The sequence below is a fragment of the Rhamphochromis sp. 'chilingali' genome (assembly GCF_963969265.1).
Source record: "Rhamphochromis sp. 'chilingali' genome assembly, chromosome: 19".
NCBI lineage: Eukaryota > Metazoa > Chordata > Actinopteri > Cichliformes > Cichlidae > Rhamphochromis > Rhamphochromis sp. 'chilingali'.
This window is the reverse complement of record NC_137946.1, coordinates 13,434,533-13,498,328: the sequence shown is the minus strand read 5'-3', so window position 1 is coordinate 13,498,328 and position 63,796 is coordinate 13,434,533. Positions and strand designations below refer to the sequence as shown.

The following is a 63,796-nucleotide window of genomic DNA, read 5'->3' as shown; positions in this document are numbered from 1 at the left end:
TCTAACTTCAGTTAAACTGAACGAACATGACTCTTCTGTAAACATCTTTCAGGCACAGACAGAGGCTGGAGATGTTGCTTAAGGAGCTCGCTGCTGGGAGAGAAGACATTGCCAATGCCATGATGTTCTGTCTTGACCGAGCGGACGCAGCAGAGGAAGTAGTGGGACATGTCTCCGATTCCTTCTCCTCGCTCCAGACGTCCCTTCAGAAGAAGGCAGTTTGCTTCCATATATCTTTATATAAAACACGTGTTACACAGAAGCTCTGTAAAGCTACAATAACCAGGTCATATTGAACTTTTCTGTCCACTTCAATCTCACAGATCGCCAGATTGTACCTTGTGTCAGACATCTTGCACAATTCATGTGCCAAAGTAGCCGGTGCCTCGTATTACCGGAAATAGTAAGAGACTTTCCCTAAGTTTGGCCTGAGCACTCTGATCGCATTTTATTTCAGCTTTGTCTGACCATCTTAAAGTTTTCCCCTCATCTTTCCAGTTTTGAAGCAAAGCTGCCACAGATCTTTGGAGATCTTAACGCAGCGCACAAAAACATACAAGCCAGGCTGCAGGCTGAGCTGTTTAAGGTAATCATGGAATCCGCTTGCTTTTCGCACAAGGACATTTACTAAAAATAGGACAACAAAACATTTTCATGTGCATATTATCTCTTTCTCTCCACAGCAAAAGGTCATGAGTTGTTTTCGAGCTTGGGAGGACTGGGCCATTTACCCACAGCCTTATCTAATCCACCTTCAGAATATCTTTCTCGGCTTTGCCAAAGCAGGGGAGGAGCTAGCAGAGATGGCAGAGGTTAGCTGAATTACTCCCCTTATTACTGCCTGTTGGTGATGCCATTTCAACAATATAGGCTCCCCTTCTTGTTGAAAAGTAAATGAACCTCGACATAAATGCATTTCCATGTCTCTTCGTAGGAAGTATCCTGTGATATTGACGGTGCACCAATGGACAGCACACCTATAGATGGCATACCTTTGGACAGAGCTCCTGTGGATGACTTGGATGGCTGCCCTATGGGCTGGGACCCTCTGGATGGAGTCCCTGTTGATGACATAGACGGTGTTCCCTTAGGGGTCACCGCTGATGACATTGATGGGATGCCTTGTGAGTCCACAGCATATTAATAGTGTTCTTTTTTTTTTTTTTTTTTTTTTTTTAAAACCAAAAAAGTCAATAATCCACCCAGCTCATACATCAAAACACTGACGTCCTGAGTAACGAGTGTGCATCTCGATCTCAGCAGGAACAGATTTGTGCTGTATTTCTCAGTCATTAAAGAGCAAAGTCACTGTTATCACGATCTAACTGGAAGCCTTTCAAGGATGACCTGTCCTCGTCCTAACCTTGTGGCTGTTTTATCTCCCCAGTGGATGAAGGCAGTGTTCCTGTCTCAAGTGTGCCTTTATCTAAGTGGGAGAAGACTACTGATACTGGGGTGTTTTCTCAAGGTAAGACTTGTCAGGATGTTACTGTATCATCAATCTGCCCAGATCATCGTGCTTATTGTTCTCTTATCTCTCATAGCAAAGACTGAATCTAAGTGGGACACTGTGGTGGAGCGAGACAGCGGCGATGAAGCAAACGTGAGGTAAGGCCCGAGTGTCTCGCCTCCTGTGTACATTTATTTAAAAAAAAGAGACTGCAGTCAAATGGATCTCATGCCTGTCAACAGTGGCAACTCGCAAGAGGAAGACTCGGAGAGTGACAGCAGTGCCGATTCCTCCAGTCTATCAAACTATGACAGTGCGGTTTTTCAAAGCTCGCTCAGAAGTTTTCAGATGTCTGAGAGCAAAAGGAAAAGGCTGAGAGAGCTAGAGGCAAGTGAAAAGTTGTTCAAAAGCATCTTTGTATGAGTTAGATTTGCTGAAAACTGTGTACCTTTAGTTCTTATTTTAAAAAAAAAACAAAAAAAAACATGCCTGATGGTGAGTACCACCATCAGGCATGTTGGACAATAAGTCAGATTGTAGTTGGTAAATGTTCAGAACTGATTTGCTTTCTCACTATAACACAGGTAAAGGTTATGAAGATCCAAGATGAGCTGGAGTCTGGCAAAAGGCAGAGGAAGTCTGGAATGAGCTTACAGCAACAAGTGGAGCACTACAGAAACAAACTGCTACAAAAGGTGGGTTGATGAGCCACTTGAATTAGTATAGCTTTAAAATTACATTGCACTGTGTTTTACCTGTGGAGGAATAAAAGGTGCTCAGATTTTCTCCCCAAGAGCCCCACTTTAAGCAAAATACAAGTCACTCATGTATAATAGAAGCACATCCTCTAATAATGAACAGTGTAGTGGGAAAAAAAAAGAAACAAAATTAGTTCAAATTGGTCAGTACAGTTAAAATAATGATTTAGTGGCAGAGTTGTAAATGTTTGTCAATATTGCACCATCTACTGGTAAGGAACTGTAGCTGCAGTTTATTTTAACCTAGGTGCTGTTGGTTCTTGTTTGTGCACAATTTGCTTTGTGTGGCACGGTTCATATTCACTACTAGAAATGTTGCTCTGTTGGGTATGTTATGTGTGGAGATCTCAAGAGGGGGGGAAAAAAAACTAGCAGAATTTGCTGGACTTGTGTTCTAATGTAGCAGCTTCATTGCATTTAAATAATTCTGCATTTTATTGCTTTTGCCCATGGACCAAAAAAGATGACAAAGAGGTTTAAAAAAAAAAAAAAAAATTACTTTCCTTGTTATAGAACCTGCTAGAAAGAAACTCCCATTAAACCTGACTGAGCTGATTAGGGAATTGGATAACTACAAATTAACAGGGATGTTTTTACTGCCCTGTAGGAGTTTGAAAAAGATGAAGAGAAGAATGAGAGATCAACATCAAAATCCAAGGAGAGGTCCAAGGACGACAGGAGGAGCAAAGAAAGGAGCAGAAAAAATGACGATGGGGATAGAAGACGTAGTAATGACCCTGGACACCAGGCCCGAAAATCAAGGAGCATCTCTCCTTTAAAGTAAGTCAACTGATGCTTTTGCAGTAGCATCCATCCTGAGTGTTATCTTTAAAGTCAGTATTTTATCTTCTGTTTTGTTCAGGTCTCCCAAACGGTCCAAACGTTCCCGATCACCATCTCCGGACCACAAGGCAGGCAAATCCAGGTCACGGTCACCCCGTGGCTCACACAAGAAAGCAAAGAAGAGCAAACATTGACTCAGCTCTGCAGTGCGTGCTCCTGTCCACAAAGTAACACAGTGCACTTCTGCAGCGCTCTTTCAAACAGACCAACCCGTCTGCTCTGTCATAACTAAAACACTCCATGCAAGATTCAGTACACTTTTATATGATGAAGAATGAACACTGTAATTATATTTATTTTTGTTTTAATGTTTGGTTTAAAACAAACAAGTCGCTGTAAAGTTCGGACACTAAATAAATCACCTTTGGTGATGGAAGCGTGTGTGTGTGTAAGATGATTCGTGAGAAAAAGCATCAAAATGTTAAGTTAATGACTTGTCGACAAGCACTCTTTTAGTTTGTGTGGATTTTTATTGAGGAAAGTAATAGAGCATTTGTTTACAAAAGCATTAAGTATGCAATGTTACACAGTAAATTTACACAACTGTTTTATAGAATGAAATGTGCTTTCATTGAACAAAGAAATGTATCAAAAGTACTTGACCCAATACTGGTTCTGAAACACAGATTTAAGATGCCCAGCCCCGATCATTAGTAGCCACACATCTCCTGCACTGAAATGTTTGTTATCTGCTGAAATATTTGATAAAGTGAGAGGAAAGCTTTAGAAGTGTAATTTAGAAAGCAATCTAGACTCTGTAGGCACGAATATTTTGTAAATGACATTACAGTCCAGCTTTAGACACCTTGAGACAAATGCGTCTTAACACAAGACATGAAAATCTGCCCAACATCAGGGCCTTGCTTCTCTAAATTTCTTCTGAAATGTGGTAGCCAAAGAAAGCATAAGGTGCCCCATACTGTTACAGGTAGTCTTCTAGCTATATTCAGCCCTGACCATACCGCCTGAAATGTACACGTGCGTATCTGAACATATTTAGTTTCTGTTCACGCTTCACATGTCCAGATCTTTCGTTCAGACCAAACTGTTCACAGTTGTCTGGTATCAAAGATTTAAAAACAAAAAGTGGTAAGGAACCTCACTTTGTCCATTTACAGTCTATTTATTCCACCTATTCCCTTTTATTTTAGGGTCCCTGTTTACCAAAAACCGCTACTACAGACAACTTTGTCTCAGTACCATTAGGTACTTAGTGACCTTACAAGGCTCTGAGACAAGTTGTCCTCAACCTTTAGGACTGATCACTGATAGACGGGCCTGAACCTGAAGAGCCAAGAGCCTCTAAAATGCTCAGTATTTTTTTACATTGATAAAAACCTTGATGGCTCCAGTGAAGTCAGCGGAGAGAAGAACTTCTGTGTGATCTGTCTTTAATGCTCCTGCAAAGAGAGAAAATTGCATTGCAAGTTTACGACACTGAACTGTGATGTTTTAAGAAATCTTGAGTCATATGCAAATTAAAGGGGGCATACCTGAGGGTATCGTTTCAGAGTCTGTGGAGTCCAGGCTCTTACACTCTGCTTCTGGCTTCTCTGCACCACTCTCCTGTGGGACAATAAGGCCTGGGTGGGGTGCGAAGATGGCTGACGTAACCACAGCGTTGTGTGCTGAAAGAGAAAAACTCTTTAGTGGCAGCCCCATGGCTGCTTACATTAAACGGTGTTTGCCACTTAGCATAACCACAGTTACCTTTAATCCCTTCCCAGAAGTCATTGCGGTCCCGCCGTACAGATGTGAATTTACTCAAGTCATGGTAAGTGCTCCAGATGTATATGTACTTGTCCTCTGAGCCGCTTACAATGAAGGAGTAGTCGTGACTACAGGAAAAAGGCCAAACAGGTTTACTGCAACATACTGTGTCAATACAACAACAACAACAACAACAGAAAGAGCTTTTGTCCATGCTTAAGGTTAGAAACTGACAAAAAACAAACAAACTAGAAGCAATGTACACCCTTACCTGAAGCTGGCCTTAATCTGGCTGCTACTGTTGACATAACCCTTGTACTTCATTGATAGAGACAAGTCCCTCAGGTCATAAAGGCGAATGCGGGAATCATTTGATGTCACCAAAATCTATGGGCAAAGGGTACAGTTCAACATTTGGCATTTCACAAGTCTTACAGACACGACTTGTTACACTGACGACTAGGGCTGCAGCTGTCGATTATTTTAGTAATCAAGTATTCCATTGATTAGTTCAATGAACCAGCGCCTATCAGCATTCTGAAGTTTGCCCTGGACTTCGACTCAAAATTTTGTGCTGTTAAAAACAAGACTTTAATTATTAACATCTACACCATCATAATGTTAACAGCAATTCAGCAAAACCCAACAGCTCCAGGTCAGTCCCTCAAAGTTTTACTGACCAATATCTTTAAATATTAAGATAATATTTTATTTCTCTTTATATATATTTTTTTATTCTCTTTAAATCTGAAAAATTAAGCTATGAAAGCCTTGAAATAAAGATGGTCTAGTAAACCGCAGTTTACCAAGCCCTTTTGACGACCCACCGCAGACGTATTTGTAGTGATGGCCAGCTGTTACCTTATTTTCTCCAGGCAGAGGTTCAATGCCAGTGATCTTGCGTCCCACTTTGTTCCTTCCTCTGGTGGACCGCACATGAATTTGCGTGTGGTATTTCAGACGCTAAAAACAAGGTGCAAACAGAAAAATGCATTTGCTTCATATTTGAATGGATGTGTTCATGAAAAAAAGTACTATAAAGAAATAATTAAACCATGTATTGGGCTGGATGAAGCAATGTATGTGTATACCTCTGTGTCATAGAAGATACATCGACCATCATAGGTGCCAATCACTGCATATTTCCCATTTTGGCAGAAGTTGGCAGCGGTGATGAGCCGGGTTTGGCCATCCACCTCATTCCACAAAGCCACCTTCTTATCTGGAATGTTCCAGAGCCGTAGTTTTCCATCTAGAGAGCCGCTTAAAAAGTACCTGTCATCCTGGGTAAGAAGAAAAAAAAAGTACTATGAATGGAGTCTGTGAGACAAAATAATAGATGTATGATTTGCGCTGAGAGCAGTAATGCAAGGTGACTTAACGTACCCTGGGATGGAAAGCAATGGCTGTGACAAAATCAATGTGCTGAAAGCAGCAGAGACACTCTCGCCTGGATATGTGCCATAACCTGACTGTTTTATCCATGGAAGAGGAGAGCAGGAAAAAGTTCTAGACAAAAATTTTTTTGGAAAAGATGAGACAAGAGAGAAGAAAATGTGTGGGGGTAGAAAAACTTAACAGGGTGCTTTAATCACCTTTGACCAGGATAAGTCCAACAGATCAGCCGTGTGACCCTTGTACTTGCAGAAAGGGACTTGACGGAAAGGGGCATTTCTATCTTCCGTGTCTGGGTCCTCTGGAATACAACTCGCCTACAATAAAAATGTCACTTAGGTACACATCTGGAACAAAAATGGCTTAAAAATGTCTGATTTTTGTGTTAGTGTCATCACTCACCCCAGTCTCAGTGTCAGATTTAGAAGAACATAAACTTTCCTGAGAAGGAGAAGGTGACACTCGACCTGGAGAAGAAAAAACAAAGGAAGGTTTCTCTAACAAGAACTTGAACATCTTCTGGAACAGTCTTGAGTCTTAATTTCTTTATATTTGGCTAGGAAAATGTTAAATAGGTGTAACAAACTATTTACTAAAGCATGTGTAAACATACATCAGATGCAGTATATAGGGCAAAAACAGAGTTGGCAGCTTGAGAAGCTTTCTGCTCATTTCTTTAAGTAGTCTTCAGGAATGGTTCTGCAGGCCTCTTGAAGGACATTCAAAGCTGACTGATAGTGTTTCACTCCGTTCTTCTATTCAGGTATGCCTTGTTACACTGACTGCCACATGTTCAGAAATATATGTCAAAATCTGATTTTTCTGCATTCAAAATTTCTTCATTTTTGATCTCCAGTAGCACTGGCCGCATCCTCGTTGTGCAACCCCTTTCCTGATCCCTTCCATTTATGCACTGACAACTTAAACCAGAAATGCCAAATTTGGATCCATCACTCCATGAGACCTGCTGTCACTGATTTTCAGCCCAGTTTCTGTGTAACTTGGCTTACCTCAGGCTTTTCTCCCTATTCTCCTTCCTTAAGAATGGCTTCTTGAAAGCCAACCTTTCATTGAGACCATTTCTGATGAGGCTTCAGTGATCAGGTGATGGACCAGCACAAGGTCCTGCATCTTTCAGGTCCTTTGCTTGACCTTTTCCTATGTCTTACTGGGGATTTATGCTTCAGTGGGAAATCTATGCCATAGCTACATTGTAACCACAAACCCCTCTGAAAGCCTAAGGTGTAACCTGACGTGCACCTCCCTAGAAATGTAGCTACATATCAGGTAAACACAGTCTGTTTAGAGTCCCTGTATGCATTTCCAGCTACCTTTTTGCCAGGGCTTTTGAATTTATCACTGAGAGAATACCAATCACCATGTCAGTATAATAAAAAAATAATCATAGCATCAATATACAGGGAGTGCAGAATTATTAGGCAAATGAGTATTTTGTCCACATCATCCTCTTCATGCATGTTGTCTTACTCCAAGCTGTATAGGCTCGAAAGCCTACTACCAATTAAGCATATTAGGTGATGTGCATCTCTGTAATGAGAAGGGGTGTGGTCTAATGACATCAACACCCTATATCAGGTGTGCATAATTATTAGGCAACGTCCTTTCCTTTGGCAAAATGGGTCAAAAGAAGGACTTGACGGGCTCAGAAAAGTCAAAAATAGTGAGATATCTTGCAGAGGGATGCAGCAGTCTCAAAATTGCAAAGCTTCTGAAGCGTGATCATCGAACAATCAAGCGTTTCATTCAAAATAGTCAACAGGGTCGCAAGAAGCGTGTGGAAAAACCAAGGCGCAAAATAACTGCCCATGAACTGAGAAAAGTCAAGCGTGCAGCTGCCAAGATGCCACTTGCCACCAGTTTGGTCATATTTCAGAGCTGCAACATCACTGGAGTGCCCAAAAGCACAAGGTGTGCAATACTCAGAGACATGGCCAAGGTAAGAAAGGCTGAAAGACGACCACCACTGAACAAGACACACAAGCTGAAACGTCAAGACTGGGCCAAGAAATATCTCAAGACTGGTTTTTCTAAGGTTTTATGGACTGATGAAATGAGAGTGAGTCTTGATGGGCCAGATGGATGGGCCCGTGGCTGGATTGGTAAAGGGCAGAGAGCTCCAGTCCGACTCAGACGCCAGCAAGGTGGAGTACTGGTTTGGGCTGGTATCATCAAAGATGAGCTTGTGGGGCCTTTTCGGGTTGAGGATGGAGTCAAGCTCAACTCCCAGTCCTACTGCCAGTTCCTGGAAGACACCTTCTTCAAGCAGTGGTACAGGAAGAAGTCTGCATCCTTCAAGAAAAACATGATTTTCATGCAGGACAATGCTCCATCACACGCGTCCAAGTACTCCACAGCGTGGCTGGCAAGAAAGGGTATAAAAGAAGAAAAACTAATGACATGGCCACCTTGTTCACCTGATCTGAACCCCATTGAGAACCTGTGGTCTAGGGCTGCACGATTTTGCATAAAATGAGAATCACGATTTTTTTGGCTTAGAATTGAGATCACGATTCTCTCACGATTTTCTTTTCCAGTATAAATATTTATTGCACTTATTAACTGCACATCAACTTCGTTGAAACTGAACATAAAAACAATAAACAAACATAAAAACAACAATTGTCTCATGTTTTGTTGTTGCCGCAAAATGTTGTACTGCTTGAAATTCCGTCTCCACTGTTGCTCGACACTTCGTGTATAGAGCAAGTAGTGCAACAATAGAAAAATAACACAGCACTGTGTAGCGTTTGTCTAGGGTGTTGATCATTTTCCTAAATCCCTCGTTTTGCACAGTGTTGATGGGAGCCATATCTTTGGTCAGGTGATAAGTAATAACCTCCGTAATTTCTTTGTGCCTGCGGGAGTTCGACGGGTATAGGGAAGCGCTGTATAAGATTCCCGTTATTGATGTTTGGGTGGTTGACCGGGACAGATTTTCTCCTGTCACTGACGTGCTCACCGTTGTTTTTTCCCCTGCTAATACCCTCACGTGGTATAAGGCTCCGCCCTTGTCATTTGTTGAGCAGGAAGAGTGAGCGCTTGTTTTCATGCAGATTACGTCCCGGATCAGATTGCGGTACAATCGTCGTCGTCTTTTTTTTTTTTTTTTTTTTTTTTAAATCGTTGTCATTTGGAAATGAGATCGCACATAAGTATGAATCGAGATCGCGATTTTCTAACGATTAATCGTGCAGCCCTACTGTGGTCCATCATCAAATGTGAGATTTACAAGGAGGGAAAACAGTACACCTCTCTGAACAGTGTCTGGGAGGCTGTGGTTGCTGCTGCACGCAATGTTGATGGTGAACAGATCAAAACACTGACAGAATCCATGGATGGCAGGCTTTTGAGTGTCCTTGCAAAGAAAGGTGGCTATATTGGTCGCTGATTTGTTTTTGTTTTGTTTTTGAATGTCAGAAATGTATATTTGTGAATGTGGAGATGTTATATTGGTTTCACTGGTAAAAATAAATAATTGAAATGGGTATATATTTGTTTTTTGTTAAATTGCCTAATAATTATGCACAGTAATAGTCACCTGCACACACAGATATCCCCCTAAAATAGCTAAAACTAAAAACAAACTAAAAACTACTTCCAAAAACATTCAGCTTTGATATTAATGAGTTTTTTGGGTTCATTGAGAACATGGTTGTTGTTGTTCAATAATAACATTATTCCTCAAAAATACAACTTGCCTAATAATTCTGCACTCCCTATAATAAACACTCACAAATGTCAGCAGATTCCTGGAGGGAGATTGCTGAAACTATCGGTTCCATACTATAAATTTAAAATCATTTCTTTGTTATGTTGCCTGTAATAGTTCAGAGAGCCTCAAGACGACTGTTAAAAAAAAAAAAAAAAAAGGCTCCTTCAAAGCAAAATGACAGGCAGCTGAATTCTTTTTCCCCCCAAATAATCAATTATCATACAAATGAAAAAGAAATCAAATATGTTGCTAATGCGCTTACCTTCAGTATTGTACTTTAATCTCATATTATTGAAGTAATCAAACGCTGTTTTCAGGACCCAAATGCGAACCACGTTATCTTGGCCCGCAGTTGCCAGCAGCCTCCCGCAGTGAGAAAACTTCATTGTCCAAACGGCCCCCTTAAAAAAAAAAAACCACAAGCAAACAAAGATCTCTTAATACAAGCATGTAGTAGCACACAGTGTGTCAGTGCATAAAATAACATGGTACAATAATCCCACCATGTGCTCTCCACTGAGGTCCTGCACAACCTTAATCTGGTCAAAGTCAAAGGGACCCTTGAAGCTATGCGCAGCCTTGAACTTGGCCTGCCTGGTGTAAGGCATACCCTCATCGTCGCTCGATGATGGATCATCCTGATCTGTATGGAAGACTGAGCGTAGGATAAACAAAAAGAAGAAGTGTATCAGGGTTATTTCACAAGCCTGTGTTGGCATTTGGGATATTCTTAAAGTCAGACCCATTATGCTCATTACCAGGTCCATATTTCTGCACTCTTGGACTCATAAGGGTTCTGTGATAATAGTCAGAGCTCTAATAGTGAACACGTACAACTGAGACAGAGTCAAAGACTATTTATTTTCTTGTGTTCAAGAAAACTGTATTTTTAATGCATTTTTTTCTTTATGGTGCTTAAAAAAAGCACACACTAAAAACGGTGTGTGCACACAACTTGTTATACCGACAACTAGGGTTGTAGTTGGACAGGACACTTTCTTGTAATGTTTAGTAAGTTATCCACAGGAACATGAATATAGGCTGTATGGTTTTTAAAAAAAAATACAACTGCCTCTGCACAACATCCTTTCACTTCCTTCTCTTTTTTTTTTTTACCTTCATCACGAACACTTTTCACTTTGTTGACTGCCTTCTCTCCGTACTCCTCAGCCAGATGCTTGGCCTTCTTCACCGACTTGCCGAGGAATTTTTTTAACTGGGTCCTGGTCAGAAATACCAACAAACCATTAATATACTTTAAATTAGATGATGTTGTGAAAGAGGGAAATACACTAAGTTTCAGCAAAAGGCAACCAAAAACCACTAGTCCTTACGTTCTCTGTTTTAGTTTTCCACCGTCTGTGTCTGTCATTGGAGTCTGAGTCTTCTCATCATCATCTGACTGTGCTGCATCATTCCTGCAAAGCCAAAAATATATCAGCGTCGTCTCGAAACTTTACCAGGTTCTTGTTTTAGATGATAAAGCTTAACCATGTTTTCCATGGGAAACTTATGTGAGCAATATCAGTGCAACCCATTGTAATCAACTTATTCCCTCAACAGGGAAAACCTTTTCTGAGAATCTGATCTGAAGGTCAAGTGTTTGGCTTCACCCTAATCTTTCCCTCATTGACTTGTTTAATAAGCTGTGATTTGAACAGTTTTAAATTGAATTTGACAACAGCAACACGAGCTAACCCACGTAAATAATGTTCTGCTTACGTGATGTACTCCTTGGTCCTCCTCATAATGTGCAGAGTGAGAGGGTTGATCCCAGCAGGAAGTTTCTCCTCCGCCTGAATTAGAGGAATTTCTTCCCCAGTGTCTAAATTCTTGATCATCACACTGGCCAAGATTTCCTGTTTTAAGATGCCCACAAGCATATTTTTGTTGCAATGACGACCGGTGCCAGGAATGTGTCGATTTTAGGTTGTGGCTTGGACTCAAGCACACACAAAAACTGACTCTTACTTCATCTGTCAGTTCTCTGCCAGAATTTGACCGAGGACGTTGAGGGCCTGGGGTCTGTCCTCCGCTCTGAGATGAGGTCTGTTCATCTTCATTTTCCTAAAAATAAATAATAAAAATAACAAATAAATAAAATAGAAATTACTGCACAATATTTAAATTCCTTTTTTAGCACCAAAAAGAGGTCTGAGCCTCACTCACCTGTGCCGTCACCACCTTGTCTCCACTGGTAGCACTGGCCAGATCCAAGGAATGCTGCAGCTCTTTGGTTAGACTCCTCACAGTGCTGCCAGGAGACAGGAGGCCTGATGGCTCCAGAGAATCACTGCAGACCACACTGACAGCAGACACTGGAAAAAAAATCACGCAACACAACAAAAAAAACTTTATAAGAAAAACCGTCTTCTTTTTCTGTCTGCTTTATGTTAGTGTGATTCATATGATGTGGCAGATAAGTACATAGACATACATAAAAGATAAAGACATTTTAACACTTGTTTAGTAAAAGGTAACAGTTTAAAATCCCACACTGGATTGATGCAACACATTTGACATTGAGACCCATTAAAATCACACTGTATTGCCTACCTTCCAGCCCACTTGGCCTAACACACTCCTGTGACTTCTTGGTAGGTAATTTCGGCCGAGATGGTGGCGGAGGTCTTGCAGGAGGACCCCCGCTTGGAGGGGGTGGGCGTGAGGGAGGAGGCTTCTTTGTGCTAGCTACAATGTCTGGCTCCACTGTGAACTGCTGAGGTTTTAAAGACCCAGAGGAGTCCGAGTCAGCTGGCCTGTCAGTCAAGGGAACCTGGTCTAAGATGTCAGCCGGTCTTGGCTCCTGACCACCTTCTGCAACCGCAACAGACAGGCTGGGCTGACTCTGTCCTATGGTGCTGGTGATGTCTGGAGGCTGAACATGTTCTTGTGAGCCAGCTGATGGCCCTGGGAGACCTGTGGGCTCGAGAGCAGGTATAGAGCACTCGCCGTTTGATACTATGCTATTCCGTTGTTCCTCTGGCCTCTCGACAAGCTGGGGTTCAACAGCTGGCACAGCCAGCTCCCCAGGGAGCCTGTCACCATTATTCTGCTCATTTGGCTCGGCTGCTACATCAACATGCAGCTGATCTAACAGCTGAGCCACCTCACCTACGTCTCCCTTTTGACTCTCTTCGATGATACTATCAATGATCTAAAAGAAGAGAAAACACAGTCGATTTAGCAATACAACATCTATTTTTTTACGTTATAGCTCATCTCTAAGAAAATGTGTTTCTCTTTGCACAGAACTTAAAACAAAACTCTAAACAAGGATGAGACTAGAGAAACATACCTGTAACGAATCATCTTGCTGAGTCTCAGAAGTGGCACAGCTCAAATCTTGCGCAACGTTTACTGAATTGTGCAAAAGCTGTTTCGAAAAAACAAACAAACATATAGACCATTTACCAACATGTACTTACAATACACACACACACAGGAGAAATATCAACAGTAACATGACAGCTAAATTACAGTTATTCAGGCGTATCCACACAAATGGAAACCTAGAGATGAATTGTTTATCTATCTTATGATATTCATCAACACAGTCTTGGAGGTTATGTTATGTAATAATTCTTTGTTTACCTTTATATTAATTCCTTGTGTAACTGCCAGCTTATGATATAACAAATGGCTTTTCTAGATTGAAAGTAATGTCTACATCTTGTTACCACTCAAAATGTGTATACCGCTCTCCTATTTTGGTCCCATTTCCTGCATGGAGTGAGGTCAGGCGATTGTTGTCTTTAACGTTTGCATCACCTTGCAATAGCATATATATTATTTTTGTTTTTCCTTGCAATTATTTGTGCATTTCATTGCAGTAACTTGTTTTCTCTGACAGCCTGCTTTGCATTCCTGATGATCCATTTGAAAAGTTCGGTTGTTTGTTGGCCCAGATCAGGTCTTCAGTGACAAATGTGTCATACTACCAACATACAGTAGCATTAAACTCTTATCCTGGACAGCTATCAGCATCATCTAACATGTAACTAACATCATAACAATGTTGGTTCAGAATCAAAATTGCAAATGACACACACACACAAAACCACTGTGAATAATCAATGTTGCACCACTAAAACTTGTCACAGCCATAACTGTAAAAAACAAGTCTTGACAGCAACGATCTCTAACCCAACTCTGCAGTCATAAGTACATATACAGCTGAGGGTGTCCTGACTCTCACTGCTGTCACAACCAGCAGCAGTCTAGAATACCACATGACACCACATCATAAAACAGTAAAGCCTTTTACGATGAGTCAGATGAAATGCAAACTTTTTTTGCGAGGTCATGCAAAAAAAACAAACAACAAAAAAAAAAAAACATGCAAAGTAATGCAAATTTCACTGAGAGTTAACATAAAGGTAGTTGTCAAAAAAACATTACATCGCCATGAGCTTGGAGGGGACCTTGTACAATTAGTACACAAAGGTGTTTAGGAACGGTATTGCTCATAGCCGTTTACACACGATCACCAAGGTACAGGTAAAAATCTGCACCTTTCATAGGGATAAACATGGATAAAGCAAGATTAATAAACATAACTGGAAAATGCATAGATCTCTATGTTTTTTGTTTTTTTTACTGTAGTCACCCCTTCCCAAAGGTCATTCAGAGACAGGAAAACTATAGACAAGCTACAAACTAATAGTGTTTTATGTGTGTGTCCGTGCGCATATATATATGAATTTGAAAAATCAAAAAGTCACTATTTTGTTGCCATATTACTTTGAACTATAGAGTAATCATTCCAAGAGCAACTCAGCACAACCCGTGACACCTTGTTTCAACAGTGCCTAGATTTAAATAAACATACCTGAGGTGAAGGAATGACGAACTTTGCGGGAGACCTAAGAAACACAAAACACGTGGTTTAAAACTGATATAGGCTAAACTTATAAAGCAGAGAAAAAAACCCAAATACAACACAAAAATCTAACTTTTTATAATTTTACCTGTCACCTAAGCAGTTGAGACAATGAATTAAATAACTTTTACCCCATATATAACTTTTGATCAGAAGAAATAATAGAAGCAACAGAGCACACACTTTAAACATTTACAGAGTGGTTCAGTAACCGCTTGCTTTTAAACAGACACAAAATGCACCTTTAAAAGTTACATTACATTATTAATCTCTAATCGAGCTGTCATACAGCGGATCATACAAAAATACAGTTTTGTAAGCTACTGCTACCTTCAGTCGGGTTTTTTTTTTTATTCCAACAAGCTATGTTTTGGATGAAAACTGTAAATTTGCATTGTGGTTTCAGCTTTGATAAGAAACCTGTTCCTTCAGTCCAAATCCTACTGTCATCATGTGACTTGTGAGTGTTTTGAGGGTTAGACTCTCCTGTACCTGCACTGAATAGCTGGTGAACATAAGCACTGTATGACAGCATATAATTAATATTCGGCATCTAAATACAAAACAGACTGGGTCGTATTTTGCACACGGCACATGACCTGGCTTTGAAGCAGCTTGAGTTCATGCTTTTCATGAAAGAATGGCCATTTTGCAAATCTAACGTTAGCTGTCAATACTACGCTAGCTAGATATATATGAGACAAGAAAAAAACAAGCAATTTAACACCGTTTTCAAAAGTAATATTGGCAAAACGTCTTTTCTTACACTTGTGGAGACGGAGTAAAATTGGGGTCCTCTGGAGCATCATAGAATTCCTCCGTGTCACTTGTATCTGACGCCATGCTAACGTCAATGTAGTTCGCTAGCTAGCCTAGTTTCCAGGCAGCTGTGTATAAGCCTAACCTGCCAATGACTGAAAGGTATTACATATGCGCTTGTAACGTCCTCTATGTTAACACTGATATTCCATTGCCCGAGCCCGGGAGTCGTCAAATAACAACTTTCCGGTCCAACATTACGCTGCAGCTAACAAATGTAATCCTGTCGAACGACTAAGCAGCACTTAATGCTAACTAACCCTGACCCTCTTTTAGATCTATCTTGCACAAAGCACAGTATCGACCGAAAAAAACGCCACAAGCGAGTTTTTTGTTATGCTTTTTCACAACATTACACACTTGATAAGCTGTCAAGCTAACAGAACCAGAGAACCGCGTCATAAACAAACCAGCTACACAAAAAAATACATCCTAACGAAGCAAGGGAGGGGCACAGGCGCCCTCTTGTTTCTTCTTCTTTTTCAATGGCGGTTGGAGAACAGCTTTTACGGCTAATACTGCCACCTTCTGGACTGGAATCTGAATGGAACAACTTGGTTGCTAAATCCTTTTTTTCAATCTTTTAACTCTCACTCATTTTACTTCACTAATATGAGTGCCGTTTTATAAAATTACTGTATACATTACAATACTCACTGAACAACCAAGAGAATAACAGCCACTGATCAGGTGGAGTAGAGTGTATTAGTTGGTCTAGCAGCAAGGTGTAGTTTTTGGTTCCTAAATAATCCACTCAGGATGATATGATCATGATTAGAGCAACAGTTTGTTTAACCCATATTTGAGAAATTATTATTATTATTAGTGTATCTGGCAGATGACTCTCTGACAGACATTTTTGAATTATAGAGGCAGGTAGCATTTGGTCTGAGAGATTTCTTATATCTGTCCTTGTGGCAGTGGAGCCGAAACAGTCTGTTGGAAAAGGTGATCCGCTGCCTGTCAGTGGTGCAGAGGGGGACAGGATTATCCATGGAGTTTAAAGTTTGCTCACTGACACCACATCTTCACCACAGTTTCAAAAGTGACCAGTTTGCTGGCATTTGCAGAGTTAGCCTTTTCAGTGATTCTGTTCATGTCACCAGCTCCCAAAGCAGACCACAGGCAAGTACACTGGGCTTGCAACGCCTAATTGACAGAAAATCTCATCATTTTGCCGTTTCTTCACAGAACACGCCACACAATCATCCACTGGTGCTCTGTACTCTTCCTGCCTATCACTAATAAATTCACTGCCACTGCAGAACTGTCAGAGTATTTCTGTAGGTCGCATGCATTGAAAGTCTGTGGAGCTTCTGTGCTGCACATCACCAAATCAGACATAGCACTGACTAATCTCTGTCAGTAACCCATGAGATGGTATACATGTTTACTGACATTTCTTATCGCTTTTCTCTCAGCAGAGAGAAGAGCTGGATCATTTTAATTTGAGAAATCAAAGGAAGTGATCCTCTGCATGCAGCCATTTTTTTTAGATGGGAGTTAGCTCTCTGCAGCATGTATAGTTGCATCATGGCAGATTTGGTTTGTATGCAAACTGCATGTGACTTTTCCACTAATGAGCAGTTTAGAGCCTTGCTGACATTTGGTTGTTTTAAGCAGACACACAGACATAATAATTATATCTTAATTATTAGTTAGAATAACATTATTATATGTAAGGTCACCAGAAAAACGGCTAAATAAATGTGACCAGGATACAGTGATGGAAATAATTATTTTGATCTTCACTTACAAAGAAATTAACAGTCTCCAAATTTGATGGCAGTTTTATTTTAACCGAGAGAGAAAGGATAGAGGAGGATTTTAATAAAGAACCCAGAAAGAAAACATTACATAAAAATTATAAGATGATTTGCATATCATTCAGTGAAGTAAGTATTTGAGCCCCAATCAAAACATGATTTAGTACTTGCTGGAGAAACCCTTGTTAGCAAGCATGGTGGTAAGAAGTTTTTTTGTAGTTGGTCACCAGGTTTGTGCACATCTGAGGAGGGATTTCGGCCCGCTCCTCTTTACAGAAACTTTTTTAGGTTTCTTGGCTGCAACTTGGAAACTCAAAGGTTCAGCTCCCTCCACCAATTTTCTATAGGACTGAGAGAGTTTGGAGAGTGGCTAAGCTACTCCATAATCTTAATGTGCTTCTTTGTTGCCTTGGTTTTGGCTACTGCCATGCTGGAAAAGTCATCCTTGACCCATCTTTAGTGTTCTGGGTGAGCAAACAAGGGTATTGTCCAAGATTTTATTGTACATGGTCCTGCTCATTGGTCCCTCAATGTGGTGAAGTCGTCCTGTACCTTTAGCAGAAAAATAACCAAAAGCATAATGTTTTCACCTCTGTGCTTGAATGTAGGAATGGTGCTCTTTTGATCATACTCAGCATTTCTCAAACAATCATTTCCCCCACTCTATACACGGTTACTGATCAGTAATTAGTGCAGGGGTATTGTTAAGTATACTAGAAAGTGTAATTAAATTGTAGTGCTTAATAAATCCATTGAAAAACTCATTTAAGTTACACGCTCATATGTTAGCCGCTCTATGCCCCGCTCATTCTTTCTCACATGCTGCGACAGGCACAGTGAATGAGGTATGGAAAAATCACCACAGACTGAAGTGTTTTCATTTGCAATCAAAGCGCTCTTTGTTCCAGATCAATGCATCAGCTGATTGATAATAAGACTACAATCTAATGGATTATTCAAGAGTATGAAAAGGTGGAGGTTGCAGAAAGGTGATTATTGGAGAATCTGAGTGCATTTTAATGAATGCATACATTATTTTTACACATTTTGTCATTGTAGACTGTAGCTGTTAACTCAAATAACCACCCATTACAACCAAGGCATGCAGAAGAGGATCTCTGAGTCACAAGACAAAGTCACAAGACTCATCAAAGACTCAAAGTTTTTTTGTACTTTAAAAAAAGTACAAAAAAACCAAACATATTTTACAGGTAGCCTGTCATTCAAAAATGCATTTATGTCTTTTAAAATGATTTACATACTGTGAACAAATGTGGCTATTGTTTGTCTATTTGGTCATTTTCATTGCAGAATTGATCCATCTTTTACTTTTTTCAATAGTAAAAACTAATTAAAAATATTTTTTATGTATTGTTGTTATATTTTATTTAATTTTATTTAACATATTTATTTGTTTTTTTCTAGTTAACTTTACATGGTGTAAAAAAAGAAATTCCTGACCTTTGGGATAAATGAGGTATGTGTTGTCTTATTTATTTGTCAGAGTCCTTTTAATTTTTGCTGTTTGAGCTGGAATGTCATTGGGCAGCAGGAACACCGATCTCTGCTGTACCTGTGAAAAAACAAATCACTTCCATATTTCAACAACATTAGCCTCTCACATTAGCTCATCTTGAAATTTCCACTTGATTTACCACAATATTCAAACTCCAAATTCAGACTTCTGCTTTTGTAAACTAAATAAATAAATAAATAACCAACCTAATTATCATACTTTATGTGCGTCCCTGTCTCACTAATTTCCAACATGTGATACTTTTCATTATGAATATAGCTCACGAATGTTTTTAAATGGAAGGCTATGGTTCACCTCACAAAGTATTATCCAGGCATTTCAGTGTCCAGGTGCTTCAAATAAAAAAAGCTGTCTTAAAACCATTATTTAGTAACGGAAGTTTTAAGCCAATGAGAGAAGATTGCCATACTCTTCCGCCAATGGAAAGTGTGGATACTCCGGCTTTCCTAGTAAGCTACAACTGCATTGGATAAAACTAGGAAGGAGGCTTCAGGGGTATAAGTGGATTTGAGGGCTTGGAAGGAAAACAAGGACGCAAGGTAACGCTATATCGTTGTGGAAGGTATGGAATATGCTTTATAAAACTTTGCAGAGTATAGTTAAACTGCCTACATTAATGAATATGTTATACGTAATATATTAAGCTCAACACATACCGGGTTGTCAGTTAGCCATAGGCATCTGTTGGTGGTGGTAGATCAACCAACCAACCAGACCAACTAATAACTAAACCAACTAACTTATATTAGGACCACAGTCCTTTGCGCCGTCACTGGTTAAGCTAATGTCGCTATGGGAAGATTGCTTAAGAGAAACTTACGCGACAACCACAAAGTCGACTGTCGTGATTTGATGTTATTTTAAGCTAGCAAATGTTAACGATAGGGTTAGCCTAGCTAGTTAGCATTAGCCTGTTCCCACCGGAGGTGTACCGACAGTATGGAGTCAAACATGGCCAGAAAATGAGCAAAGCTCCCATTTGGTTGCCTTGTCTGTTAAGTCTGAACAGCTGTCGCAGTCCGGCTAATGGAGACAGACGTGTTTAAAGATAGGAGCCTGAAGCCTTTGCTAGGAACAAAGTCAGTTTTAGTTTCTCTCCCATACATCACGATATCAAACCTTGAGCTTTAAAAGGACTAACCTCACCTTCTCCACACGTCTCTCCGACAGCTCGGCACTTTGTGGTGACAAACGTTCGTCCCAAATTAAACCCTGTCACTAAGTTAATTCTTAAACAGAGGGAATCAAAGTTTTAGGAAAACTTCTCAAATATCAAAAACTTTTGAGCTAAGCTTTTGAAACAATCGCGATGACAGTTTGCTCATCTTTTCTTATTTTAAAGGTGATGCTGCTGTATTTTAAACGAGCACGAAGATTGTTCTCTCAAGTAACATAGACTGGAGCTATATTTAGCATTAATTAGCCTAGTTCAGTGTAAAGCAACAAGTTGTGATGTAACTGTAACATTTTAGCAGCGGATGGGGTCAAAGAAACACCCATTCACCCTTCTGTCAATCTATTTCAGCTTTCAGCTACAAAGTAACATGCATGCACACGCACTTTGTTACTACCAATTATTTAAGATGTTAATGTAAGTTTAATATCGTCTAAGGTGAAACTATATGAGGGATTTGTGTGTGTGTGGTACATCTCAGTTGAGGAGAATAAGCGTTCAGATGGTGCATTGCCATGTAACTGAATGTTTGTGTCAGCTGACATGGGGTAAAGTGGATTAAGAAAAGATCAATGCCTTGCTGGAGAAGCTTTCTTAAACTGGCTCGTTAAAGTGTGCAAACTTTAAAACATGATAACGTAAGTTCAGTTTAAAAATGCTGTTAATACTGTCAAAACTTTCCTAAAAGTGCTGAATTAAAAATCACCTAATTAAAAAAAGTATTATGGCATTTTCTGGAGTTCAGAAAATGCCATAATGTGTGTGCTTCTTGGAGAAGGGTTTTAACACAAATATTTTGCTTTTGAGGTGTGGTTTTTGGCGAGGGTATGGAGCACCCTATACACAGAGGGGAGACGATGCCCGTCGGACTGCACGATAGGTATGGTAATGCGGCCTCATCTTGCATTTTTGTTTTTATTAATATGCCTATGAATTTTATATTTTGCTCACAAAACTTACCAAAAATTAAGGAATGTTTAACATACGGTGTAAGCAATGTTTAAGATTTTCTTTTCCTTCTCTTAGAATAATATTAAATGTAACCAGCCAAAATTAGTCGTTTTTAAAAAAAGCATCTTCCAATAGAGAATTGATGGTGGGCCATTTTTAAACTGTAGGTAATGCTTGGTTTAAATTCTGGATAGGAATGGCTTCTACCTGGTGTTAATTAAGTAGTATTTATTACATGTTAAGGAATTAAAGTATTAATGCATTAGTATACATAGGCCAGGACTGAAAAATACTGCTAAAACCCCTGAGCCTCTCCAGTGACTCTAATATATTATTTTGTTCTCCAGTACTTTACCTTTTACATCTTGCCTGAGTAGCCTGTGTGTAATAGTGGCTTATTTCTCACTAAACAAGCAGTATTTTCACATACTCATAGTTATTTCATACTTTTCTATATATACTCAAATTGGATTTTAATGGTATTTATAACTGGACTTGGTAATAATTGAAAACAAGCAGTTTCTTTGTTTTGTTTTGTCTTTGTTTTTTGTTTTTGTTTTTTACCCCCATCAAGTTGAGTCAAATGACTCATCAAGCTGGTGACCTAATATGGACCAACACTGGGTATAACTGTGGTGGATGGTGCCCTCTGTTTTCGGTTCCTGGCGGGACTTAAAGTTAGAGACGGGCATAACTATTTTTAAAATCAATAGTGACACTCATGCATGCAGAGATGACAGAATTAGTCTTTTGTCCTCATTTTAGCTTCTTCCACTGTTGTTGGATTAAGACGGCACAATACCTACTGATTTGAATGGATAGGTGTTAAAGAGATTTATATAAGAAGTCGGAGCTTTTTGTAGATTTACTGTTCATCTTTTGCCTTTGTAGCTTATAACTTTCATTTTAAGCAAAAGCGATAGATGAAGAGATAAGGAAGTCAAACTGTGCACCAAAACTGTTGGTATTTGTGTTGCGGTTTCACTCTCGGTTTCATAACTGCTACAGCTCTTTGATGTGGTACTAATAGAATTAAGATGTGCACGTTTCTGTTGAGATCACTGATAGAAGACAACAATTTCATAGCAGGTATAGAAGAAGAAGGTACTTTCAGCTGGTCCCTTATTTCCTGAGGGTTCACCACACCACATGTTTGATTTGGCACACATTTTAGGCTGGATGCTCTGCCTGATCTGATTCAATTCAACTCAATTTCAGTTAAAGTCAATGAAATTTTTTTTTATATAGCGCCAAATCATAACATCAGGCGCTTTATATTGCAAGTTAAAGACCCTACAATAATACAACCTAAGTATTATTAAGGTAGTGACCACTTTTATTGAACTTGAAAATTGATCATCTTTGGTGTCTTAGCACCAGCATTTCACTATCGATAAAAGTAACTTATCCAGGCAAAATAGGGAGTAATTTTAACTTCCTGAATAATGCATGCTACAAAAACAAAGTTTAAGTGAGCCAACTGAGTCATGGTAATTTCAGTTCTATCTCTAAAAAGCTTCAGAGCTGCTTATTTTCCAGGTAACAGATGTTTGCATTTAAAGGCCTGATTAACTGGTCAACCACTTTTACCAAAAAATATTTTGATGTGTAGATAGAGAGCATCTAGTCTTTTTAATAGAGCATCTAAACCCTTTGTCTTTCCAAAACATCAATGACAATATTGATTCTCTGGAGAGGGAACATTTTCCTTTGCCTCGTTGTTTTTTATTCTAGCCTGTAGCAAACAATTTCAGATGTATTTTATTGTTCCTAAGGCCTTCGTTTAGCACTGAAGAAGCTTTGAATACTTGTTGAGATTGTGAAAGATTTGTAAGCATGCTTATATTTGATCTTTAATTGCTTTCGAGACTGTTTAACATTGGCAGGGTCGCACCTGAAAGAAAAGGGTGAAGTAGTCGTACATGCCATAAGATTGCATCTAAGCAACACAAAATTTAAATGGAACACATAATTATAGTTCTAATCAGATATGCTTTGCTTTAATAATGGGGCGGTGATGCTGATGCCTATTAATTTACACAGCAGACATTTTTCCCCAGCCTTCCTCCTTGGCTTTGGCTGCAGCCTTGGTGTTACTTTTAGCTGGAATTAGATTAATTTAATTCCTCATATTTATTTGAGGTTGTTTATTTTTTTAATCCTGCCAGTTCAGACAGCCAGTTTCTCAACCGTGACTTCTTTGATTAAAATTTAGTTAAATTTGAGTAGGTTAAACTCCCTTTGGACAGCTATGGTCTGTAAAAGGCGCTCGAGAACAGAACTGAGACTGTGTGGAGGTGGATGAGACACACCACCAAATGGATGGGCAGTTGGAGAACACAGTTGTGAGTGTAAAGTTAAGGCGGACTGCTGACTGTCTCTCCACAGCATAAGCTATCAGTAACACATTTAGAAAAGCCTGTTTAATAAATGAAAGAAGCTTAAAAACACCATGACTTCACTTCTCCTATGGTTAATTGCTTTTGGATAATAATCAAATTGTATTTAGCATAGAAACCTTGCTGTTCACAGTTCATTCATGTAAAATAAAATCTTTACACTGGTGTGGAATTATTGTATTGCTGCCATTTGACATGGACAGCTCTATTATGTGGGGGTTTGCAGTTGTTGGAGGAGAGTGATAGAATAGGACTGTGAATAATGGGTGTAGCACTGAGCCTTCAGGCTTTGACAGAAGCGGCACGATGACTGCTGCCCTTGGTTAAGACGCAAGGTCATTCTGCCAGTTACAGCGTAAGGTGTGATGATGGGGGTTGTAATACAGATGGCACCGCCAGTTGAGGAGAAGAAGAGAGGGGGAAAAGGGTCATGACCGTTATATGTATTTCAGAATGCAAGAGGAGAGAAGACTATTTAAAAATGTTATTGTTTGGCTAGTGCTGGGTTTGTATGTCATATGCAGGAATATCCACTACAGAGGGGGTGCTTGCACACACATGCAGCGTAGCTGAAATTTGACACAAGAACAGATTAAGTGGACAAATATTCATCTTTTCTGAGAGGGACTTTGTCACAAAATCAGCCACCAGAAAGAATTTATGCTTGAACACTTCACATGAAGCCTTTCCTGTAATAGCGGGACAGTGCACTCTTGGCCACTTGAAACTGCAGCAGTCTGATGGTGAGTTGAGGTTAGACAAAAATAACACAGAGAAGAAAGATTTATTTTGAAATGCTGCTACTGTTGTATTTTTAAAGAAGTAGATATTACATACATAGATATATTACGTTTTAATATTTTTTTTTTTTTGCAATGATCCAAGAAGTCTATCTGATATAACCGATTTGCAGTTTAATTAACACACAAAAACACTGTTTTGGAATTGGCCTCTGGTTGGCTCTCGGTGCTTTTCGCAGTCTCTGGCAAATAAAAAGTTAGAAGAATCACAAAATGTAATGCTAAGTGTTTTGAATTCTCCATATTCATATATGGCAAAGGTAGCATCTTAGGTGGACGTCTCACTCAGACCTCAGATACGCAGAGAGTGGTGAAGGATTTAAGACTAATTATGACTTGTGCGAGTCGAATCTGTGGAGAGCCTATTTTGTAGTCCACGCACAGGGCTGGTGACGTTGCCAAAATTTATGCTTGTGCTGTTGTGTCTCTGTTGTACTGCAGCTTTGCCTCCAAAACACTGGTTTGCAATCAAGTTTCTGTTTAAGTTGATCTAGTCCATTCAAAAAAAAAAAAAAAAAAAAAATAAGGGCAGAAACAGGAGTTGGAAGAAATAAGAAGAAAGGATTATACTGATGAGGTCAATCAGTCATGTAGTTACATTTCCAGGGGGAGACAAGGGTGTGCGGTTACCCAGTAACTATGGTGTAGATGAAAATACAGGTGTACATTTTCACTGTTAGTTTGCCACAAGCAGGGAACATAAGTGGCCAAGTAAATGTGGCTCCATGGTGGAGTGGTTTACAAATTCACCTACCAAGTAAAACATATCCAGTTAAATCCCAGGGGCAGATGTGTATCCCTTTGGGGTTGTGTCAGAAAGCTACCTGCTGTGGTGACCCTTTTGAATTAGGGAGCAGGTGAATGTAGCTGAAGTGGACAAAAATATCAGCTGAACAGCTGAGGGTGAGCAGGTGTTAAGTCATTTTATGTCTTTTTTTCAACTTTTTAAAACTACTTTCCCCCCCAAAAAATCTTTTAGTTTGTTATTATGTGTACCATTTAAAAAACCAAAAAAAAAACCAAAAACTAAGACAGGCAATAACAGTACGATAAAAAAAATACATGAAAAAACTTGAGGGCTGTTTTTTTTTTTTTTTTTTTTTTTTTTTTTTTTTTTTTTTTTGTCTGAACCACAGCTGTTAAATACAAAATTTTCAGATTGCTCCGGCTCCGTAGGGGATAAGCTTACGCCTGGAATAATTTCTAAAACAGTCGTATGATAATAATGGTAGAAAGATGAAACCCCATCTTGGCTCCAGATAATGATTTACATTCTGACTCCTGTTTGGTAAAATAGATTTTTGTCAGCAGACATCAAATCGTGGAGCCTTAACTGGCTAGATACTGAATAGAGAACAGGATGATGATCAAAGCTTCGTGGACCTAAGCCCCCTGCTGGTTTGATTATTTCCCATTTGCATGTTGAGCAAACGATTAATCTTCCATGTTTTGCCACAGCAGACCTCGCAAAGGGTGTCGAATGTCCATTCTTTATAATAGAAGCAAATTATTATTTATTTATATATATATATTTTTTGTAATATGTGGTAATGTAGGGCTTGTAAATGGCATGTTTATGTTGAAATACATGTACCTGTTCAGGTTAGTTCTATTGTTTGACCACTTGTGGACATAATGTGCACATATAATGTGTGCAGCTATTTAAAATATTTGTGTGTGTTTTTCAAATAAGAGTGACTTTTGGTCAGTTTTCCTAGTTTTCACAGCCCTTGTTGTCAGGTAGATAAATAATTGATTTGAGTTGGGGAATGTTAATCAAATTAGATATGTTCATTAAATGCTTCATTAAATGAAGTGTTAACTTTCAAGGGCAGCCCTGTTGCATATGTATAACTGTGCATAGCCTTTAGATGGATCTGCCCTTTCTGACTGTGGAAGCGGGCATAGCATAAACTGTGGTTGCATTTATCAGCCAATCTGTGGCGCTAAGGATATGTCTCGCTGTGCTGTAACTACTCTGCACTGTTTCTATGACCTCCCAGCCAAGAAAGCGTAGGTAAGACAAATGACTTACCCACGCAGCACAAGAGTTCAGAACCTGCAGTATGCACAGCCATTTCAGTTCGCAGCAGAAACCAATGTGTCAAAGCCTTTTAATCATGCCTGTGTCCAAAGCACAGCCATGGCCACAGCCACAATCACAGTGACAACTCTGTCGTCCCGTGACCACAGTCTGACTCGTACAGCCTGAGCAGCAGTTTTTAGGCTCCTCTAGTTAATTGCAGAGGTAGAAAATTATGCTATAGCTAAAAAGCTGGCTGTAGTCCGTAACGTAATATTCTATAACATCAGTGTAAATCTCAGCTGTCGATGTGTTCGATCATCTGATCTATTAATCAGATGGATTGTAAAAGGTGTTGCATTGTATCTCAAAGGTATTGTGACCTAAAGCAAAGCCTACTGGGACTCCTTACAGCAAATCCTTTGCAGTTAATGACTGTCTGAAGTCTTGAGTCAGAGCATCTTACCAAATGATGTTTCTTCCTGTGGAATGCATTGCCCTGCCTTCACTGCATCTAGCACCAGTACCTGCTTGTTTGTGGGTCTTGTTTGTGCCTTCCGTTTTATTTCTTTCAGTAAGGGAAAGGTGGGCTTAGTTGGTTTGAAGTTAGATGATTGGCTTGTCCATTTAAGAGCATTCCACTCCTTTGCCTTAATAAGCTCTTGGGTTGCTTCCATGGTTTTAGGTCATTATCCAACTGCACCACCAATCGCCTTCCAATCAGTTTTGTGTGGGGGATAATTTAAGAGGAAGAGAACATCAACTTGCAGTTGACTCCAAATCCCTACATGCTTAGGTTTGGTAAAGTGGAACAGTTCAGGTAGTGTAGTTAAAATTTTGATCAATTTGCGCTCTTTCTGTACTGTTAATTTAAAAGGCAATGGGAATATGAATATAGTGGCCCATGTCCAGTACTTAGTATATAGAACTATATAGTTTAATCAGTGACATGCCCATCTCTTGAGACTGGATCCTTTGGTTGTTTTTTTGTTTGTTTGTTTTTTAATTGACTTGTATATAGGGCTGGGCCATATTATACCGTTCACGGTAATACCGGTATAATGTTAGGCAACGATAGGAAAATGAAATATCGCGATAGAATGGGAGTAAAACGCGCATGCGCAGTGCCTTTGTTTTCATACGCACATGGCCGATTGTTGAGTGAAACAGATGAACCAGAATTGGTTTGTAAAAATGGTGCAACTTCCGTGATGTGGAACTGGTTTGGTGTTTGTCCGCCAGATACACAACAAAGCACATTTTTTTTGCAGAACATGCAAGCGGCCGTTGTTATTGTCGTATTTGTCGGACTAAGATGCTCTTAAATCTGGGAGTAATCTGGGTCCTAAACTCCGTATACTTCAGGTCAAACAACACTGCAGCATCACTTAGAGTTAAAAACTGTCTAAATTCTTTCATCTTTAATAAAACGATCAGCATTGCTGCTTTACCAGGTGTAACTATAAAGTTTAACTTCCAGGCATCCATGAAAACAAAAGTTATTACATTTAACGGAGTTAGAAGTTAGCAGGAAGCTAGCGGAAGTTAGCTCGCTAGTTTCGCTAGTTACCTAAGCATGATATTGCATGTTCTGACTGAGAGATTTCTGAAAAAAATCAAACGTACAGCTCTGCTATCACTTCCAACATAAATGAAGACAGGAAACTAAACAGCAGTGACGTTTGTAGGGTTACTGAAGTTGGGCTAGCTGGTATATAATGATGTGCTACGTGATCGCTAGCGACACAGCTATGTTAGCATAACATAAACAGTGAAGCTGGAGGACGAACACTAACACTTTTCCACTTATAAAAGTTAACGTGAAGGTTCTTCATGGTTAGAGACAAATGCAATCGCATGGCAGGATACTGTAAACGGACCAAACTTCAGTCAGGAGAACAACTGAGATAATCCATCCACAATACGAGGTTAGTCATTAATATACTGCAACAACATGGGAATAGAGCAGCTGCCAGAGAATTCAACATTAATGAATCAATGGTACAGAAGTGGAGGAAGCAAGAAGAATGAGTTTAATAAAGTTTGATTTATCTGACTGCTTTGTTTCGCTTAATGTGCCTTATAATCCCGTGCACCTTATGGTCCGAAAAATGCGTACTGCACACTGCAGTTTAATGTTGCAAAGCACCTCTTTTTAACTTCAGTGGATATTATACATGGTTATGCTCAGGATATGTCAGCCCATTTCTACTGGAAATGCCTTTTGGTTAAACTTTCAGCAAGGAATTTGCATTTGCACTGTTACATTTTTATAAAGCTTTAATGTACATAAAAACCAGCTTCTTGTTTAAGTGAAAATAAATGGAAGGTTGTCTTTTTGCGCTAGTAATGTTGTGGAGTTGTATTTTGTCTCGCATCAATTATATCGTCGGTTATATCGATATCGCAAATTTTCAAATATATATCGTGATAAATATTTTTGGCCATATCGCCCTGCTCTACTTGTATATATATTTTTCTTAATCTACCATCCTTGTATTTGCACCGAAAGCCAAGAGCTGTAATCACAGCACATCTAACAAGGTGGCACTGTTGCTTAGCTACTGGGCTATTCACTACCCTGAAAGGGTGATGAGAAGGCAGGGCTTCTTCCCCCTCCTACCACGAGACAACTGTGAATGCAGCAGGGCAAGTAGTCGTGGTGGATGCACTCTATTGGCTTCTCAGTGCTGCCGCTAAAGTCACAACCCCGACTGTAGCCCGCACTGCCTTTACCAGTGTATTTCTGTAGCTGCTGGTGCCGCTGCTGCTCTCCCTCCCCCTTAAATGGTGTGGGCAGAGTGGGATGGAAGACTGCATTGGAAACCTTTTCATGGAAATGGTCTTTGCTGTTGGTATTGCTGTAGCACCATTCTGGTGACAACAACATGCCGTTGAAATGGAAAAGCGGTTCTCCTGTCAGCTGGAAATTCCCAGTGCCAGTTCTTAAGACATCCAGGTCCTCACCCCTTTCGCCTGCTTACATGTGAGTAAGAGCTGAATAGCATTCAAGATATACAATTGCAGCAGCGCATATGGAGATGCAGTTATTTGCTTCTCAGTTTCTAATATTTTATTTTATGTTATTTTTTTTAAATGAGTGTGACACCGTTGTTTTTGTTGCAGCCCTAATTATGCGATTAAGCCTTGTAGTGTGTCAAGAGATTTCCCTTGTCCAAGATGAATTTTATGGTTTGCTGGGAGAGTGCCTTGCTCTCGGGCAAAAGGACTCATTTTGCTGCTTGTCTGGACACAGCATGCTCCACATCCCCGACTCTTGCCCTCTCCCTGTGGCTGTGTTTATTTGGGAACCGGGGACTCAGCAGCTTGGGAGGAGCCTGCCTTTGTCAGGATGTCTGGCGTGCCCTGGTTTAGAAGCTATTGTCATCTGCTACTGTTCAGGAAGGGGGAAGGGTAGATCTGGAGTGGTTCACACAGTCCCTGCCATCATCTCTCTTTACATTTTTTTTTCTACCTGTAAGTGTCTTGTTTGACTTTCTGAACGGTAATGGGGTTGGTTTACAGATGGTAAGAACAATTTTGGAAGTGACAGTTTTCAAGACAACCTTGGCTAACTGAAAAGCCTAAAGGGAATTTCAGAGGCTAACTGGGCTTAGAGGGATTTCTGCAAAATTGGATTCATGCAGTTCCCAGTAATCATGTATCTTTATAAGCTTAGGAGATTATTTTTGATGGTTTTACTCAAATATTTATTTTTGTATTAGTGCAGCACAGTAAGAGAAAGCCATGCTTTTACTTCTCTTATGTCAGGCTCCCCTTTAAATATCCTCAGTAGAACTGTTCATACTCAAAACACAGCTATGAACAAGCAAATGTACGAAATACATTTTTATTGTGTAGCATAAACCTAAACTGGATAGTATGTCCTGAATCCTGGAGAGGACTAAATTGTGAGATCTTGTATGTATAAAAGTTCACTAATGACACTATTGACTTGTTAATTATAGATTTAATCTAGATTTCATCAGGCTAGTTTAGGTTAAACATCCTGCCCGGCAGTCACAGTTATTGGCAATTGAGCATCTCCAGCAGAGCAGTTGGGTGTTAAAGGCCTTGTTCAAGGGCATCTCAGTGATGGTAGCAACCGAGAGGAAAAGGCGCTTCCTCATTTCCTGACAGCCTGTAGCTCAAACTACTGACCTTCTTGTTAATTTAATTTCTTTGAAACGACGACACAGACCCCATAAAAGCAGTTGTCGTAAATTGGCTGTAAATGGTTAATTGTAAATAAGAAGTTAAAGTTAATTAAGTGGAAAAAGTTATTAACAGAGAAAAGTGAATGAGCATTTAAAAAAAAAAAAAAAAAAATTCAGTCTGTAGATATGCTGAATTTGTGCGTCACTGTTGGAAAAAGGAAAACCTGCTGTGTCAGTGCGTTAAAAGTGACTTTTCTGCATTCTGGTTGAATGCCGGTAACGCCTTTTTGCCATAGCATTAATCAAGACCTTGTCAGAGATTGTAAGCATTGAAGCTTAACTATTCACATTATTTTCAAGGCTTGACATTGTGCAAATTCGAGAGGAGGATCTTCTCACCAGCACGTCAGCATGCCGTTTGGAGGAAAAGCACATCAAGTGTACTTAAGTGGCTGCAGACATCGTTTGGGTTCTGTTCATGGGAGATAATGTGGACACGCTGACAAGTGAAGCATATTCAGGCCTTGAGAATCCACCTCATCCTGCCAAGTGTGGCCCTGCCCCACCACAACACGTCTATTTTAAAAAAGTGTAAATAGTAAGCTGTGTTTTTAGGCGCGCTGATATTGGGCCCCCAATTATAGGTTACACTATGGGCAGGGAGAAGTCACTCTTTATAGGCCCTCCCTCTGTTTGACTCCAGACACATTTCTAATTCCATCTGCTGCAAGAGTCATCTCTGTATATGTATCCCGAGCAGGGTGGATACAGGAGAGTGAGCTTTTAGAGTATACAGTGCTCATCATGTATAAAGAAACGAGATGTATTTGCACAATGTGCTCACCTCTTTTGAAACCTCCCTAATCTATATATGGACTAGTGAACTGCCTGTGGTGCAGATTTCATGCCAGAAAAGAATAGTTAAGGTTCACTGGCAGCATGGTGTGTGGACTAATCTCGAGCTCAGTGAAGAAAAAGCACTGGGTTTATCTTTCCTCCACAAAAAGTCCTTGAAATGAATGTCATCCCTCATCTTACGGTGATTCAGTAGTAAGCACTTAATATATGTGACTGCTGTCTTTTGTAATCTCCTCTCAGAGGCATCACGGTGAGCCAGCAGCCTTAACTGCACCAACACCTGTTTGATTCCTGCCAGGGACCTTTAACACGTCATTACCCTTTCTCCCTGTCCCCACATTCCCGTCACTCTTTGTCAGTATAATGCAATTAAGGGAAAATGCTGGAAAGTCTGGAAAACAAATTGGTTCTTAATATTTACCCTCAAAGAGTCTGTAAGTGATCGCTGTTGCTTTTTTCCATGACAGAAATGGACCATAAAATCCAGCACTCACAGAACGCGATGTCTGTTCATTAAAAGGTTTATTTTTATAGACAAGATGATTTTTCTATGTATATTTTTTTAAATTGTATTGCGGCTGTAGCAGTGTAAGTGGTGTGACCGCATTAGATTCCATACAGATTGAACAGCTTTACATAAAATGAAAGCCCCGAGAATCTGTTTAACAGATTTTTGCAAATCAAGATGCTTCACATGTCTCGTGTGGCTCTAAAAGCCTTCTGCTGCTGCTGAAATCCCCAGTGCCACTGCTATGAAATGAATTTTGCTGTCTCTGAGGTAAATAGCCCTTTAGTTATCACCATTTTTGTGAATTTTGTCCAACCTTGAGGGGTTTTTTCCTGTCAGTCTTTGTTTTGTTTAGTTCTGGGGTTTTTTTAATCAAAATTTTATCTATATTCAAATATTCTGAAAATAATCACATGTTTGATTTGACAGCTGACAAACTAAATAAGAGATGTAGATTTTCATTTGCTTTGACTTTGAATTTCAGCTCCCTCTGATCGCAGGCATTTTTTATGGTTAAAAATACATAAATCAAGAGTGGCGGTATTCTCAAGAGTTTCACCAGATATATCACACTGTGATTTATGTGTTAATTGGACTCAGTCAGGTCTGACTGAGTTTAACTTCTGTGACAGCAGAAAAGTTGAAAGTGCTGTTTTTAGCTAATGCTGAAAACCTCTTTAAAAGTGCAACTAAATTTGGAGATCAGTGAGAAATCATTAATATACTGGCTTGGCTCATGTTCTGTCTACCCCCTCTAAACCGTGTCTTCTGCGATAATCTTTGCAGCAGGAAATTCCCTTGCTCTTATTTTGAAAGTTTAGTCATTGCTAACCAGAGCTTTTGTATTTTTTGCCTTTTTTCCCTACCAGCAGGCTGGCAGGTCACAGTTTGGCAGTTCTTGATATCATTCAGCTGCTGCTTGAGAGTTTGTTGTCCTGCAGTTTAAACAATTTTGGTCTGCTGCTGGTGACGGCTTTTTAAAAAAAATAAAATTAAAAAAAAGTACTGCAACTTAAAGCTCGGCAAGGCTGCAGAACAGAACAAAGACTTCCTTAGCTAACTGCTGTCCAAGACATTGGCAATGGGAATCTGAACAAGACAAGAGACTCGCTCAAGAGGCGGTTAATTATTGCTCTGTTTATTTGTCACAAAGTGGGCCAAGTTATTTTTGCCGAGGAGCACATTTAATATTTTAGAAGTTGATAATTCTTTTAAAAAAGCACTGGTGTGCCTCCCTTCATGTCAAGCAATGCTACGGCGCACTCCCAGCTTCCTGCACAAATTGAATAGCTTGCTAATAGTTTGCTTGAAAAAGCTTATAGTATTGAACCCCGTCATCACGGCATCAACATCTGCCGCTACTTTTAAACAAGGCCAGCCTTGGATCACGGCTTTGATATTCATCTGTATGCATCTACCTGCACACACAAAGAAGCTTAACGTCTGCTGTGCTGGTGGATAAATTAAGAACTTTAGAAAATTGTCTCTGAGCTTTTAATTTCCCTTCCCTTTGGAGCGGACATTAAGTTCCCGCTGACTTGTGGCCATTTTGTAGAAAAAGAAACAGCCACCCAGGGATCATTTATTTTCATTGAAAGGCCAGAGGAGAGGCACAGGCAGTCTGGCTGGCAGAGCATCAACTGAGTTCAGTCAGGTGAAACTGTCATATCTGCGCTCATCTAACACACACACACACACACACACACATGCACACACGCATACATGCACACACCTACTCAAAGATAAGATGAAGTTGGGTGTACTTTCACCAAACAGTTCACCTCTAAGTAGGTATCTAATCTGGCAAGAATTAAAAAAAAAAAAATGCATTGCAGTAACCAAATTGAACTCCCTTATTAGGTGGATAACATCAGACTCACAGTGCTACTGTCTGTCAGAACACAGTGCAGCGAGAGAGGAAAATCTTTTTATAATCCCAAAACTAAAACAGTGACTTGTAAAATGAAGAATAGTACAGTTGCCTTAAAGACTGGGGAGGACGACTAGAAAAATCAGAACAGCTGTCGAGCCCAGAGAGAACATTTGGGCAAAAAAGAAAGTGTTATTTCAGGTTTGGAAAGCAAATCCAGCAGAGCCAACAATAGATTCCCGAAAGAAAAATCTGATTCTTGACTCTTGTCAGAGGGTCAGTCAGAGCTACCTTACTCTTTGTCACTATATTTGCACCTTTGTTTCTTTTCTTTTTCCATAAGAGCTGCAAGTTTTCTCCATTCACTCCCAGAAAAAACTCCCTCCCAAGTACATTCTGTTCTACTTGGATAGTTTTCACATTGAAAGAATATAATTGGTTTAATGGAAGAGAGACGATACCACATTGGGACAGTCAGGGGAATTAAAAATAGAAATAAACATTGCTGACCTATACAATTGTGGCAGGATCTACAATTAATCATGCGTCCCTTTCTGGATATTGAAAGATTAAACCCCTTTGTATGCAAAGTTATGCCTCTGCTTAATTACTGCTCTACCCAGGGCAAGTTAGTGCCCCGGGTAGAGCACTGTAGTTGTTCTTTTGACTTACATACAGCAGGCCTTGCTGGGTCATGTTACCTCTAACAACGTCCTTCGGGTTGATTTAACATTTGTTACATGCTGACAGATTGTTCCACCTATGAGCAAACACCGTGGGAAGCTTTCTTGACTTAGCGATTTGCGGTGTAGGCTGAAACTTTTTTTCTTCTTTTTCTTTTTTTCCTGAAATTCAGATAAAGTTCAGTTTCAGTTGTATTCATGGAACTTTGACCTCAAAGTGCTCTTTGATTATAAGGTGTAATTGCAGGCTCATTAAAGCATATGGAGACTGATTATTAGCTGCGATTCGGGCAATTATCTGGAGATCATGGATAGTTTGTCCTAGACAGAGAGAGCCCCAACCATGCACTTAAAATATCAGCGGGCCCAAAGCTTAATATTTTCCTTTGCATTCATTAGTTTTTCTGTTTTTAATTAAAACCAACAGGTTAATTACATACTATTTTAAATAAGGCTTCCATTTGTGATTGCCAGCAATTAAAAGGATAACTGTTGACTGTGTGACCAGTGCATTGTGAATATTGATTCAGAAGGCTTCGTTTTAATTAGGGAAGTGCCAATTTTCATCTGAATCAACAGAGCAAATGCAATTTGTCTGACACATCTAGACACAGGTATCTGAAAAGAACTGAGTGATCTCTTCCTTTTCTAGGGTAACTCTTGACCAAAAAGGGGTGGAAAATTGTCTGCACAATAACTTCATTAAAATCTCTGTTTTCACTGTGAACACATTTTCTTATTGCAGTCTATCCAACAGACCCGCTGTCACACTTTGGATGCACCGAGGTCTGTTTGATGGAAAGAGATGGTATGAGAGGAGAATTTTAAAGACTGTAACACTTCCTCCTTTTCTCTTCCCCACTGTTTCTTGGTTTGCGGGTCTGTGTGTGTGTGGTGCAGGAAGCGAAACAAAAGCTGCACCTAGAGTTTTCAGATTAGTTGAAGAAGAAAGCGTGTTTTTGCTGAGGGAAACATAGAGATGCTGAGAAATGTGCAGCAGCTAAATTGAAGCACGCGTGTGTGCGGGGATTAAGACATTCATATGTCTAGGCTGATGCTGTAGGTTGGGTTGCATTTTCCCAGCTACAGGGCTTTTTTTTTTTAGCTGCGGCAGCACGGTGGCTTGGTGGTTAGCACTGTTGTCTCACACCAAGAAGGTTCTGAGTTGGAATTCAGTTGTCTGTCTCTCTGTGTTAGCCCTGCATCAGATTGCCGACCTGTCCGGAGTGTAATTCATGTCTCGCCCTAAGGTAGCTAGGATAGCCCCCCCCCCATATGACCTTGATAAGGATGAGTGGGAGAGAATGGATGGATAAAGGCCAAATCTGTTGAGTCTGTAAACTTGTGGTGTTTTCTCTTGATGATGATTGATGTGATGTAGTGTTTGATCGTTGTACTGTACTCTTTATTTTTTTTCATGAATAGGAGCTGCTCAGGACATAGCATTATTGCATTGCTATTCTCAGTGATTGAGAGTGACGCTTCACTATAGGTGTCTGTTTACTAAAGACAAATGGATTTTCCTCCTGACTCCACTCACTTAGCTTCAGAGGTGCTCACCCAGTCGTCCCTGTTTTGTTTCTCTCCGTGCACTTTGTCACCTTGTCTTGTGCCTTTCTATTTTCACAAGCGCTTTGGATTCAGCTGCTAGAGAGTGTATTGTGAGGGCACCAGCCAGACTGTAGGAGTCTTGTGATCTTTTTGTTGAGTACACACACACACACACACACACACACACACACACACTCAAAGCACAGTGGATTCAGAAGGTATGTGAGCTCCTTCACTTTGACACATTTTTATCTTGTAGATTTAATCTTGAATGGATGAAATTGCAATTTTCTGCCCATCGGTCACACAAGAATACGTAAATCTGTTAAAAATGGAAAAACTGAAGTCTTTCATTTTCATAATTATTTAGGCCTTTTTAATTTGGTACTTTTGGAAGTCCCTTTGGCAGCATTTAAAGCTTTGGGCTCTTGGGTAAGTCTCTACAAGCTTTGCAAACATGAACAATTTATCCCCTTCTTCCTTATAGATCCTCTCAAGCTCTGTCAGATTGGAAGGGCAGCATCTCTCAACTGCCATCGTCAAGTCTTTCCACAGATGATGCATGAGCCGTGTTTGCCACGGATGTGTCCTTGGAGGGAAGGAGGGGGGATATCTTTTCGGTTTCTCTTTCTCTCTCGCACTTAATAGTAATTATTTTCTCTTGTCTTAAAATAAGAGAGCTTCATTGTTAATTACAACATTACAGATGGATCAAAGCCCCTCCTCGTACTTGTCAGGACATTACAAGCAGAGCTTCTTGCAATCTCATCCATAGGTGCCAGGATCAGCATTTCTGTACACTCTGGAGCAGGTTTTGTGTATCTATTTGACAGTTTTCACGCAGCTCCTCGGTCACTACACTCCTGCAGTAGGATGCAGCCACCCCAAGCTTTAGTAGCTTGTGATGGAAGACTTCAGTTTTTCCATGAAACCCGAAGCTTTTCTCTCATGTTCTTGGAGTCCTTGAAAATGCCGTTTGACAAATTCCAATTGGGCTGTCAGATGTCTTTTTTCCTCGAGTGGCTTCTGTCTAGCCACTTTACCTTAAAAGCCTGATTGATGAAGTGCCATCGGCATGGCCATCCTTCCAGCAGGTATCTCTTCAGAGGACCTATGAATCTCACTCTGACTGACCACTGAGTTAGACTGCCAACTTTATGACGAGCCGAGGTGCTCCCAAACTTCTTCAATTTCATAATTATTGAGGCTGGTGTGCTCCAAGTTTTAGAAATGGCTTTTCTAAAACTCTCTGACTGAGAGTTACTTGGACTTCATGGTGTCTTCTTTTTCACTGACAGTAAGTTTGGATTTTGAGACCTGTGTTTCAGAAGAGATGTTTGTAGTAAACTGTCACGTTTCAGTAGGTCTACATTATTTACAAATCATTACATTATCCTTTATTTCACATAGTTGTTCTAAACTATTTACAGCCACTTTAGTTTGTCAGAGGTGGACTCACACAGGCCTGGAGACTAAACACTAACCCCCAGGTAATCTCCAGGGAAAAATGTGTGTATTCCTTGACAGGTTGGTGAGTGGTTGCTGGCTGTTGCTAGGTGAAATTTTTTTGCAAAAAGGGTGCTACACTCAAAACCTCTTTGTGATTGCTTTGATCTTTTGGACAATGTTCTTGTCGTTTGTGATTTGCATAGATTGTACTATTTACTTTCTGAGTTGTAATGAAACTTGAAAATGTGTGATGCAAACCAGAAATCGAGAGTGCTCACCTTCAGGGTAAAAGTTTTTTTGATCTGTGTTGTACTTGTACAATTTCAGTACTGCTGGGTGAGTAGCTTGCAAGTGTTTGCAGAAAGGTTGTTGCCTTCCACACAAACTACATCTACATGTAACTGTGGCAACCTGCTAGCTAACAAAGCAATCACAAAGAGGTTTTTGGTGCAGTATCCTCTTTGCAACCACTTTCACGCTAACGTTTTCCTTCGACCACTCACAAACAGGTCTGAGAATGAACTTCTTTCTTCTTTCTTTTCTTTCCCTTGTAACCTCTGTTTGCCAGATGATCACTGACCAGTCATCAGGTATGTGTGACTGAGACCTAAAGTAAACAGGATGCAGTTAAGTACAGTTTAAGGTGGCACAGAAAAACTTCCACTTACTTTTAAGAGGTTTCAGCTTTTACCACTGTTGTCAGTAATTAATGCATTTTAGGCGTCAGACTGACGGACTTGTTATTATTATTTACATATCGGTATCAGATATTAACGTTTTTGTATCTCTTTGTACAAGAGATAGGCTCACCCCAAAGCATGATCATTTAGATTATGATGCTGTTTTTTTTTCTCACCAATTTTATCTATGATTCTTTCTTTTTGCTTCTCCAACCTAAGAATAGAGATCTCTCCTTTTTTTTCTCTCTTCTTTTTTTGTGAGTCTGCAAAGTGTGGGCAGGTATCACAGACACATCCCAATAAATCAAGTGCCTGCGGAATCGAAAAATCCCAAGTTCAGACTTTTCAAAAGACTTTTGATCCCCTCCCTGCTAGACGATATAGATGTTTCACAACTTCAAAACTGGACCTGCACTGGTAATTCCAGTCTCCAGTGTGAAAGCAGGGAATGAGTTCAGCATTCAATAAAAAATGAAATCAGACATGAAAAGCCGTCTGTCGGAGGCAAAGACGTGAAACAGAATGCCTTTGATTATGCTTGAACGCACCAGCCTGTTTAGCTCTTTTATTTTTTCCTGTTTAGACACAATGGCTGCGCTATTTTAGTGCCCTCCACTGCCATTATGATTGGTGTCTCCGTTTTTTCTCTCCATGTCCTCATAAACACACACTCTATTCTGTGTATTAGTTATTGATGTAATCAAGTTGTGTGGCCTCCATGATTACATTTATACAGTAGGATTCAAAATAATGTCAACAGCCAAACAAATGGGGAAATAAATGCATCTGACAATAAATCTGACACGAGCACCGAGGACTGCAATGCTAACTTAGCCTTTACCCTGGTTACTTTGCACCGGGGTCCAGAAACTGACACAGGAAAGCCTTTTCTGATGGCACGCGTAGACACCAAGTTTTTTTGTTAACTTTTATATATATAACATGCAATGCTGAATAAAAAGAAAAAGTGATCTGTTTTTGTTTTTATTACGTGTGAAAAGAATTTCTGGTGCATTACAAATTTAAAAGCATCTGTCTCCAGAAAATGTGATGTTGGTCCCACAAATGTCAAAGAACCTAAAACAGATGAGATTAATAAAGTTCCTATCGATGCAAGGCTAAACATGACGAGGCAGTAAAGCCATACTCATTAATCTTTTAAGACCCTTCTGCTGTCATTCCAGGAGAAAGCCAAGTTGACTTTAGCTTCCTGAACTGTCAGTGGTGTAAGGATGTGTTTAAGCTTTCCACTGACATGAAGGGACTGGATAGGCTGCCACCCTTTCCCTTATTACTTCTTTTCAACCCTTCAGCTTCCTCCTCCGGCTCGCTGAAAATTAAGGCAACATTCCTGTTCATGCAAATCTCACTGATATTAAAATGGATTGTATAGCATCACATATTTTGCACTTGTCGTTGTAGTTAGAAGTACATTTTCTAGTGGTTGAGGAAAAACCTGAACAAAGGCTTTCATCTGTACCACCATTATACAGATTCTTTAACTGAATTGTTATCAATGTGCCAATGTAGTTGCTAAGGTAACTGCATTTCAAGGTACTACCTGATAGTAATTTTAACAACTTTGTCTATGCATAAAATCTAGGATAGATCTCTTTATTGACTTTAAAAGAGGGATTTATATCATCTGTAATCTATTACTTCACACTCAGCTTGTGAAGTGGTCAGTATTATGCATGTATTAAAATGTTTTAAAGTCAAATGAAATAAAATGGTTTTCTTAGAATATATTAAGGCTTCTGATATAATACCAACTTCTAGGGAATAGGGGGGTTATTCTATACATGATCAAGTAACTTGTGATTTTGTTTAAGCGTATTTATTGGAGAAAATGTAAAAATTTTACCTTCATGCTATATTATGAATAGTATATTTTTCATTACAGGCCCTCAAAGTACACATGTTAGTTATGCCTTTCTGTGAGCTCAAATTTCAGCATTTTAAAGAACTAAGGAACATCAGTTTTGTTTCTCCATTTCATGGCTGTTAGCTACATTTGCAACCGTTTACAATATGACTAAATTATAAAATTATTTTGACACGGTATGAATCACAGCCAGAAGATAAGCAAGGCATCAAAATGCAGGTTAAAAAAAAGAGAGAGACGGTAGATCTGCTATAATTTGTTTTGACAGCCACCTATCCCACATGGTAACATTACCCCTTGAAGTTTAGCCAAAGTGCACTTTTTAAATTTCTTTCACATCCACGACACCAATGTTTGGTTTTCTTACTCTTTATGCAAAACCTTAAACTGATGACGTTTTGTTTTTCAAGTTGATGTATCCTGTGATTTTTGTTCTTAAAGTTGGTTATATGAAAAAACTTTCTTCAGTGGCTTAAAATGTGAAAAGTTTGCCCTCAATCCTGTGTACTTCAAGATTTTCATAGCAAAGGCAAGATTTTGCACGGCTTTATGTAGTACATACAAGTTATTGTACAAAAAAATAATTAAATAAATAAAAAATCAGATGGGAGGCACTGACTTTTAATGAAATTACCCCGGCAGTATGTGTGACAGTGTATGATACTGAGTGTTTGATAAGCAGTTTTGCATTCATCCACCCTCAGTGTTCAAAGGCTGAATGTGCTTCATGACCTGCTGAGTATTAAACTGTGAAATGAGTTTAGCGTTGAACTTGTGACAGCTTTTATTGAGCATAATCTTTCATACAAACACAACGCCACAATTAATACAGTGTTATATATTGCTATGTTTTAAAAAGTTCGTATGTGATTGTGCAAATGTTATATACGCATATAATATAGAAGCTTAGTAGAATTTATTTGAATGTAATAGTACTTTTATTCAAGATCAGAGAAAAAAATCCAACATAATATACATATTATTTTTGCGTTGGTCAGTGCTGCGTGCACTAAAGCTTTGTATCTTCAGACTGCTCAGGGATGCAGCTAGAGATTCAAGACTCCGTTCTCTGGTCTGTGAGGAAGAGCAGAACTTTTATGTGGGATGCTGTAGCTGTTGTCTTCTTTGTTTCGTTCCGGCAGCCACCAACACTCCTTTGTGGTTTGGACAACCCACTCTCTCCTCGCTGCCTGTCCGACTTACCACCTGACGGGGTAAATGTACCAGTACATCGCCTGTGCTCTGTGTCAGTGTGATTGTGACTATTGTTAAAGCCATCAGTATTTCGTGGTAATGGTGTTCCTGCTAGACATGGTCCATTATCATCCTTGTAAAATGTACCTTATTACCAATTCCATTCTCTCATTGTCATCTAAAAGATGGTGCTGTATTTAATTCTTAATCATTCATATGTAACAGACCTGTAGTAATATAGCTAGATCTCATATTTCTAGTTTTCCTTACCTCCTGTGGTGGTAGAGGTCTCCGTGTTTTTGTGCTTATTTTGTCTGTTTATGTATCCTCATTGGTCCTCCTACCAGCTCCTCAGTTCAGCATGTGAAAGGAATAACAATTAGATTCACCCTGACCTTCTCTTAATGTTTATCCATCATATATCCCAAATGTCTTTGGCCTAATCGTTTGAGTCTTCACAAAAAAGTCTACACAGGAATGTTAGTTTGCTGAAGTCTTTGTGGTGTGTTAAAGTGCAAAGATGTGAAGCGAAGTGAGGTGACAGAAAAGCCTGCCTGATGAAGCTTTTTGTGAGTTTGAGGTCAGCTCGGCTTATCAGAGCCTAAAGTTTCTCTGTGAAGAAAAGAGGAGAAAGTTTTCCGCCCACAACTCCTAAGCTAACTTTTTTAATTTTTTATTAGCACGAATAATGAGTCTAAAGATGAACAATAATGACTTTTAAACCAGATTAGGCAGCAAAAGCATTCAGTGACATTTTTATAGTATAGCAAGTTGAAACCCTTTTTTTTCCCACGTCCAACTGATCCAAAGTAATTGTTAATAATTCTGCATTTCCAGCCCTGTGTGCAGTTTTCCTTCACGGCAAAAAGATTCAGCATCTATAATTGTTGGTAAAGTTAATTACTGTGCAACAGTTACTATAAAAATAATTACTGAAAGATGGCTATTTACATTTCACACTAATGTACATCAAAAACATTACAATACCCAAGCAGACATTTAATTTCCATTCTGTGTTTGCAGACTAATGAATCTCTGCTCGCTTACATACTTTATTTGCTCACAGAGTAAAGCATAACAATAGCAGCAATCAGGCCAGTAATGAGCATTTTATTTTACTTAGTTAATGGTGTAGATCTTTTTTAAGTGACCATTTGATTTGTTGGGTCTTTAGTTGTGGAGTTCAGTAATTATTATGCATTTCTGAGTTTCTTTAATATGTGCAAGGTTAACGATCTAATGATTCACCATTTACTTATTCTGAAACCTAAAGGCAAAAATGCTGTATGTGTTTAAATGGCATTTTATTTCAAATGGCGAATCCTTTTTCTTTTTTTTTAATTGTAACTCAGGAGAGTGATCTTCCCTTTTTTATTATCATTTCAATCTTGATCTTTGTCAAAACCATCAAAACTACTGTCTTAATACAGTCTTTAACGTTGACAAAATGGTTTGCGGCCAGTGAAAGTAGACCAGTTCTGTCACATTGCTTGAGGTCAGTTATTCAGGTCAAATGAGCGGTATTGCAGGTGATTCGCCAGCCTGCAGCCTGTGATGTTTTTAAAAATAAAGACACTGTTTTAAAAAACAATGCATGTTGCACTTGTGGACTCATTCATGTGCAGTCCTGTGAAAAACCATGCTATATGAGTCTTTGCACAGTTCTGTAAATGCTGCATAGGGTTTGAAGTGAGACTCTGCAAGCTGATCCCTTATAGTTATGGTTCTCTCTGTTCTTGACTAATAATGGTAAGAATATAATTTTTATAGTGAAGTCCTTGCTGCAGCATCCAGTTTTTAATGCAAATCTTACCTTTGCTGAGAGGTGTGTTTTGTTTTTTTTGTTTTGTTTTTTCAATTTTGGGTTAACTATTGTGAAAAAGGAGACCTATTTGAGTTACACATCACAAGAAAATAGTCTCTAAAAAGTAAAACAACAACAACCAAACAAAAAAAACAAAAAAACAAGTAGTCCCCCCATAAGGACTGCTTAAGAGGGTAAGTAGCAACAAGATACTGTTAATCAAACGTACTCAATTAACGGATAATGAGCCTCTGTGAGTATCTGTATAATAACAGAAAATTTGGCAGTTTTCTGTACAAAAGCTCAAATCCAGCAAATTTACCCCAAAGTCAGACTTTGCGGTGCTCAGATTTTTGCAGAAACCCCAAGAGCTGCTTGTCTGACTCAATTAGTATGTTTAGTGTTAAAGTTTGTGATGTTACAGTTAGAAAAAGAATGGCAAATGGACTGGAACTAGTTTGGTTTTTCTGCTACAACTCTCATTCACCCAATCACCTATACATTGTTACAGTGCCTTTATCTATACCTAATCACTATTGTATCAATTTACACATGTACACTGTGATGAATGGATCAGGGGCAATTTGAGCTTCAATATCTTTCCCAAGGATACTTTGACATATAGACTGTAGGAGCAACTCTACTACCTAAACCACAAGCGCTCTGGAGCCCTTTGTACACGGACCATTCAGCAGAAACTGGCTTCCACATAAGAAAAATAGGAGAACACTAGTATTGTTTAAACATGCATGCATGTATAATCTGTACCAATATCAAAGCAAACTTTGATAGAAGCAGGTGTGAATAATTATTTCGGCCTTTTAGCATTCATTACATCCTTTCTGTGAATTGCATCTGTTTTCCCCTTAGCCCACCCATCCATTTTCTTCTGCTTATCCAATTCAGGGTGATGGGGGTGGTTGGAGCCTATTATAGCTGCCATATGGTGAGCAGAGAGAGCAGGGTACAGCCTGGACAGGTCACCAGGGCTAACACAGACAGCCACACACACACACACCTGTGGGCAATTTAGAATCACCAGTTAACCTAACCCTACTAATTGCATGTCTGTGGACTGTGGGAGGAAGCCAGAGAGAATCCATGCAGACACGGGGAGATGATACAAATAGATGGCAGATTTAAAAACCCGAGTTCTCCCCTGTTCTTTTTCTTTCCCCCCACAAAAGAGATGTCATCAAAGTGTTTTTCTTTTTCATGACATGTTCAGTGTCCTGAAGAATTAGAATCACAGCAAAATACCTAGCTTTAACTATCTCGTTTCTTCTAATCAGATGTACCATGTTGTGCTACCAAATCTTTATGTAACAGATGAACACACCATCACACTTGATTACTCCTATAATAGACCTGCATCAAAAGCTTTAATGGATGTACAATTTACATAAGCAATGTTCTGCCTACTTATTACTGATGTACATAACGTTATATGAGATCAGTCTTAAAATAGATATGCATGTAATGCAGACGGAGGCAAGTGTTATATTCCCAACTTACTTTACCAGCTGGGACTATGTTTTCTTTATTTATGATTAAGTAAAAACCAGACATGTTAGAGATGCTGAGGAAATCTGAAGACTAGATGACTGGTTATTAGACTGAGCAGCTCACTTTTTGCTGTGATCAGAGTTGCTATACGAATATTGCTGCTAAGTAGAAAACAGACATATTTAGGAGACTCTCAATATCAAGAGCGTTCTTTAATTATTCATTGTGGGTGTGTAGTTTTCCGTATACTTAAAAAGAATAACTGTACACCCTCCTCTGTGTGTATGTTTATCTATCTGTTATTGGGACAGACATAAACTGTTTTTCAGTTTAAATGTGAAGCAATTTTAAAATATTACCTCCACCTAAATATGCCCCATTAATTTAATTTCATACATATGAAAGAAGAGCGTGACACTCAGCGGCTCACCCAGCCTTTTTATTAACATGTAAAAGCTATGTTTTATTCAGTGACGTTGAATAACAGCCCATCAAAGCACAGGGAACATTTACTCACAAATGGGAAAACCACTCCACTACCCACAAAAAATAAATAAATAAATTTTTAAAAAATCAAGCGCTCAGCCAGACAAGAACTTCAAATTACTTCCATTAGTCTCGTATATCTGACAAGCACTGCCTGCTTATGGGGTCTGTTTGAAGACGCAAATTCACTTCTATGCTGAGCCAGACATTTTTGTGGGGTGAAAAAAAAAAAAGGATTTCTAACCAGGCCAGTATTCGTCTGAAAATTAACACTGTTTGAGGCCCCAATTGCACATTAATTGCTGTTTATGTCATCTCAATATAGTGCATGGAGAATAGAAATAATATTTTAAGCCTAGTTTTCATTCTGTGTTAGAAATACAGATTTTTAATTGGCTACTGTGGACGCAGACTTGGCAAAGAAAGTTTTGTTTCTTTCCCATTAAAACAACTGCCCTTATTCAATCACATCATTGTTTTTATTGTCGGATTGTCATCATGTTCTTGCTTTTCTAGAAATGCAAGACAGGTGTTTCCGATTCTTTTGCAAACTGTTAATGCCAAAGTCAGCTGTTTTTTGTTTTGTTTTTGTGTTTGTTTTGTTTTTGGTACTTGGAGTAGAAAAGCAATCCAAATGATTTGCTTATGATATACACTATAGAGCTGTGTTGCTTGATAGCAAATGTTAGTATTGTTCTTCTTTTGATCCACAGCTCTTGTACCCAAATGAGCTTCATTCTCTAATGTCAGTTTTGTCTGAACAAAATGTACTCGTATCCCGAGAGTATCTGCCTTGGGGATCTGAGTCACACTTGCCGTCTTTCCATGTTCACCCTCTATGGAGCAGTTAGGGACTTTACACCCTATTACATCACATGTCGAGGTCGTAGTTGTATCTGAATTTTCATCCTTTTACACATTCATAGATTATAACAAAATGCTAAATTATCGTGCTCCCACGGCGCTGACTTTTTTCTCACAGACGGCTGCTGCAAGATTTCCCAGAGGACTCTTACTGTGTAGGATCCACGAAAGGATAAATGGCTCAGACATTATGCAAAACAACAACAAAAAAGCCCCAAAACTTTCATTTGCTTCAATCATCATTAGCAGTATTTTGTATCCTATCTTTTTTCCCCTCCCTAAGCTCTGAAACCTGAGAAATAATCACTGGACATGTAATATGCTTTCACCATTAGTCACATTATTTCTATTTAATGATCTTTTTCAGTGCTGCGCAGCTCATTTAAATTCATTAGAAGCTTTCTTCTTTTCATTTCCTCATTAAATTTCAAGAGATGATGCATTACATAGCTGTGATACCCATCAGCATCCAGCTTGACTCAAAAAACAGCTTAAGTGTCACTAAGTCTACATCGGGCGGTATTCTTGTTTGTTTATCACTTAGCCATTGCAGTTAGCTCATTTTTTTTTGTGCACTGCAGAAAAATCCTTCAATGTCAACTTGAAGCCAGGCGCTTCACTTTCACCTTCACACTTACTTTTTCAAATATTTTGGTGTAATAATGTGTTTTGTGACACTCCGTGGCCTCCAGAGGTTTCAGTGTTTGTAAGAAATGTGCAATACTAAAAAACCTTGCACGAAGAAAAGAAGAGGGGAGTGGAAGGAAGGTGAGCTGCTGCTGAATGTATTGGAAGACAGGATGCAGTTGTCAGTGGCGAATCCATTTGCAAACTTTATGTCCATGTGTATTTCACTGAGATGTATATTCTTGCCATTTTAACATGATGGAGGCTCTAGATTGAAGGTGCTAGAGGTTGTCCAGAATGAAATCTATTCATCATCCAGGGACAATTCAGGGAGCTTCTCTTCATAATTTAAATATTGACTGTGTACTGTGGGAAATGGTGTATGTCTCCATTTATATAGTGATATTATCCTGTCTGTGTCTTGTTCACAAGCACACACTGGTGGCAGGAATCTACCAGGCACGGTGCTTTCCTGACCACTGGGACCAATTAGGAGTTTAGCCTCTTGTCCAAGGTCACTTTGACAGGTGGACAGAAGGAGCTTGGGATTGAACCGTTATACCACATCCACCTAAGTGGAAATCTTCAGTTCTGGCAAAAGGGCTCGTATACTGTGGCTACAGCAAATATCCACATCACATTTCATGTAAATTAGGGCAGAGGTCATTTTGGCACCGTGTTGAATATTCATGCCAGATCCTGCTGATGTTAGTGCTGGTGGTGTGACACAGACATATGTGCCTATAACTTGTTCATCTATACAACTAAAGAGGATAATGAAGGCTGTGAATATGACATTGGGATTTCAAAGCTTGTTTTTTTTCCACAGAATGTTTAGTGCATATCATTGCATGTTCATTTAAGTGCTAATTAACAAAAGTTAGAACGGATGCAATGTCAGCCTTGGGTATTTCACAATGTTTTACTGATATTATGGAGAAACATTTCTTGCATATTAGTATATTCTCATGGAATTCATGAGCAGCTTTTTAAGACTCGGGAGTGGCCTAGAGCTGGAGTCTGGTTGGTTAGAGCTTCGGGAAGATCATTGTACCTCGTTCACTTCCTTTGCCACAATTTCCCTCGCTGATTCAGTCTAACAATTAAGCTACCGCCGCCCAAAATGTCCTTAAGCAGTGTCACTTTGAAAATGCATCTGTCCTACTTTCCAGAAGCTAAAATTAGAGGGAAATGTGCATTTGCTACCCGTTTGAAGTTAAAAAAAGAAAAAAAAAAGAAAAACTTATTTCCTTTTTCCTATTAGATCCCTCGTGGAGGACGACGACGCTCACATGAAAGTTGCTCTGGGCTATGGTGATATGGGCATCTCTGCTCACCTTCAGGCATCAAAGACTGGAAACACTCGATTTTTCACAAGCAACACGCACAGCTCAGTGGTTCTTCAGGTGAGAGTGCAGAAACATAGAGAAAACAAAGTGTAGAGTCAAATATCACCTTCGTCTGATAATAACATTAATGTTTGGCCTTACCATTTCTTTGGCGATCTCGTGAGTAGTTTCTATAGCTCTGCTCACAGGTGTTTGCAGATTGCAGGCCAGCAAGATGTTGAATATTTGTTTTAATTGGATTTCTTTGAAGATTAAAAACTGTTAACATTGCGGTATCACACAACATAAGGGAATTGATACCATGGATTCCTGGGCACAGTTTAATATCTCGTCTCGTGTTTCAGTAATAATCCAAAACAGTTGGGATTTGGTGTCTATGTAATTTGATGTAAGGGGTGAGCGCAACCTGATTTACTGTTGATGAAAAATATAACAAAAGCTCACTCATCTTGTACATACACAACCGCCCCCCCCCCCCCCCCCCCAAAAAAAAAAAAAAAGTCAGGAAGCTGCATAAATGTTACAGTTGGTGGCAGCTTTGGCATGTCACCGCTGATTGGTGCAAAGTGAAGATCAGCCTAAAGTTGTGCAAGTGAGTGCTGGCATCATGCTGTTTGCTGCAACAGCAATAACTGTCCTTCGTCATCGGCTCTCACTGAAAATGAATGGCCGTTGGCTGCTTTTGCAGCTCATTAATCTTTTGCTGCCACAGCACAGTAAGGGAATGCTAATGATTTTTCTAGCCTGATGTGATCGTACACCCTGATTATAGAATCTGTTAGTCTCAATTAGGTGGTGCATTTGGAAGCATCCACCAAAAAACCCGCCCACTGATTATTGCAGGGGTTGTGAGTCGGTATGTGTTATACAGGTTTTTGTTTTTTTTTGTTTAATTCAATTTCGTTTTATTAAATAGCGCCAAATCACAGTAACTGTCGCCTCAAGGCGGTTTTTGGCTTGCACATTCTTAGTGCAACCCGCCATAACCATAATCAGAAGTGGTAGTCAGCTGGTAGGTTGTGAAATCAGGCGTTGGGTGAATAAGTGCAATATCCACTTATGAATTAAAGTGTGTTCGCCCATGTTTAGTGTAGGTAGTGCCTTTTAGCTGTAACTTTGCATCAGGTTTCTATGCCAACAAGAGAAAAAAATCCCTGTAATTCTAAACATGTCACTTTGAACCAGTTGTGCGTAAGAAAGCCAAGAAAATATGAAGGCAACAATCAAGTCGGTCAGCTCCAGCTCAAGACTAGAGTGCTGTCCCGTATCATTTCAGGTCCATGAGCTCATGTCTGACAGGCCGTTGCTGACGGCATTTTGTTTTTATCCTCACTGAACCATACAAGTTCATTGTGTTGAGCCCTAAAGCAGTGACTGCTTTTTCCTTTTTTGGCAGCAGCCGTATTTGAAAGTTTTAGTATTGATGTTTTTCATCAGGCTTTGTCTAAGCCGAGATCTTCTTCTTGGGAGTAAAATCAGAGCTGTTCAGGTGCTCTAAGCTCAGGGTCAGCAACAAACCTCTCTCTCTTTCATGTTTTTTTTTTTTTTTCCTCTTTAAGGGATTTGACCAGCTGAGGATAGAGGGATTGCTCTGTGATGTCACATTGGTGGCTGGCGACTGTGATGAAGCTTTTCCTGTGCACCGTGCAATGATGGCCTCCTCCTCCGACTATTTCAAAGCCATGTTCACAGGTTGGTCTACAAGCCCTTACTCCAGCCAAACCACGATGTAGAATTTTGTGATATTTGTGACAGTGGCACAGGCATTTAAGTACTCTATATCTCTGTATTTTCCACTAAATTGCTTTCTTTTCATGAGGATTTCTGTTTCTACACAGTGGCAGTCATGTTGCTAGAATTTTGCATTGTGAATAAATTACTCAAATTGACCTTGTGCCCTCATCCCTCCAGTACTGAGCATATATTCATATTATAAAACCAGCTTGTTTGAGCCATTGTTATGCATTCATGTTCATGGTCATTTGTGCTGGCAATGAATATAAATGACCTACTTGCCTGTTTCATCTCCTTTGTGCACTGTATGCAGAGGCAGAAGAACCTTGAGCTCTTTTTAAGTACATAGAGAGTGTTTGTGTGGTATTTTCAGGAATAACAGACTGCAAAAAATTTTCTTCGTTCACTTTCGGATAACAAAGATATCTGGGCAATTAAACTGAAAGCTTTTAATCTGACGCAGGGAAAACGAGTAGCACAGATGTTGTCAGAGAACGCAACCTTACTGCACTGAATTTATCTTGTATTAACCCGTAGGTGTTTACTTTCATGACTCAAGCTTTGATGGGCAACTTGTCATCAAGTAACATTATGTTCTATATGATGAGCAGTGCACATGAATTTCTTTTTCTTTGTTTGGTCCAGATTAGCTTGCGAAATATAACGGAACAGAGGAAAGCTTTTTGTTTTGTCTTATTTTACTAATGAGTTAGCTTAGGGCTGTGCGATATGACCAAAATCTCATATCCCGATATAAGAATTCTATTGTCTGATAACGATATAAATCACAAAAATGTAACATTTTCTGTAAATTCTGTGAATCTCGGGCAGCTCGACTTGCAGAAAGTGTTTCCAGCTGCGGGTCATGTAGCTGGAGTCTATACAAACTATACATTTTTAGACATAAGTTGTAAAGGCCGCCGTTTTTTTTTTTTTTTGTGAGTATTTATTACACGGTGTGCTGCGGGGGAAAACCTGTTCTAACGGTTGAGTCCAAGGTTTATTTTTTAGCACCTGGCGGCTCTTTTTTTAATTCTCATCCGTAAATAATCTGCTCTTTCACGTGATTCAGTTTATTTTGAAAAGTCTCAACAGGATCTTGAGCTTTATTGTGAAAGATTTATGTGGAACATAAACAAGCAGACACGTGAAGGTGTTACCGTCGCTGTTGCTAAAATAAATGCATAAAAACAGGCGCTTGTCCATCTGTAGTGTGGTTGTGTGGTTATATAAAATATAAGAGAAAGAGAGAACTTTTAAGAAATTAATATAGCCACTACAGTGACCATCAAAACGATGAAAAAATATTGCCGTAAACAGTTTATTTTGCGACACCACGAAACAAACGATAGCGTAAAATGAAACGATAGACGTTTTTAAATCGTCATCCGATATATATCGTTATATCGAACAGCCTTAAGTTAGCTTATTAGTGAAAAGGGAATGCTCTGAGTGTAATGTTGAACAAAAGTGCTCCCTTATGCTTACTATTCTTGGTGACATAAGTCATTTGACTGTAAAAACATTGGTATTGACATTTGCATCTACGTGACGTGTGCATATATTAGCTTTTATTCTTTTGAATAAAAAAAACTATCTGAGTTGAACCATATAAAGATACTATATGTTCAGTTAGTTTCTTCTTTCCCTTACTCTCCTCTGGTGCAGGTGGAATGAAAGAACAGGATTTAATGTGTATCAAGCTGCATGGAGTAAACCGAATAGGCCTCAAGAAGATTATTGACTTTATCTACACGGCAAAGTTGTCACTCAACATGGAGAATCTGCAAGACACACTTGAGGCAGCCAGCTTCTTACAAATCCTTCCAGTGCTGGACTTTTGCAAGGTCTTTCTCATCTCTGGGGTAAGGAAATTCTCACAAAAGTTGTGTTTTTACAGCTATCCTGCAGCTTTTAAGTTAGCTTATTGTCTGAATTAACTGGATATAAAATTTGAAACTTTTTTTCATAAACATTGTGTCATTTTAAACAAATTCCATCTAATCCACAAGTACAAGCTGCAATAGTTGCACACTCTTACTATTTGCACATCCTCTACAGAGAAAATAGCAAAGTAGAGTATGACAAGAGGGCCACCTCAATGCCAACCACATATATTCAATTTGTGTAATGTACTTGGATATTTATGATTTCAAAATATTGTATCTATTAGAGCTGTTTTGTTATATTTTCTAACTTTGTAATTTAATTTAATTTAATTTAATATATTTTAGTTTAGTTACTATTCTTGGTGTCTTTGACTGTGACCACATCATTTCATCAGGGATTAAAAAAGTATCTTGATTCTGAATATTTTGGATTTGAACTGGTGGGAAAGTTGTGAGAGCATGCCTGTGAGGCAGGGTAAGAGCAAAAAACCAAAGACTTATTTTAAATGAAGAAAAAGTACGTTTGAAGAACAATTTTGTTTACGGGTTGTGCTTGTTGTACAGAGTCAAGAGAAATCAGCTTTTAATTATAATTTCAACTGTTAATATGTCTGCCTGCTTTCATTAGCTAAAGTTATCATGCAGTGACTATTAATGCTGACAGCAAAGTGTTTAAAAATGTATGTACTTGTTTTTTTCTTTAATGCAGTGCAGCAATCTGTTTTTACTGATAAATTTATCAAGGTGTATTAAAGCTGGTTTTCTTGCCAACTGTCTGAAAACCCACGTTTTTTACATTTAAAGTGATATAAAATGGACAAAAGCAGCAGAGTCAGTTGACATCTGCTGTGTGTTAAATTGCTAAAGCACTGATTCTTTGTAATGAGACTTCTTTCCCTTGAGCTGAGAATTAGTCAATATCATAGCATATTCTTTCATTTATGTTTCATTCACTGGGACTTGAAACTAGCAAAAGGCCCGTAAATTCACAGAGCAAGGGACTGAGGACATTTTTCCATAGATTTCTATACAACTAAAGGAATGACCAATTGTAGGCCAAGAGTTTGTTTTACTTTCCAAGGGCTGTAAGCTACATCCATCCTTTTCTTTTCACGCTTACTTGCAGCTTTCCAAGATTTTTTACTTGTTTTTTTTTCTGTCAAGGTTTCTCTGGACAACTGTGTAGAAGTGGGACGCATTGCCAACACATACAACCTCACAGAGGTGGATAAATACGTCAACAATTTCATCCTGAAGAACTTTCCCTCATTGCTGGGCACGGGGGAGTTTGTCAAGCTACCATTTGAACGCTTGGCTTTTGTACTGTCCAGTAACAGCTTAAAACACTGCACTGAGTTGGACCTGTTCAAGGCGGCTTGCCGCTGGCTACGCTTTGAAGACAGCCGTATGGACTATGCCCCAAAGCTCATGAAGAACATCCGCTTTCCTCTCATGAACCCGCAGGATCTCATCAATCACGTGCAGACTGTGGACTTTATGCGTACGGACAACACCTGTGTCAACCTTCTCCTGGAAGCTAGCAACTACCAAATGATGCCCTACATGCAGCCAGTTATGCAGTCAGAACGGACAGCCATCCGCTCAGACAGTGCCCACCTGGTCACTCTGGGTGGTGTTCTGCGCCAGCAGCTTGTTGTGAGCAAGGAGCTGCGTCTCTTTGATGAGAGGGCTCACGAATGGAAGGCGCTGGCGCCCATGGACGCACCTCGTTACCAACACGGCATTGCGGTCATCGGCAACTTTCTCTATGTTGTGGGTGGCCAAAGCAATTACGACACCAAAGGCAAAACAGCAGTGGACACGGTGTTCCGATATGACCCTCGCTACAACAAATGGATCCAGGTGGCATGCCTTAATGAGAAACGTACCTTCTTCCACCTCAGTGCACTCAAGGGACACCTCTACGCTGTCGGTGGAAGGAATGCTGCAGGGGAGCTTGGTGAGTTTATTTCCCCCACTTGTTTGCTTTTGTTTCCTTTTAAGCAACAACAGGGGCCTTTAATTAATATTGTATGAGATTTTACACTTTTAATATGAGAGAGCAGTGTGAGAAAGAATGAGCGCTTTAATAAGGCTGCAAGCATACCGACGCCAAGTAATCAAGAGCCGTGCATACACATCATTTGCTGTTTCAACATGTCGCACACATAATGTGTGTGTAATTTAATAAAATTTAGAGGATGGGCACATTATCACAAACACCCTCCCAATCGAATGTAATCCATTACAAAAGCATTTCAGCACATGCAGAATCAATTTCAGTCATCGCAGCCTCAGAGAAGTGTCATGGTTTTTGATGAGGTGTTGTTTAGGGTGTCATAATATATCATGAATAAAATAAGTTTAGATTTTTTTCTCTCTCCGTGTAATAAATTGCAGTGCAATACAACAAAGCCACAGCCTACGCTGATGCAGTCTTAACAAAGTCACAGTGTTTCTATTTGTTCAGAGCTGTGGTAGGTACATAACATTGAACTGTAGGTGATGAGATACAGCTGAAGTTGGCACACAAACTGTGCCTGCAGGGAGGATTAAATAAAGAGGTGGATACATGTTGCCAGTGGCGTTTTCCGTGATTAAAAAGGGAAGAAAAAAAAAAAAAAGCGGGTCATATCAGATCAACTTGTATCAGTAATCTGATGCTTTTACAAGCTTTTTGGTTCACATTTCATCCCTCTGGTGGAAAGACGAAAGCCAACAGATGTATTTATACATTTATATCTAGTCTTTGTAATTTGGTTGTTGATGCTGAGTAACCAATCTGCAATCTCTGCACCAACTGTAGACCACAGAGAGGTGCCACCCAGTACTTAAATTCAGCTCTGTAGCTGCAGTGGACAGAGAGAGGCTACTGTGGAAGCAGTCTGGGTTATAATTAGACCAAAAAACACAGCACCAGTTCACTGTCAGTCTACACAGCTGCCTCTTCCTTCTTTACGTTTCACTGCCCTTTAACTGCATGCGGTTAGGCCTCCATGTTTTTCTGGATGTGCCCCTTTTATTATATTTGTTTGCTCTGGGTAGATCACGAGGGTGTGGTTTTTCTGTTACGTCAGAAATGCCTAGATTTTAAAAGAAAATCTTCACGACATAGAAACGAATATTTAGAATATACTTGCAGACCTGAGTGTTGCATGGATTTTAGTTTTGTGCTGCTTTTATATTTTCAAAAGGATGTAACAAAGATGCACGTACTTACTAATTCTAGTTCACCATGTTGTAAACCCTTTTATAGCTCTTGCACAATAACAGCTCAGTCTTTTAATATAAAAATAAGACTGCATCAGGCACCTATATATGCTTTAATTGAAAAAGAAGCAAAATGTACAGGTCTCGCTGTATGTCACCACAAGCTGCCAGTTTTTAAAATTATTATTCTATTTTCTATTTTCTATTTCTATTGTTGTGGTGAAGAACTTGTAGAAAGAAAAAAAATCCATGCTAATTACAAATGTGACCTTTCCAGCTTACAGAAGAAAATCATACATTGAATACATTTCAAGGTTTAAATGCAATTTATAATTTCTTTATTGAGAAGTTGCTTGTGATGAATTCCATTTTCAGCAACTTTGCAGTTTAGATACGGTCAGCACAACTGTGCTATTTCCATCAAGTTGGTGTGAGAGTTTGTATACTGCTGAAGGTCACTTTGATAATAGTCGTTGAGCAAGCAGACCTAGGTATCCACTGATTTCCTTGGTGAGACTTATCCAGCTGGTCCAGAGGTGACTCACAATCCTTGTGAGGGAACATTGGATTACCAGGATTTCTAAACTTATTGATGATACATTTAAATTTGTTCTGACTCATTTATGAAGAAACACAATGTGAGTGAACTAATAACACAATGGTTTAATCATTTACAGTGCAGGCTGGAAAAGACCGGCTCCTGAGCTGAGTAACTAACAGGAGCTCCTCTATAACCCCATATACTTCAGTGGCTTATGAGTCTTGTAAAATGAGGAGGAATTTTGAAGGACTGCACTAAACAAAAATCTTGATCTATTTCTATAATGATATGATTGAACAAAACTCACAAGCTTATACTATTCAGACTATAAAAGCTGTTGTGACGCTGATTTTCTTGTGAGCTTGGGTTTATTGTTTTCTCTCATCACCGAGCGTTCTCAAAGCTTCAGGGAATGCACTGCTGCCCTGGAAATTTCTTCATTGAAATTTAGCAGTGCGACAGACTGGCGACCTGTCCAGGGTGTACCCTGCCTCTCACCCTAAGACAGCTGGGATAGGCTCCAGCCCTCCAGCCCCCCCCCCCCCCCCCCCCCCCCCCCCGCCACCCTGAAAAAGGATAAGCAGAAGCGAATGGATGGATGGATGGAAATTTTGAATTCATTCTTCCCTACACTATTGTAAGGCACCCAGGCCTCAGGTAGCAAAGCATCCCTGAATAATGATACCACCTCCACTATGCCTTACAGCTTTGGTGTTTGTTTCAGGAATGAAAAGAGTTTAAGCAGGTTGTAGAGATTCGTTTTGCAGGTAACGTTGGGCTCATTTCCACCGTTTCTATTGGGATGTACTCTGTATTTAAGTCTGTTTGTGCTTAACTGTCTCAGTTGTAATTTTTGCAGGTAGCTGCTTCTGGAAAGTGGAGCAACAGTCCTGATTGTTCAGAATTTTTCCTCACTCATGTCTTTAGAAATACCTGTGTAGCCTTTCCCAGCTCAGTGTACTCCTGTAGCACTCTTCTGAGGTTCTGTGAAAGTTCATTGAAGCATGTTTATGGGGATTGGCTCATCTACAACCTACATTTCCAGACTCCGTAATTGGAGCACCTCACTTCAAATACTTTCTTCAGCAAGTTCAATCCAGAAATGTCGAAAACTGGATCCCAGATATAGTGAACGCAGAAATGATGAAACAGATCAGCCACTGGTGAAACCCATTTTATTTGCCAGGAAGCCTGGAGCAAGTCAACAGGGGAATTATGGGACTGTAACCCATAATAAATGGAGAAATTCTGGTAATTCTTAGTAGTTCACAAATCTTTGTCATAAATGTTAACAAGCTCTAGTGAAATGGAAACGTGTGATTCTGCATTGTTAAACTGTGGTGTTTGATGTGAAGGTAAATCATTACCCTTCTCCATCAATGCAGTGATCATACATGTTGATGGACCCTGGCTGGCTGGCTGGTTTTGGGGTTCCCAGCCAGCAATTATCAGCCTGTGAGCATCTGATATGAACCCTAAGGTCCCCTTTCTGATTTCTCTGATATTTTATAGAACCATCAGACACCTTAAGATGAAAGCTCGAACAATCTCACTATTTCCTGCACAGTCAGTGCATTCAGAGCTGGTGGGGATGTGTACTCTCTATTTAAATCCTTGTTTTAGCTCCCACGCTGAGACCCTCCAAGGCCTCATTTGCTGCTGTTTGTCCTCCTTAGTTGTGTCTTGACCTACTTTCTACTAATACAGTCTTTTTTTTCTCTTTTTTTCATCTGTTTCTTCAAGCTACTGTGGAGTGCTACAACCCAAGGACAAATGAATGGACATACGTTGCCAAAATGAATGAGCCACATTATGGCCACGCTGGGACGGTGTACGGTGGTTATATGTATATTTCAGGTAAGTGGCTCCAGGGAGTTTTGAGTTTATTATCGGCTTAAATAAATAGAGATGTAATGTTGCATGACTGGGTAAGAGTTGTTTTTTTTAATTGCATGTTTTAAAGTTACAATAGCAATAAATTTTATTCTCTGAATGTGTTATAGAACTGCAAGGTGGGGTCACAATAGTATCTCATTTTAGACAAACCGTACATAGAGTTCTGGAGTTATATGTGAGTCAGGATTTTTCTGACAGCCTGTTAATGCTAGGTATTTTTATCTTTCAAACTTCATATAAAGAAAGTGTCTTTCACACTTCCAGACTTTTGCAAATCTTTCCTCACACTTTATTCATCTATGCTGAGCATGCTTTTGGAGCCTGCGAGGGTTCAACACTTAGGGCAGATGGCGGACACTGAGAATTGGGCCTTCAGCCAGCCAGTACTTTCTCTTTAGGTGACACCTGGGCACTTGTTCACTTAATACGACGGAAAACAAATCCTGCAGTATGGAGATGAGCCCTAGTTTCTTAGTGTGACTAATCCAGAGAGGTGCTACAAAAGATGGGGAACGGTGGTGGTGGTGGAGGGGGATTGGGAAGGATGGAGCAAAGTAGAGGACTAGAGCCTGTGTAGGAGGTGTAACACAGAAGAGACTGTAATAATCCCTCCTGGCCATGGGTACTATGATCCATCTGCAACACATGAGCAAAAAAATTGTTTTATGCAAAAATATTTTAAAAAATAGATAATGGTTTTCAGCATTGTTTTTTTTTTTTTTTTTTAATATATATATATAGAAGGGGAGATAGAAGTAACAATCAGAATGGAAATGGTGTTGGTATTTTGATCCTTTAATCCTCCTGAATATGAATACATTATGAACACCAACACTTACATAGTTGCATTAAACGCATATTGTACTTACAGTGCCACCTGGGAAACTTTAGCTAATGAAAATAAAATATTGAAATGCTCTCTAGCAGCAATATACTAGCAGCAGTATTAAACCAATTTACAGTCTGAGGTGTTGACCAGCTTGCATGCAGTTTTATTAGATCCAGCAGTGTGATCACTGTGCACACAAGCCGTGAATTCAATCCACAGACCTGCAAATGTTTGCCGGTGTTAGATGGTCCTACAGAAGGCACCTCACATTCTCTATCACATTGGTTCCAGTTATCTTTCATGTTTAGCTGGAAAAAATTGCCACATTAAAAGTACATGCAGCCCCTTTGATTTGATTTTTATATCACCGAACTCTGACGTGCTGGAAAGAGGCCAAAAGCTAAGGACTACCTCCACACATGAGTACTATCAGGGTTTATATAAACAATTTTTAATTAGTTAATATTTCACATTATCAGGGAGAAGAACTGGGGCATGTTTGGGATCACACAGATCACAAGATTTGGCAGACCTAATATTAGAGTGGAGCCGAGATGAAAGCCACACATTTTACTTTTTAATATAACTAAAGTGAAATGATGAATAACAAAACGGTCACGGCCTGAGCTAATCTGCTGGTAGCCAGCTGTATGAATCGCTTCGCCCCTGGCAGTACTTTCCACTTCGTAGCGTTTATTTCCACTTTTTGATAGTCTAATGGCTTATCCTTTGTGTGTGTGTGTGTGTACGTTTGTGTGTTGGTCTCATGTTTCAGAGATACAATCAATCACAGTTCAGCAGTCTTGTAAATTCTGCTATTGTAACAGCTGGCTGTGCACCTGTGACAGCTGAAAATATGTGTCAGGGAAAATGAACGCTTGCGTTACACGATCAAGCTGGTCAGGCAGTTTTCTGAGTACAGCTGTGGGTTATAACACAACAGCGTGTTTTCAAGTGCCTTTAATGCCCACGGCACAGGTAAACGAGCATTACCCATTAGTGCAGTTTTGTTCCGGCGAGTCCCTGCTGTAGCGTCCGCGGTCTCAGAGGTTACAGTCGCGCTGTGCAAGGTGACCCGAGCTAGAGTGCACTTCTGTGTCTAGCTGTCACAGTACATCAGGTCACATTCTCCGGCTGTGCTGCTGCGCTGTCTGAAGGTATTCTGTCAGCTGGATGAGCCTGACGAATGCACTCAGCCCACAGACCATCACGGCTCAAGTGGTGTGACAGAGTTCAGACACAAGCACTGAAAACGGCACAGAGCAACGCTGCTGCTGGTCCACATTCCTATCGAGAGATTAAGACCCTTTGGTTTTACTATTACACTTTTTCCGAGTGTTCTGATGATTTGTGTGTGATTGTTGCTTCACTGACTGGGGATTTTTGAGGTTTTCACAACTCGCTAGTTGTCTGCTAATGGTGTTTTTATGTAAAGAAAAAAATGTTGATGTAAATCTCATGGTTGAGATTTTTTTTTTTTTTTTTTTTCCTCCATTAAAGATGATTATATTTGATCATTTTATATTTTAAAAATCTAAAGTACTCTCTGCTTTAATTCATCTATGCTGAACATGCATTTAATGTCAGTGAGAGCTGACAGTAATCTCAAATGGATATGGTTCTGTACTGCAAACCTTCTTTCTTCAGGTTACTTTGAAAAGTGAGAAGAGGGTAAAAATTGGAGCTCAAGATTTTTCATTTTCTTTCATCATCCCTTTCTAGCCTCTTTATTTTAATGTCAGTGTCTATTTATTTTAAACCGTCTCGCAGTAAAACTGATCAATATATGGACGTGCTTCCTTCAGATCAGGATATTTTCTAGTGTAAAAATCTGCTGGGCTGAATGTGCTTTTTGATTCTTAGCTTACATGTGTGTTTATATTTAATTTCTTTGCATTAATAGTGACATTTCTGCACTAAGCTTGTACTGGCCTGCAAAGTTGTTTGGATAAATTGAAATAGTTGAAAGTGGTCATTTGAAAGATGGTTAAGAAAGATTCCTTTTCATATTTTTTCTTATTTCTGACAGTCTGCTAGGTATTTGTATGTTTGAACTCGCTACATCATTTAAAAACACTGTCTTTCACACTTACAGATTTATGCTAATCATTCCTCACACCTTTGATTCATCTGTGCTGAACATGCATTTGAAGTCTGTTTGGGCTCAGTGCAGAGAACTGACGGTGCTCACGAATATTAGGTTTCCAAATGGTGATGTCCTGTGATGGCTCCACATTGAATCATATGAAATGTTGGTCGTATTGACATAGTTGCTGCTCTCGTGATATAATGGAGGTGTTGGTTAAGACGGTTACAGCGTAGCTCCTCTGCCTTTTTTGTGTGGAGTTATGAAGTGAATTTAAAAAATAAGGGGCTTCTGCTTAAAACCTTAAGAGAAAGTGTGTTGAATTTCATTGTATGACTTAAAACCCAGAAGTGATGACCCATAATGGCTCATAACTGTCTGAAATTTCAATTTGCTGCTCACCTCAAGAGTAAATAACTGTCTATTTTATCAGGAATAGTGAATAGAGGGAACAGGGGAGCCATTTAGAGCTCATATTCCTGCAGGGACTAATAGTCAGAGTGAGATGTCATACGGCTGTAAAATGAACTTGACAGTACGACTTCAAGAGGGTGATTATGCTCAATGGAGAAACGCAAGTGACTGAAAGTATTTTGCATGACACAGAGGCCATAAATGCAAACCTCTCCATTCTTCAAGCCACTCTGAAAAGTGAGAAGAAAGTAAAAACTGGTTTCATCAAGCCTGCGCTGCCTTTTGTATGTTAATGTCAGTCTACATATATTTTAAACCACTCTGCAGTAACGCTAATCAATACATGGATACATAGAGAGCCCATATGTAACGATCTAACTCATTATGGGGTATTTTTGGAATCTGCTAAGCCCCCTCCCCACCTCCCCGTCTATTTCACATCATTTCTGTGAGTCCCACATATGTTGGCACTGATTCAACCAGGTTGCTGGTTTTACAAGGGGACTCTGCAGTTGTTTTATATCTGCATGGCTGAGCAGGGAAATGTTTTGGCGTGGTAAAACAAGGGCATATGTAGCAGACATTATGAACAATATCGCAGTCTGCCCTAAGGTGCCTATGGAAGGGCAAAAGCTCCTCGGCAAGTTTGTCAGAGCTGGGATCAATTTGGCAAAATCTTGTCTGCTCTTAGTGTCTCTCTAATGGCGCTGATTAGACAAAGATACTGGAAAACTGATCAGACATTATTGTATTAGGGAAAGGCCAAAGCTATTGAACTGAATCAAAATAGCAGCACACTCCCTTGAGAGGTATTACAAGGAGGCTATTTTGACTCCAGCACTGTTCTCTTGTCAGGGTTTTAATAGCTGATTTGCTCCGTGGACTACTTGGATAAGGAAAACGGATGGTGAGGCCATCTTTGAACCTGATCAGCTAAGGGGTTGCTCCATCAGAGATCTGAGTCATGGCAGCTGAATAGACGGCTTAGGCCTGAACAATAAACCGAGCGCACGATCACTGGGCAGCAAGAAAAGAGGGTTACTGCCTGTATTCGGCGTGCTATGCAAATCTTCACTGGATTTGCTCCTAGTCAATCTGCCTGGGGGGGAGGGGTAGGCTGGCTTCCACCCAAATGCATGCTGGGATTGTGTTCCTCTTTATTTTAAGCCTTCCCTGTAGACATGTCCTGTTTTTTTTGTTTTTTTTTTGGTTGTGTTTTTTTCCCTCCTTCCCCACTTTCCCTCAGCATTGTGTGTTGCGGTGTCTACAGACTGTTTGCGTGAATGCGCGTGCATGCGTGGAAGCTTTGTAATGGTGTTCCACTTTGTACTGAGCGCTCCTCATCAGCATTATTTCATGTTGTGGAAAAGAGGCTGAAAAGCTATTGATGTCACCTCGGTTTGTGAAATCAGTGTTTAGCCTGCAAATTGGCAGGTGGGTTCGAGTGAAGGTGTGGAAAAAGGGGATCAAAGAGAAGTCAGAGGTCTTTTTTTTTTGTTTTTGTTTTTTTTTTTGTTTTTTTTTTTAATGTGCGGCCTTCCAGCGTCAGAGCTGGCTGATGCTCCACATTGCCCAGATGAATAAAAAGGTTGGCTGACTTGAGCGAACGAGTCATTAATCTGTCTGAGTGACAGCTTCTCCCAACTAATGAGCCTTGAGCCCTAATTTCCATGCTCTTGTTTCATTTTATATTTTTTTTCTTGCTGCAGGTGGAATCACTCACGACACTTTTCAGAAGGAGCTGATGTGCTTTGACCCGGATGCCGATAAATGGACTCAGAAAGCGCCCATGACGACAGTTCGCGGCCTCCACTGCATGTGCACGGTGGGCGACCGTCTTTACGTGATCGGAGGCAATCATTTCAGGGGCACCAGCGACTACGACGACGTCCTCAGCTGCGAATACTACTCCCCCGCCCTCGACTTGTGGACACCTATCGCCGCCATGTTGCGAGGTCAGAGCGACGTGGGCGTGGCCGTGTTTGAGAATAAGATTTACGTGGTGGGCGGCTACTCGTGGAACAATAGGTGCATGGTGGAAATAGTACAGAAGTACGACCCCGAGAAAGACGAATGGCACAAAGTTTTCGACTTGCCCGAGTCACTGGGGGGGATCCGAGCCTGCACACTCACAGTTTTCCCCCCTGATGATATGTCGGGCTCACCCTCCAGAGAGTCGCCGCTTTCAGCACCTTGATGAGCAAAGGGGGTGAGCCCTACTCCGCTCATACCCCCGTAACCCTTCCCCACCCCCCGACAGCCCCCCTCAACAAACACACCTTATAGACTTTGTTTGCACTTCCTTTATGGACAACATCTGTACTGCATCCCAAATTACCCCCCCAAGTCCACATCCCCTAAAGCTGTGCAGAACCCCGCCTCCCACATCTGCGTGATGAAACCTACATACCAACATGGTTTGGCAACCTAATTACATGTTAATTTTGCATACTTGGTATATTTTGGCAGGAAAAAAAACAACAACAACAAAAAAAACAACCTCCACTTGAAAAGTGACTTTGCAAATCAACTTTTCTACCTGATGTCCAGACTTTTCTTATGTCTCGTTTCTTTTGGTGTTCTACCTTGAGATGTTGACTACCACACTGACTCTCTCTTCTAGTCTATGCCAGGTTAGATGCAGGTGACGCCCTCCTCAGACAGCAAACGCATAGGGACCGATGAGCTTTTGAAAGACAAGTGGTTTTTAACTCAGGGGTTGGCCCAGGCCCCATCTTCGTCTCTCTTGCAGTTTCACTTCTTTCCTGCTGTTGGTATGAAACTGTTAACAAAAATGGTGTTTTCTAAATTTAATAAACATAATTTTGAAAGTAATCAAATATTGTCCTCTTCACTGGCTACAGCTTGAAGTTGCACGTATCCAGGTCGTATTTTGATGTCTGAGTGAATCTAAAATCTCTTATACAGGATTCATGATCATTAATCAGCTGAGAGAGAGTTGGCTTCCTTTGTTGCTTTGTAAACTTGTCTGTAATGAATGAGCTGTGAATGACGTGAAGGAAAAGATCAATCAGTCTGTTTGTGGGGAACGATGACTTCGCTTTTATACTGCGGAGCTGGACTGTATGCAGTAAAGGATAACCGCAGACATAGAGTGTGATTTTTCTTTTTAGAGCCACGCTGTTGAAGCACTGTCCACCCAGTGATGCAAACTACACTGCTGACAAGTGTTAACTGGAATTTGACAATTCCACCGCTGTCACCTCTTCTCCTGCCATCATGACAGACGGTAATGTCGCCCACAATCTGCCCACCTGCTCCCGGATCATTAAAGCCTTAATAGCAGCATATGGTGTCCGAGACGTCGGCTTCAAGCTGTTACTAGGAACAAAAGGTTTGTGTAATCATCAGGTGAGTTGGCTCCAGAGCTTTAAATCCTCATTATAGTCCCATTATGTCCCTTTAATGAGATGCTGCAATGGTGCTTGAGATTTGAGATTTTAATGCCTGTTTCTGTGTTTTCCA

The 63,796-nt window shown here is 39.8% G+C and overlaps 3 protein-coding genes across 5 annotated transcripts in view; 2 read left to right on the top strand and 1 right to left on the bottom strand.

The window, feature by feature from the left end:
- LOC308386574 (U2 snRNP-associated SURP motif-containing protein) overlaps window positions 1–3,427 on the top strand; it is a 9,360-nt gene extending 5,933 nt beyond the window's left edge. Inside the window, exons 15-25 of the mRNA XM_080866208.1 lie at window positions 53–215; window positions 324–403; window positions 499–586; window positions 684–812; window positions 935–1,124; window positions 1,388–1,468; window positions 1,545–1,608; window positions 1,693–1,837; window positions 2,035–2,145; window positions 2,816–2,988; window positions 3,071–3,427. Of these exons, the coding sequence (XP_080722334.1) occupies window positions 53–215; window positions 324–403; window positions 499–586; window positions 684–812; window positions 935–1,124; window positions 1,388–1,468; window positions 1,545–1,608; window positions 1,693–1,837; window positions 2,035–2,145; window positions 2,816–2,988; window positions 3,071–3,185 (1,339 nt within the window). The 3' untranslated portion in view covers window positions 3,186–3,427. The remainder of the gene's footprint in view (window positions 1–52; window positions 216–323; window positions 404–498; window positions 587–683; window positions 813–934; window positions 1,125–1,387; window positions 1,469–1,544; window positions 1,609–1,692; window positions 1,838–2,034; window positions 2,146–2,815; window positions 2,989–3,070) is intronic.
- Window positions 3,428–3,501: 74 nt separating this feature from the next.
- On the bottom strand, window positions 3,502–16,066 carry wdr44 (WD repeat domain 44). Its single transcript, XM_080866207.1, has 20 exons — window positions 15,538–16,066; window positions 14,721–14,754; window positions 13,188–13,265; window positions 12,446–13,046; window positions 12,059–12,207; window positions 11,861–11,956; window positions 11,612–11,748; window positions 11,224–11,307; window positions 11,006–11,112; window positions 10,393–10,544; window positions 10,152–10,290; window positions 6,559–6,623; window positions 6,357–6,473; window positions 6,148–6,270; window positions 5,853–6,044; window positions 5,623–5,724; window positions 5,033–5,148; window positions 4,762–4,889; window positions 4,545–4,679; window positions 3,502–4,451 (listed from the first exon to the last, which is right to left on the bottom strand). The coding sequence occupies exons 1-20, from the start codon at window positions 15,612–15,614 to the stop codon at window positions 4,363–4,365; spliced, it is 2,721 nt and encodes a 906-aa protein (XP_080722333.1). The 5' UTR covers window positions 15,615–16,066; the 3' UTR covers window positions 3,502–4,362.
- A 3,298-nt stretch (window positions 16,067–19,364) lies between these two features.
- On the top strand, window positions 19,365–62,823 carry klhl13 (kelch-like family member 13). Of its 3 annotated transcripts, none has more exons than XM_080867810.1 (8): window positions 19,365–19,455; window positions 20,875–20,947; window positions 47,627–47,768; window positions 49,271–49,403; window positions 51,114–51,310; window positions 52,499–53,294; window positions 56,829–56,942; window positions 62,020–62,823. In XM_080867810.1, the coding sequence occupies exons 2-8, from the start codon at window positions 20,895–20,897 to the stop codon at window positions 62,505–62,507; spliced, it is 1,923 nt and encodes a 640-aa protein (XP_080723936.1). In that variant the 5' UTR covers window positions 19,365–19,455; window positions 20,875–20,894; the 3' UTR covers window positions 62,508–62,823. The 3 variants fall into 3 exon arrangements, with proteins under 3 accessions (XP_080723936.1, XP_080723937.1, XP_080723935.1); XM_080867811.1 differs by having other exon boundaries at window positions 19,384–19,432; XM_080867809.1 differs by lacking the exons at window positions 19,365–19,455; window positions 20,875–20,947 and adding an exon at window positions 28,922–29,226.
- Window positions 62,824–63,796: the final 973 nt, after the last annotated feature.

What these genes read in the sequence shown, in the direction of transcription:
- klhl13 (XM_080867809.1), top strand. Translation starts at nt 29,129, where the DNA reads ATGCCGTTGAAATGGAAAAGCGGTTCTCCTGTCAGCTGGAAATTCCCA. An exon ending in CCCCTTTCGCCTGCTTACAT is followed by an intron (nt 29,227 to 47,626) that starts GTGAGTAAGAGC and finishes TTTTCCTATTAG; the next exon opens with ATCCCTCGTGGAGGACGACG. An exon ending in GAATGCTGCAGGGGAGCTTG is followed by an intron (nt 53,295 to 56,828) that starts GTGAGTTTATTT and finishes TGTTTCTTCAAG; the next exon opens with CTACTGTGGAGTGCTACAAC.
- wdr44 (XM_080866207.1), bottom strand. Translation starts at nt 15,614, where the DNA reads ATGGCGTCAGATACAAGTGACACGGAGGAATTCTATGATGCTCCAGAG. An exon ending in ACAAGGTGGTGACGGCACAG is followed by an intron (nt 11,957 to 12,058) that starts GTGAGTGAGGCT and finishes ATTTATTTTTAG; the next exon opens with GAAAATGAAGATGAACAGAC. An exon ending in GGAAAACTAAAACAGAGAAC is followed by an intron (nt 11,113 to 11,223) that starts GTAAGGACTAGT and finishes ATTTCTGACCAG; the next exon opens with GACCCAGTTAAAAAAATTCC.